Source organism: Ambystoma mexicanum, chromosome 8 (genome assembly GCF_040938575.1).
Source record: "Ambystoma mexicanum isolate Mex_15411 chromosome 8, UKY_AmexF1_1, whole genome shotgun sequence".
NCBI lineage: Eukaryota > Metazoa > Chordata > Amphibia > Caudata > Ambystomatidae > Ambystoma > Ambystoma mexicanum.
The window spans coordinates 224,577,042-224,649,130 of record NC_090929.1 but is presented as its reverse complement, the minus strand read 5'-3'; positions in this window follow the sequence as shown (position 1 = coordinate 224,649,130).

Below are 72,089 nucleotides of genomic sequence, written 5' to 3'. Positions count from 1 at the left end.
TTTTCGCGTCTCTCTTTGTTCTTCGGGAATTTGGAGGTAATATCTCTGTCTTTCTCTGGGCTTTCTTCACCACTTTGCGTAGGTGACTCATATGCCGGGTTGCTATATCCCGTGGCTGCTTTAAGTTCCCTCAACGGGTATAATCCTTCGTCTTTACTATCTTCGATTTTCATTTCAGATGGGGCGGGTGGCGCAGAAGGTGTCCAGTCGTTTTTTTGAAAAAAAAGGATCGAATGCCTTTTTTTCGAAAACAAAAAAATTTGAATGCTTTTTATTTATTTATTTATTGATTTAGTTTAGTATACATAAAAAAGTTTTTTTAAAAAATGAAAACAGGGTAAAAAAAAAGCATTCAAAACTTTTTTTCCTGCCACTTTTGGTGTTGAAAAAAAGGCATTTGATCTGTTGTATTTCGACCCTTTCACCTACAACCGGCGCAGAAGGCTCCTTACCCCCCTCTGTGCATATATTCAGTATCCAATCTAACGTGGCTCCACCTGCTTTTCTTGTTGCTACATCTTCCAAAGCTCTAAACTAGCTAGGTCTTTGTCTTTTTGCCAGTGTACGTGGCGTGCAAATATGTCGTCATGTGCTGCAGGACCGTTTTAGATAGCTGTCCGCCTTGGGGCCATGGCATAAACATTTTGTTTGCGGTTCCTTTAACCCATTCTGCACTGTACTGTTTAAACTTAAGTGCATGCTTCAGCAGCTGTTTGCACATGTGTATCAATGGGGTAATGTCTTCCATGCTAAACATGTTTATCCTCTCCTCATATAACACTTTATTATGCTTTACGTTTCACCACAATATCAACAGTATGAGCGAGCACCAATCGTCACAAGCTCCAATCCCCTTTTTTTCAACAATAATTTCACTTTACTTTTGTTAACTAGACCATCAATACATGCCATGCAACATCATATTTTTACAATCGTGCAATTTTCATGCTATTTTTTAAAAGTTTTTACCTTCTGATGTCATAGATAAAAACATAAAACAGACAAGACAGACTCCGGCCGGCTACACAAATCTCATGCCATCTGCTTCCTTAGATGCATCCTACCCCTATTTGTTATTCCGACATAGAATTTAAGCCCATTTATTTCAGATCGTCTTTAATCGATTCTGGTCTCCTACGTCATCCTATCAATTCAGGACATTAAACGAAGGCGTCTTCTAGCACTCTTTAAAACCTAGGAAAATTGGCATATACTCTTACATCGGTCTCTCCCAGTATCTCTATCTATTGCTCAGCTACCCTTGGGTCAAGTGGCACAGCGAGTAGAGCGCTCGCTTTGATATTGGTGCAGAGTCTGCTAACTCAGGTTCAAATCCTGGTGGGGCCAAACTCAGCCTTTCCTCCTTCTGAGGTCGATAAATGAGCACCACACACTGTGGGTAATAATAAGCAGCGCTCAGATACCTGAGGGTTCGTAGCGCTATATAAATGCCAAATTATTATATTATTTTCTTCCCCTTATATGCATTATACTCTTACTCTGATGCTATTTTTGTCCCACCTCCCTCCGTTACCTTCCCTTTACTTGTTTTAAGGCATGCACATTTTTTGTCAAAGCATTCAGTCTTTTTCACTCACTGTTTGCATATTTTTCCTCTGCAGATGCTGGGGTCACTGCCTTTGTTACCGCTTTTCCGTGCTGCTCGTCCGATCCGCTGCTCGTAGAAGTGGGAAGGGCTTCTTGGGGGAAAGCAAAGGTTCCTTTTGATCTAACCTGCAGGGTTTTTAATGAAACTAGCCACTATCCAATGGGAGCTTCTTGTTCATTCAGCCGGATGGCAAAGGATTCGTGATATTGGCGAGGACCCGAAGTTACTTATGTCGACGGTCAATGGGTGTCTTATCTAATCTTAACCATCTAATCTCTGCTACCAAGTGAACTGGATGGACCCCACCGGCCCATAAGACTGGGGGTCTCCAAACAGCCCTTTACGATGAGCAGGAGCACCCTCGAGATAAATGGGGATGCAGATTCATACTCTTGCACCAAATAATAATGACAACTGAATAGTTTGGCAAAGGGAGTCCATTTAATGACAAGTACAAAAAACAGGGACTTCAATGAACATCAGCAATCGCTCGCTCTTCCTTCTCGCTTAAACTGCAATTTTTTAATTTATTTTTATTTTTATTTATTTGCTTTAGTTGAAACATCAACTTTACAAATATTATTTTTTTATACAAACACAGAACATTAACATATTAGATATCAAGGAAGATCATCATTCAGTTTTTGACAATAAATAATTGGTACATCATTAGAAAAAAAAAAGGACAATAGAAACCCAGAAGTAGAAATGTCAGAAGAAATACAGAATTATAAGATGCACATGTATCATGATTGTTATTTATGTGCTTTTTATATGCATATCTAAGACAAATAGAGAAATTTAAAACACATTTTCACAGACACATTGTGCATTATTGTTGACAATGGATTGTTTTCATTAATAGATAATAAGACCTTTTTGCTCTTCTGGGAACGCTGCATCTAGAATTGCAATGGTTGTTATTCTCATAGATATCTTAGGAGAGTTAAAGATTGGCGCCCAGGTTTCGGCATCTGAGCGATTACAATAATTCAGATTCACACATTTAGCTAATTTGACACGATGGAAGTCAAAAACTTTACATTTCATGATTATGTGTTGTGATGTTTCTGTAGTGGTTATATCATTGCAAAATCGACAATACCCCGATTCTTTTTTAATCAAACCTCGTCTTAGTAGAATTTCATTAACCGGCCACAGGTTAAAGCGGAATCTTAAAATTTTTAGTCTTAGTTGTGGGGATGGACATTTCATCACATAGTCAGCCATTGTACCTAAGTGTTTATGACCGAAGAGAAGTCTATCAAAATCCTTAAGTTTAAGGCATTTCTCCTGAGTGGCCACCCAGTCCATTTGAAGAAATTTAGATTTAGCTCAATTTGGATTTGTTACCAAAAGATCAATTGAGATATCCGCTTTTGCTAAGGCATTTATAGAGTGGGTTCTCCATTGCAGTGGGAAAGTGTGGTCTGAGGATGTTAAGTAATCGGCCAGCACTGCGAGGCTATTTTTCATCGAAATTCCCATGATACATTTTCTGAACAGGCTACACATTTTCCAGGTTATTTGGGCTTGAATTGATATAAGTCCCAGTTCAAATCTAAGAAGCATATTAGGTGTACTTTTGGGTAAATTTAAAACTGTTTTCCAGAACTTTGCTTCGATTCGATCCCAGAATGTAACAGATTTGGGTAAAACAGATTCAAGCCCATATGTAATGACAGGTATGATTTTCTGCTGATAGAATGACATAAGAGGGGCACATGAAAATTTCCCTTTTGCATGAACAATTCTTGCTTGCGAGGTAAGCATCAATAATTTAGCTCCCAATGTTGTTTCAAATGGTTTATCGGATGTTATGTTGTTGAAGTTCGTCCCCAAGTACTTATACTCCGAGACCACTTCCAGTTTATGGTTAGATATTGTCCAATGAAATTTATTACAGAAGGTCGTTTTGGGTTTACCCAAAATAATAATTTGAGTTTTTTTCTGGTTCACAATAAGATTGTTTCGTAAAACATATTGGTCAAGTACGTCTAACAAAATTTGTAAGCCAGAGGGCGTCTGGGAGATTAAGACTAAGTCATCCGCATAGAGAAGCCATGCTATCACTTGTCTTCCTAGTTTAGGTGAGTCGGAATGAACTGAAGCGAAGTCATCAGCTAAGTCCAGCAAGAACATGTTAAATAGTGTGGATGCCAAAATGCACCCTTGCTTTAAGCCTTTTGCTGTCATTATCCGTTTCGATAGGGAGCCTTCCATATTCAACTTGATCTGTACAGAAGTGTTTGAATGAAGAAGACTCACGATCTTAACCAAGGATTTAGGAAAGTCATATTTTATCAGTTTTCTGATAAGTAAATTTCTGACTCCCGATCAAAAGCCATTTGAAAATCGATGAAGGCAACATACAGGGGTTGTCTTCGCAGGGCATATGACATCTTCAATGCGTTAAAAATTGTAAGATTTATTGAGGTACCTAATCCTGAGTCAAACCCGGACTGAAAAGGATCTCTGCGCTGGGTCGAAAGAGACCAGGCATTCAGATCACGTAGCACTAGTCTGCAAAAACCTTTACCAGATACGTCCAACAGGGCTATTGGACGATAACTCATCGGGTTTTGTCTATTGCCCTTTTTAAAAATCGGTACAATGATCGACTGGGACCATGATTTTGGAAGGTTTTGGTATCGGATAATTAGTCGAAATAGTGTGTAAAGTATGGAAGTCCACACGTCCACATTTTCCTTTACTACTGCGTTCGAGAGTCCATCCGGACCTGGGGCGCGAGACCTGCTGGCACTATTAATGAGGTCTCGAATATCATCTTCATCGAAATCAAGGTCAAAGTCGGAGCAGGGCATGTCTGGAGCTCCAGAACCGAAAGGAGCTGCATAGATACTTGAGAAATGAGATATCCAGTCATTCTCTGATACCCCATTTACCTGAGAGGCGAGTTGCGGTGCTGACGTGACTGAGTTGAGTAATTGCCAGATTTGTGCTGAGTTCTTTCTCATCACTTGATTTAGCATTAGTTCGCCATTCTTTTGGTAGTTGGTGATCTTATGCTCCCACATCCAATTTCTGTATGCAGTTTTAACAGTTCTCAATTCCGAGACCTTATCTGTTTCTGAAAGATGTTGAGTTTGTCTCTTTTGCTTGCGAAACAGTGCTTTCCTTAAGCAAACTGCATTGTCGCAAACCTGAATTGTTTTTCCATGAGACTTATGGTGCATGGCATATAGCTGCATTAGCTGAAAAGGTCCTAGATCATGTGTGCTATTATCTTTGAAATTATCATTCACAAACATTTTTAGATGGTCACGATAATGTATTAATGATTGTTCAGCCCATTTCAACCGGTTTAAGGAATTATTGATGTTAACTGACCCATTGCAAGTTTGTCTTGGCACACTTGGAGCAAGATTTAACACAACGTTGCAAGTAAGTGGCTGATGGTCACTATACTCTGATGTTTTAACTGCAAAGTCAGTTATGTAATCAGAGAGACACCTGGAGACAAATATATAATCAATAATAGCAGTTTGGTTTCTGCTCTGCCACGTCGCAAGAGGTGGGGAATCAGCCGCACTGGTGCCTTTAGCATAATTAGATTCCAGGCTTTCGCAAACTTGATCCATAGTTCAGCCTGTTCCACTTTTTTAACAGAGTTCCCTTGCAATAAGTGTAGATTCAAGTCTCCTGCCAAGATGATGTATGTAATGCCATTGCTCAATATAACATTTTCAAGAACAGATGTGAGGTTTTTGAAAAACAAGGCAACTGTGATACTCATAGGGTTCCAATACACATGTACACAAGCAATCTTGCAAGAGTTAGCATCAATGATAGAACATTGGATGAATGGGTTTATCGCGGGTAGTGAGGTAAGATGTAAGTTTGCTCGTGTGTTTATAGCAGTGAGTAATCCAGACATGGGTCTACCTTTGGCTGCTCTTATAGCCGGCTCCAGATGAATTTCAAAGTTATTCCAGCTTGGAGTAATAGTGAGCCAGGTTTCCTGTAAAAGGATGATGTCAAAATCACACAGTATACTCTTGGGGTTATTAATCAAGTGACTGTGACCTCGTGTGTTCCAACTGACTATGGATAAACACACATGCTCCTTAATTGGGTGTAGTTATACTCTTGTGATCTTGGTGTGATCTTGTGGGTACTCCCTTCGCTCTCCGTTATTATGGATTGAGATGTGATGTTGTGGTTTTTGCGATGTTTGGAGACAAGACTTCAGGGGGTATTTTATATCATCATCTCGTGAAAGCATAAAGCCCAGGTCAAATAAAGCTTCCCGCGTAGCCCATATCACATTATGTACAATCAGAGAGGTCGTCCACAAAAGAACCACACCAAGGTCATTCTTATTTTGAAATTCAATTTGGTCAATGTCTTGTGATTGGATGTCTCTGAGTGTTGTTATATCAGAGAACAAGTTAAGAACACTCTGACGATTCAAAATGTATTGATGGGCCTGACGACACGCTAGAAGCAAGGCATGTCTTGTCACAATTTTACCTTGTGCCTTTTTTGATGTCATATTCTTATGCTTTCCCAAAACGCCAACAGATGGACCGAGGGCTTTATCTGCATCGGCCTGTGATGACGCAGCTTTTTTATTATTATTATCATTTTTTTTTTGTGGCGAGATAATCTGCGATTTCGAGTTTACCATCCAAAGGCTTGCAATAGACTCTTTTATTTCATCAAGATCTTTTTGTCTGTCAATACTATTATTTACTGCATCTTGTGCCAAATTATGCGCACTCGGGAATTCTGAGTCAGCAAAAGACACTCGTTTAAGAGTAGTCTTTTTAGATTCTATACTCTGCGTTTCCGTTAACGGTATCATGGTGTTAGCAAAGGTGCTTTTCGCAGGTCCATTGACTATGATAGGGAACCTAGGATGTTCAAAACTTCGACTCTCTAAATAACGGTCAATCTCTCGTCTCAAGTTTTGCCTTGATAAATGCGTGTCGTCAGGCATTTCACTCTTGCTATTTGCTGCTGGGTGTGATAGAGTTTGACTGTCATTTTCACCAGTGTCTTGTGATATTGAAAGTTGAGGAGATTGATGACCTTCAGCAAGTTTTATCAACTCATCAAGAGGAGGGTGATCTATAATTGCTCGAGGTGACTGGCAGGACTCCAAATATTTATTTTTTCTCAATTTAGTTAGGGCATCATATTTTTTTGTTATGATCCCTGAGGCCACCTGAGTTCTAGTATTGGCACGTGATAGATTATTAATAAATTGTTTCGTTGACGACGATACTACCATCTTTGCCGTTTTAACATTTTTTTATTTTTTTTGAGGTGGCAATTTTTTGGGTTTAGGTTTTACTCCTGCTATGTTTTTACTGGCTCTGACATCAAAGACAGAGTATATAGCTTTCTCAGCTACAGTCAAACCGTTTGCTTTTTGTGCTGACGTTGTCTGCGGAAGAGCCTGAGCCGGATCATGAGTCCTAACCGGTATAGAGTTATCTGTGATAATACCATCTACAAACGGTAGGTGTGTATACATTTTGGCGGGTCGCATAACAGGTGGATCTTGGTATGTATTTCCAATCTCGACGTTAGTTTCTACATTCTGATTATTTAAGTCTTTCTTTGTTTATGTGTACGCCTCTATGGAGATTGAGGTTTTACTTATTTTTTCTGGTTGTTTTTTACTAAGAGAAATGGTGATTTGTTTTTTGGAACTCGAGAACCTGATTGCATTTTTCAGCGGAATCATTTCGAAAACATGACCGTTCGGAACTAAGTTTTAATATTTCAGAGTTAAGCAATTCAAACTTTTCTGTAAGACCTCTGAGTGTGCCATCAGTAGATTTGAATAACTTAGCAAGTGACATAAGTGCTATATTCATGACCTCCAGGGTTAAATTGGCGGGTTTAGAAATGTCAATCAGGTTAAGAGATGAAGCCTGTTGATCATCTTGAGCCCTGCGGGGAGTTGGAGGGATAAATGAGATGTCAACTTCGGTACTGCCATTGGATCGCTGAAACAGATCGGGAGATTTTGAGAGATTTGACCTTTCTGAGCTGGCTGAAAAGGAAGAATTAGTCGAATCCAAATCAATAACGGCCTCTTCCGCATTTTCGTCTACAGGGATACCTGTGTGCGGCACTCCAGACAGGGCATTTCTCAACAGCATACTATCAGACATGGACACAGACAGTTTTTCATTATCATTCATTAAGGAAAGATTACATGCAGCCTGGGCAATAGAGTCAACTGTTTGTGTATTACAATGAGTTTGATCCACGTCAAGGGTAGAGGTTATCACAGGTTCTATACACGCAGGGATACATGCCAGTTCAGTATTTCTTAAAGTTCCAAACCCATATTTTCGTATGTCCGTATTGTGTCCCTTCAGATCCTTTTTTTTATTCATCATTTTTAATTTATGTCGCGAGTTTCGCTGAAGTGGCGTTGAGCACATAGTGGTCGCAACATCGTCTGTGGTGAAGTCTTCGCGGACTGGATGGGACTCAGACATAATTCTTTGCCTTGTATTATCCGGCATGCCCGTTGTCAACCGGTAAGGACCGATAGGACGTGTGGACATGGTATCAAGCAGAGCCCACTAAGCTGCAGCGTGGATTAACAGTTGCTTAAAACTTGAATTTCAAAGAGGAGAAATATAGTAAAATAAGCACCCACCCCAAACAGGGAGGCTTGTATGATTGTATGGCTCGGTCCCGCGGAGCCCCGGACGCCACGGCGAAGCGGCAAAGCGGGACTCCACAGGACTCGCTTGGGTGCGCGCGCGGTGCGCACAACCTCCTCCTTTTATCTGCCCGCCTCCAAAGGGCTACCAGATGGCCTAGACAAATGTAAATAAGCACAGTGTAAGCTTAACTATTGAGAGCAAGTCCATTAGAAAGTATGCTTTCGGCGGGTTAGAAATCACCTGCTGGTAAATGTAGTAACAGCTGCAATAGTCCACAAAAGTTCGTAGCTCCAGGAGCAGAGTAACGCGGCAAAGCGGGACTCCACGGGACTCGCTTGGGTACGCGCGCGCGGTGCGCGCGACCTCCTCCTTTTATCATCCCACCTCCAAAGGGCTACCAGATGGCCTGCTGGTAAATGTAGTAACAGCTGCAATAGTCCACAAAAGTTTGTAGCTCCAGGAGCAGAGTAACGCGGCAAAGCGGGACTCCACGGGACTCGCTTGGGTGTAATTCATTTCAGAAATAACCCAATATTTATACCAAAAAACTCATCATCATTGACGCGTAATCTTAAAAACCTAACATGCAATGTGATTGGTTATAGGAAGGTACTTTAACATAGGCACGATATCTGTATATGTTAACGGGGAGAGAGGATTGGATAATCAATATCAGGTGGGGCAACTAAGCCCTTCCTTCAAAATGGCCACTGTAAACATCACTAAAAGTACAACGTCTCATTGGTTCTACTAACAATAGGACCCTAGATTACACGGTCCACTATGATTGGGTTGGCATCAACCCCACTCATACTTTTCCACTTGCGCTTAGCAGCATGCAGAATAGCCAGCCAGGTGCAGGGAGTTAGTCTGCAACCCAGCTTCCCTCCAATTATGTTACAATCATTCATCACCTCAGTGGCCATGTGTCAATTATTTCTTTGTAGTTTGGCCTCGAGTCTGTTCTTGGTCTGAGAAAATTAAGCAGTATGGGTATGGCAGGGGTCCATGCGTAGGTGTGAAAGTCTCATCCCTTCCTGCCTGCCTTGTCACGTGATTCAGGCACTGTGAAATCAGCCTCTTCTTCATGCATTTTCATGTATTTGATTTAATTCTGCCAGCCTTCTACCGTCTGTGGCTTATCATGAACGTTCTGAACAGGATACTCTGTTCTTTTTCTCTTTAATTGTATCCACTGTTGGCCTATTTCAGTCCGATACAACCTTGGTTTCTTGGCATGGTTACCTTTGGCTGTGTTTCTCTCCGTCTTAATTCTCAATTTATTTGTTGCAGCACTTTTCTCTTGAGACCTTTAGTAACCTTTGTTCAATTCTGCTCATGTGCGTAGTGGATTTACACTCATATATAAAGTGCTTGAGGTAGATAAATGTATAGTTGGCGCTTGCTGCAATCTCTTTTACTACTAAGCATAAGCAAGCTTCATGATTTCTTTGCTTCTTGCGGTTTCTTGCATCTGTACACGTTTAAACTAACTTAATATCTTCATCGTGCATATGGCATAAGTTTCTGCATCTTGACATCAATTTCTTCACGCTCAGGATGTCACTTATCCATGGTATCTTGTCTCTTGTCAGTATTCTTAGATCATTATATCTTCTATATGTGCGTCCATCTGATTTCTCATGGCGTCATCATTCATCTTCCTTTAGTATCTTCTTGGCTTCTTCGAGTATAACATTCTGACAACCATCATTATGCCTTGCCTGCAGATATGGTACTCTCAACGGGAACCTTACTGTCAAGGTTTTCTTAGGTGTCGGTACTTCAATAGGTGCTGTTATTCTGGTAGGCAGTGGGCAATGCCCAACTGCTGGTCTCTGTTGGTTTATCTGTTCTCCATATGTCACATATTTTGGCGTGAACGTACCTGGCACTTCAATGGGGGTGGCTGGAGTGAGGATGATACTTGGCACTTCCTGTTCACTGTGTTTTCCTCCAAAGAGTTCTTCGTAGTCCATTTTAAGGACCTCTTGCAATCTGAGGTGAATCAAAGCCAAATTAGGTTGGTGACCATGCTCACCTCATCTATTAGGAGCATTTTCGTTTGTTTCAAAACACTGCGTAGCTCCATAGAAGCTTCTGCTGAAAGTTTGAAGTAGTCTAATTTGTTTTGGTCTTTTACTGGAAGGAGTAGCAATTGGTGTAAAGGAACACCACTTATGTTGTAGGTAGCTAAACCTGTGAGGGCAGTTACAACAGCTGAAAGCTTGTTGTTTGTCAATTGTTGGAGGAACTTGCTTATGATTTTTATTAAGAATGTTTTGCCTGAACCAGCTTGACAACTTACACACAGGAGTACAGGTTTATAGTTTTGACAGGGGCAAGTTTTAGTTTTGTGCTGCACACCATGTTCAATTTCTTTAGTTACTTCCAGGAAAATGCTACGCTGCTCATTATTCTGTTGTGATTTCAATAGAGTAAAGTTTTCTTCAGATTGCTCATACTGACACATTGGGCCTCATTACAAGTATTGAGATAGCTATGCCACTATTAGCGCCATGGGTACCCCCATACTGGGTACTGGGTCTGGGTTCCTGGAATGGGGAAGTACCGGGCCATTCCTACCTTGGAAGACCCAGTAATTCCCCTTCCCGGGACCCCGGACCGGTACATCCCCATTCCCATTCGAGCCCCCATAGGGCTCAATGGGAATGAGGAGGATGCAAACAACGGGCCCGTTAATGATGGGCCCGTTGTTTGCATCCTGGTCTGCTCGTGGGACCCGCTAAGGATCCCCCGCCTGGTTTTACCAGGCGTCCTTAGCGGGTCCTGCGAGGAGACCTCGTAAGGGGGCGGTCGAGGGATAACGGGGCCGGCATCTCTACCGGCCCCGTTATCCCTCTATCCATACCTCGTAATAAGGCCCATGGTGTTTTTTACTTCAGTCATGGCTAATTCTGCCTCAGAGTGGCTCCCCAAGTGGTTCTTAGCTTCCTGTAAGAGAAGGTTGACTGCTCTCAGGAGTGTCTACATTTAGTTATGCTTGAAGTTCTTCTTCTTCTTGGTGTTTATTGTCCAACATGTTTTTGTACTGTTTAAAGTTAAACAGCCTGATTCATGGAATTGTTTGCATGAAAAACGCAGATTTGCACGCCTTTCTGCCAGAAAATCCCCATACTTCAAACAGGGATTTTCGAGCAGAAAGGCGCACCAATCTGCATTTTTCACACAAATAATTCCATGAATCAGGCTGTATATCTGTTATAGCACTTACACTTGCATTGAAAGCATCTTCATAGGAGGCATGGGTGTCCAATAAACCTTCTTCTTTTCTCCATGGTTTAAAAAGTTGCATTAGGGACATGTGGTAAAGTTCTCTATGTTGAGGAGTTTTAATGATAGCTTCATATGATTAATCAGGACTGCGTTCGGTAAGTTTAACCAGGCTGCCCTCACAACTTTCAATATGTATTTACCTTTTTCTCATCTGGTTTAATATTATTTTTGTATGAGAAGTTTTGGGCTATGTATTATAGGCACATGGTTTCCAAAGCAGTACTCCTGTTTGGGAAGTATGAGTCCAATACATTTTTTTTTCAAAATGTCCTGGCTGTTGGGACAATTTCTGGCTATTGTTTCTATGTCTTGGTACGATTTGAGAACTCTTTTTCTGGATGCAGCAGGACCAAGACTTAGCCAGTCTATGTTTTCAGATTTCCCATACAAGGCTGTGCCGGTTAAACGGTCTGCGGCTTCGTAGCAGCCACATTCTCTATGGGAGAGCATTTTTATGCTAAAGTTGTATAATTTTGGTGACTTTTTTTTCAGATGATATGTCATCGCAGAGGTCTTTTAGTTCTGTTTTCTCAGCTTTGGTTAAGTAGGCTGTGACATATCGTGCAACTGCAGTGGAATTGTCTGCAATGTACTGCACATCTATGTTTGCATTCCACAGGATTGCATTGTAATCATTGATGTAATTTGATGCTTCAGTTCTTTTTATGCAGTATGTGTTCTTAGGCAATTTGCCTTTTACACTGTGTCTAACAGAAGACATGAAGCTGTTTACTTGTCCTGTTGCTGAAACTGTTCTAGAGAAACCAAAGCAGCATTTGGTGTAGTATTTGCCTTTGTTTTTATATTTGCGCCAACAATACTTGCCACACTTGTGTCTTGGAAAGAGCAAAATGTGTGCATGTAGTTCACTATGTGCACTTTCTGAAGGGATTTCGCAAGTGACATATTTCTGAATGAACTGCAAAACAGTGGCATCACTGTCCTGACCTAATTTAGCAGCATCTTTAATCCACAAAAGCATGTGGATGTGTGGTGCTCCTCTGGATTGATATTCTTTTCTCCAAAAGAAGTGTTGTACTTCTCTGAGGGGAGGAATAGTTGTATTACAAATGAAGTGCAGCATGGCAATAAATCAGTGATGGAAGTACCTTGTTTTCATGTCTATCCCTGATTTGTTTTCGTTTGCTATGCGGAGGAAATCGTGCAAGTCTTCCTATGCATACTCTGCACAACTTAAAGTGACAAACCATGTGGGTGGGCCAAGGTTGGGTAGCATACACCATACATCTGCATGACGTCGGAACCAGTATTCTTTTGTACCACACGTTTGCCAAGAGATTTGTAATACTTCAATGTAAAACTTCATTTTTCTCTTGAACCTTTTGAAGTAGCTGCATAGCGGACATGTCTAAACAATTGGAACCTGTTTTCAATGTGTGTGCAACTCCGTAACATAGAGTTGATAGTTCTCTTTCAAAGAGGAGGTGGAATATGTATTCAACGTTTTGTCTGAATTCGTAAAGAGCAGTATCCTGATGCTGTTATTTGTGCGCATCTTTCATCATACCTTCCACCTTTTCCACTAGGAAAGGGTAGAGGAAAGGCTTGTGTGTCTACATTTTTTTCCATATGCATATTGGATATTGGAGATCCTTTGGCTTTCCGCATTTGATATGTTTCTAGTGCATCATCTATGGTGTCTTTGGAGTACAGTGAGTGAATTGTATACTGGTCTAAAATATTGGAGGGTGTAGTAGGATCTAGAAGTCCAAATTGGCCAGTTGATGAGGAATCCTGAATTATTTTGATGATTTCTCTCAGGTTTTCTTCAATGTTTATTTCTTTGTAGTATTCATTGTTCTCTTTAAGATATCGCAGGGCTTCTCTAACTTTGTTTAAGTCTACATGTTGCCGCCAAATTCTTTTGTAGGAACACCATTCACAAGAATAAACAAAGATTGATCTATTGGCCGTTACACTCCCAGAGTATCTACATTTTCTTTAAGGTCTAATGCCAAATAAGCTACTTTGCCACAAATTCCTTTCAACAATTCAGAAGGAGGCAACTTGGCTGTTTTCGGGTTGAAGGCATATTATTGCTTGAAATGGGTGCACAGTTTGGATTACAATGCTTTCCTACAAATTAAGCTGTCTGAGTGGTTTTAGCAGTGGCAATATTTCCAAGTTATTAGTGATAGCACATGAAGGCATTTGGTTATTGTCAAGTTTTCCAGTGCAGTTTGTGCAAGGTATTGAGGGGTTAGTAATTTCATATTTGTTTTCTGCTATAAGATAGAGAGCTAATTGGAACCATTGGGATTCCACATTGTCTTCTATTTTGTACGTTATATCTACAGTTTTGGTGGTCTTTGTATAAAAAGTTCTGTGACAACACACACATACTTGGTTTGGTACTTCGGCAAATGTGCTTTTAAACTTTGCTATTTCTTTTGTGTATGTGTGTAATAGAAGGTTGGCATCTGTAAGGTTGTCGCTACTCTCTTCTAAAGTTACTGGATTTTGTGTGTGCTCTTCACTTCCAAAGTATTTGCTTTGGATGTGGTCTATTTCTTCCAGCAGTTCTTTGGCTGTACCATGTAGGAGAATGTGATTTAAATGCTCCAGTGCTAAAGCAGGGCTTTTTGCATAGTACAGTCTCTGAACGATATTTCGTATTGTAGAATGGTGTGTTGCTAACATTTTGATGTGGTGGAAGTTGGTTTTGCAAACAGGCCTGGAAATGCAGTCTAATTAATGTCCTCATACTCCTGTGTATGTGCGCACTGGACAGGAGTCCATGGTTTGTCATATTTTAATTTTTAATTTGTCTTTGGCTTTCATATACCGATTGAGGAACAGCTGCAAAGATTTGAAGGATTATTTTTGTACGTTACACATTGAGCTGCACGCCCATTTGTATACGGGACGGATTGGTTCAGTGGAATGGAAAGTTGATTGTAAGTTTGTTGGGGTTATTCTTGCAATCAACGTTTCTTCTGCCATAATGGTACTGTGTACCTTTAGATACCCATGGACACTGCTATGTATGGCAATTGGGTTTGTTTGTTCTTGTATGCCTCTTCATTGAAATATGGATCTGTGCTGGTTGTGTGAATCCACTCACCTGAACAGACATTTGCAAAGGTATCTATGTTGATATTGTGTATGTTGCATAGCACTTTTTGTAGTTTACTAATACATTTTGTTAGTGGTTTCACTAATTTAAAATTATTATAAATCATTTCCCTTTGGGGAGCATTGCACTGTCTATGAGAGCTAACAGGATGAGTTTTTTGTTATAAGATTTAAGGGTGGAGCGTGATTTGTCCCCTGTTTGTATAAGGTTCTGAAGGATTCTATGGTGGAAACATTTTTGCAAAATATTTGTTTTGGAATGCTTTCTTGTGGATATGTTAATGTTGGTTGATGTAGTGTTAGCACTACTGTTACTTGCATTCTTCTTAATACATTTAGTTTTAGTTTTACATTTTGGAAGAGAAGCCACACTTTATTCTCCTGCTACCTGGTTCTGTTTTGGTCAATGACTGTATTAGCTGTTTTGTTTGAACGTTTTGTACAAAGTCTGCTAGAGGTGGATGGCCATTTTGCATGGATGGAATTTTATCTGTTCTATTTCTGCGCTCTTTTCTATGCAGCTGCTTTTTGGTACGCATTGCCTTGTGTTTGTTGGAGAAAAAAGGGAAAGTGTGGGTTTGGAAGTTGTGCAATGTATTTGTGTGTACTGTGCATATGAGGGTAGGTGTTCATGTTTGTGTTTTTTTAAACACGGCACACCAGGGATGGAAGGGTAGGGAGGGTAGGGAAGGGGCACCAACCACAGGGATAAGAAAGGGCAGATGGGAAGAGGTAGATGTTGGGTATGCCTCTTTGAGGTAGGGGGCACTTTCCTTCATGGTACCGGACCGCAGCCTCAAAACCACTCTGGAACTGCTCACCCCTGCACAGTACTGCATTGCAGTACACACACAATACAGTGACCTTTGAAAGGTAAGGATCTACTGCATTGAGTATGGCATGCAAGGCTGTTTGAGGAATCCTCTGCCCTACAGGTAGGTGTGTCCTTTGTGGTGACAGGAGCAGATGTCGAGGATGCTGCATTGGAACTCATCCTACTACCATGTTCGAAGGGGACGAACCTCCAAACTGCTGCTTTGTGGCCGGATCTCAGATGTCACCGCATGAAGGTTGTTCTATAACTGTACAGCCCAGGTTTGCCATGACTAAGTGGTACTTATTAAATTGAACCTTGGCCGCACTAGCCTTCGGTTTACCGCCAACACTGGTAAAAAGCCTCCACACCCAAGACTTACGTCGGCAGCTGGTAGTAGGGACTTCCACTACCTCATTCTTTTCTTCCTCTTGTTCCTTCTCTGCATCATCACGCCTGTTCCCCTCTCCAGGGTCTTGGGAAGGTGGTGGTGGTGTTGGTGAGGGTGGGTGTGATGCTGAGGCTGAGGCAGCAGATGCAACAGCAGTGGAGGCCAATTATTCAGGTAATCCAGCATCTCAGCAGCCCAGCAATGGGGCAATCCAGCAATTTGGTGTAGTTCTGCAGCAATCCAGCAATGTGCAATAGAGAGGCAGCAATCCAGCAATCTGGCAGATTGCTCTGTTCAGGAAATCCAAAAAGAGAATGAGGAGCAGCACTCGGGTGTGGCCTTTTATATGGGTGCTGGGGAGCGCTTCATGGACACTTTGAACCTCAAGCTGGGATCAAATACTTCCAATAAGTGGCCAGATTGCCTGGGGCATGGTCTGGGACCTCTGCAAGGGTGAAGTTTCACAGCAAAACACCTTGGATTGGCCCAAAAAGCACTTTTTTGCTGTTCGAGGTCCCAGACCCTGTTCGCAAATAAGGCCCAATGGTCAGCAGGGGTGTGGTCACATGGTGACATCACGAACGTTCACGAAAGGGACGTCTCTCCATGGGAAACATATTGCACAGCACCCATTGTTCACATGCTCATAGGTGTCCTACGGACAGGGTTGGGGTCCCCGAACTAATTAAAAGTACGACACACGAGCAGCGGACAGTTCTGAACAGGCACAGTGTTCGTAGGTCCCAGGGAATGAGATGCGCATGCGCCCAGGTGTCCGCCAGACTTTGGTGGGGTCCCCGAACAAATTAAATTATGTCACCGCTTTGCGGACATGCCGGATAGGCCCATTGTTGGAAGGACCCGGGGGAAGAGATGTGCATGCCGCCAAGTGTCCACCAGACAGGGCTGGAGTCCCTAAACTAATTAAAAATATGCCACAACTTAGTGGACATGCCAGACAGGTGCGTTGTCCGTAGGACACATGGAATGTAATGCGCATGCACCGAGGTGTCTGCAGGACAGAGTGGGGTCCTTGAACAAATTAAAGGTACATTACAGCTTTGCGGACATTAGAACAGACGTGGTGTCCACCAGACACCTTTATTTTGAATCCAGACTACCCGGACAAGCACAGAGTCCACAGGACACCTCCATTTTGATTAATTGCGGACATCCCAGACAGTACCCTGCTATGCGGACTCCTAACAGGGCTTTTAAAAACGAAAACACACACACAGCAACAGTATGCACTTAGAACTTTATTTACACACATAAATACACACAATTTGGAAGGGGAAGGGATAGCAGAAATGGAATCATATACAGGGGAATTGGGGTTTTCCACAGGTTGGGCATCAGGGGATGAAGGGATTGAGGTCTCATCATAACGTATTTGCTTACAGGGAATTTGCGGGGATGGTTGGCTGGGAAAGGGGGAAGGGGCACAGGTGCAGGTGGGGCCGTGGCATTTAATATTTTCCATTGTATGTCTCTGTACAAATTCTTTTAAGTCACCAAAACTGTTCATTAATTGGTCCATTTTCGCCTCCAGGCTCACTAGTTTATTTAGCACACTGTTAGTTTGATTTTCTATGTTGATTTTCTAATACAAACATATAAAATTCAGAGCAAAAACTTTGTTAAAGGAACGTAATAATTACTTTGCACTAATAACAACCTATCCATATTATGGTTACAAGTAAAACCGGAAAACCCCAGAAATTCGCCAGTTATGGAAAGCTAAGCAACCATAACTCATGCCACCACCGTGCACTGCTAAGACTAACACCAATGAAATCAAAGATGACATCACAAATGTCATTGATGACATCACTGATGACATCACATGTGCATTTACTTTTCATGAACAGCTTCTACAAGGTATTGTCATTATAATGCTGGCATAAAAATTATTAGAGGTCATTGGGAGAAATATCATGATATACATAGTTCATTAAGCAATGCATTGCTATAAACACCATTGTATTACAGAGTTATTTCCAGTATAGGAACCTACTCATGTAGAAATGTAGCCATTGTGTGCAGCATACACCACAGAGGTGCAATATTCATAATCTTGCCATGTTGGACAGTAAAATGATTAATGCTTTTGCTTCAGAGTTCTGCGTACTGTGAAACATGTAATAAGTAGCTACTAATGCCTCACTTACTACATAATTGTACTGCTACATACAAAACATAAAGAGACCACAACACATACAAATATGAGCATATACAGAGAAAGTAATGTAAGCAAAAAAGCAGCAGTATTACTAGAAAGTGTTCAAAACCTAAGTGATTATCTTCATGTACAGAAATGATTGCTGTGTTTCAGGCCTGCTTCCTCCCCTATGTATATGTATCATATGATGTGACTGAACCCTAAGGAAAGTAGTGTAAGAACATATGAGAAGGGTAAGGTCTACAAATATAGTATCTTTTGAATTTTTAGTTCCTGACTGTCAGTGAAGAAAACCACCTTGCCTAGATATGTCAGTGAACAAAAAAAAGAGGGAGCCAGACATGTGATGTCATCAGTGAGGTCATAAATGACATTTTTGATGTCATCCTGGATGTCATGGGTGTTAGTCTTATCAGTGCACGGTGGTGGCACGAGTTATGGTTGCTTAGCTTACCATAACTGGCGAATTTCTGTTATTTTTTTTGGTTTTACTTGTAACCATAATATGGATAGGTTGTAATTAGTGCAAAGTAACTATGACGTCCCTTTAACAACGTTTTTGCACTGAATTTGATAGGTTTTTATTAGGGCAACTGAACCATAATGTCCCTTTACCAAGGTTTTTTCACTGGATATATATATACATATATATATATGGCAAAAAAGGAGGAAAAGGCGAAAACGCACTCCCGCGGGCACAAAGGAACAAGTGCCAGGTTCAGTAAGGGGTCAGAAGAAACACAGCAGACACAGCGAAAAAAATTACTAATGTCTTTAATGTTAGTACAAAATATTTAGAAAAAAACAATTGCATCGTGCAAAAAACAAATACACGACACAGAGCATCACATAGAAGACAGAACAGCAGGACGCCTAGGTGGAGCAGCCTGCAAACAACGCGTTTCGCGCTATACTGAGCGCTTGATCACGTAAGGGGAGAGAGTTAGGCAATGATAAATACAATCACCAACATGGAGTCCCTTAACTATGCCAATGGCAACACTTCATACAGCACATAAGGGAACAAGAGCGGCCATGATGGAAAGGAGTGTGAATACATGTTAAAACAGGGAGATGAAAGCACAGTGCCTAAACAAAACCTCTGTTAATGATCAGTCATATAAAGTGGGACTGACCAAGGTGTAAAACCTAATGTGAAACATAATGGTTTCAATATAAGGTAAAACCCTGTACATATGTGAGTATCTATAAGTGGGCCGTACTGGACATAAATGCACAGTGCATAAAATTATAGTATAATGACCACAAAACATAGATGATGTAATTGACCACACTCAAGATAAATGAACCAACATTGGGAAACACCCCATGTAGATGTACAATCAGCCTCATGAAAAAACAAGTCATTCCCAACATTAAAGTAGAAAATACAGTACAATAACAATAAAACCTGGTCAACCACAATAAGATGAAAATTGGGTTAAAAACAGTGTAACTGGACTTAAATATTATAATAATGTCAGCATGGTAATACAGCCAGCCAGATAATTTGTGCAAGAAGCAAGAATAGCAGCTAGATCGTCAAATGTCAGTTGTACAGTGCAAATCAGCAAAAGGAGCAGCAAGGCAACAGTGTGCCTAACTAACCTCAAAATTAGAGGATGTTATAAAGTGCAAGTTCATCAACATGACTGTGCAAAGTTAGCAAAATATAGCAGCTATTTGAACAAAGTGCAAGTGCAAAAGCAGGAGTCGCAGACCATGATTTAAAGGTACATAAAGCCAAGGGCTAAAAGGCAGCATGACAAATCCAGAGCACACAGTCGGCTAGACCAGTAGAATCAAAGCATTGAGGAATAAATAAACAATTTCAAAGTATTAAGGGAACAACACAGATATATAAGAAACGAAGCTGCAAGTAAGCAACCAAAATAAACAAGGCATAGTTAAGAAATCACCCCCCGCCCCATATTGCATAATAATCAGCTAAGATGGGCATGTAAAAAAAGAAAAAAAAGGAGAACAATAATGATATGTATAAAGACAAATTTGAATCAATAAATACCTGCACTAAACCAACAAACGTGAGACAGGAATACCAAAATAAGAAAGCGCCCTACCAGGAAAACAAGAAGACCCAAATCAAAGGAAAACAGGGCCTAAATGGCAGGAAAAACAATAAGTAAATGAACTTGGGCACAGAATTAAGTACCCAAGAAAGTATTCAACTCCTCGTCTACATTGTGACCCCTGGGGAATTTAGTGTCAAGATCCAAGATAAATCTGGTTTCAAGTTGTCTCAGCCTCAGAACGCGATCACCACCCCTCGGATGAGGGGGTACATGTGCCACAGCAAAAAATGTTAACATTTTCACATGATTGTTATGTTCACATTTAAAATGTTTAGCCATAGGATATGTTGGGTCAGAATTCTTAATGGCTCTCAGATGTTGCAGAATTCTGAATTTCAGTTTACAGGTAGTACTACCAACATACTAACGCACACAGGGACACGAAAGTACATAAACAACGAAAGTAGTGTCACAGTTAATTGAATGACGTATCAGCTGCTGCGTTTGTGTGATTGGATGCAAAAAGGATTTCTTAGCAGTGGCATGGGCACGTGCTTTACATTTCATGCACTTGGTGAATCCTGTATAAGAAGCTGGAAGCCATGTGTTGGAACGCTGGATCTTGCCCACAGGGGGTAAAAAACTGGACACAAGTTTGTCCCTTAAAGAGGGAACACGTTTATATGTCAGAGTTGGATGATTGCCCAAGATGGGCTTCAAGTCATTATCAAGGGTAAGAACATGCCAATGTCTTGCCACAATTTTTCGAATGTCATTGGATGAGGTATCAAATGTAATAATAAGTCTAGGATCATCATTGGACACAGTTTTGGGACCAGTATCATAAAGTAAGGCATCCCTGCCATGCCTCGGGCTCGGAGATATGCCGTTTCAATCGTTCTTTTTTGGTAACCTTGTTTCAAGAAATCCATAGCTGCCTGTGCGCAATAGTGATAAAAACAGGCAATGTTGGAACAGTTATGGCGATACCAGATAAATTCGCCATAAGGGATAGATTTTTTGCAAGGTGTCGGATGACAACTGTTGGCATGGAGTGGTAAACCAGTATTGGTAGATTTCTTATATAATGTGGTGTTGATACCTGAGTCATCCATCATGACGGTCACATCCAGATAAACAATTTTAGAGCGACTATGGCATTCAGTAAAACTGAGATTGACCTGGTTATTGTTGATACTTTTAACAAATGATAGCTAATCCCTTTCAGTGCCCTTCCAAATGATAAAAACATCGTCTATATACCGCCACCAAGAAATAACCTGTGTCGGAAAGCAAGATAGTAGTAAGTCAGAAAGGAAAGTAGCCTCCCACCACCCCATTGTGAGATTAGCATAGGTTGGTGCAAAGGTGCTACCCATCGCAGTACCCCTTACTTGCCGATAGAAGTGTCCTTCAAAAAGAAAAACATTGTTGTGTAGGCAGAATGAGAGCATGTCCAAAATCATAAAGCTGTGTCCGAGGTAGTTTAGGGAGCGAGTGTCCAAGAAATATTTGCATGCAGATATACCCATGGTATGACTAATATATGTGTATAAAGAGACTACATCTAAAGTGGCCAAAAGTAAACCCTCCTCCCAGGGTGTATTAGAAACGTGTTGTAAAAACTCCTTACTATCCCTCAGGTAGGAAGGTAACACTGTGACAAATTTGATCAGTGTTTCATCAATGAATTGGGCTAGATGTTCCAATAATGAGCCACAAAGAGTAACAATGGGCCTGCCTGGGGGATTACTAAGGCATTTGTGCGTTTTAGGGAGGAAGTAAATGGTAGGTATAGTATAGCATGTAGGAGTAAGAAAGTTAACCAGATCATCCTCCAGTAGACCTTCACTTATCCACCAAAATGTTGAAGGATCCTTCTGAAGAAATCAGTCCTGATTTCTTTAGAAGGATCCTTCAACATTTTGGTATAACATTGGCGGTCATGTAATTGTCGATTAGCCTCAATGACATATTTAGTTCTGTCCTGGATAACAACATTGGAGCCCTTGTCAGCTGGTTTGATGACAATGTTGGATAGCAGCTGGAGTTCATTCATGGCTTGGCGTTGGGCAATGGTGAGATTCTGTTTGGTGGTACCTGCCTTTTGACAAAGTTTTCTGAGATCATCAATACATAAATCATGGAAAGCCTCAATACAGCCACCAACTGGAAATTGGGGATTAAATCTAGATTTACTTTTGAGCTTGGTCTGTATATCCCAGTTGGGATTGATGTCAAAGTCAGAAAAGTCAATGTTCAAGGGATCATATTTATCATCATCAAGGCATGCCAGATCCATGAGTGCTGGAATGTCTGAAATTATGAGATCGGTGCCACCAGTACAAGGTGTTGGACGTTTTATGGTGGCATCTGTGTTGGCAAAGAATTTCTTTAGCTTGATTTTATGCATAAACTTGTCAAAGTCTATGCGTATTTGAGCGTAATCGTAATTCACAGTGGGACAAAAATTAAGACCTAGTGATATAACGAGGTCTGGGATTTGGTGAGGACATGAGATGACAAGTTCATAATTTGGCAAATCTTCATATTGTCTATAGTTGATTTTTGGCCCCAGAGCGCGTTGATCTGCCCTGTTGTAACGCCTTTTGACCGGTTCCCACGTCGGCCTCGGCCGATGACTTTTTTGCCTGTGACTTCTGACCTCTTCCTCGTCCTTTTGGCTTACCACGTCCTCTGCCTCTTTTTTTATTTTTCCCATCCTGACATAAAAGTCTCATTTCATCCAGGAAATTCATTTTAGGAATGGGCTCGTCAGTCTCATATGCAGAGATATCTGACTCAGAGGTGGTCGCGGCTAGGTCACTAGATGGAACAGACATAGGGCCTCATCACGACTTGGGCGGTAATGCCGGTGGTAATACCACCGGCGGTATTAGCCCTACCGCCGAACTCCCCGGCGCTAATAGCGCCGGATCATGAGTTCGCCGGTAAAGTAAATCCCCATTCCCCATTGATCCCATTCAGGAATGCCCCATTCCCTATTGGGCTCAATGGGGAAAATTTGCGCTCTTACCGCCGGCGGATTTCCCGCCGGCGGTAATAGCGCGAATTCTCGGCAGATTTCACACCAGCTCAGAGCTGGGTTGAAATCCGCCGAGGCTCTGATTCGGCGGACCCTTAAATCCGGCGGTAATAGTGCTACCGCCGGATTTAAGGGTTACCGCAGAGGTCGTGATGAGGCCCATAGACTGTATGGCATTGGTTTTACGGAGAGAGTCGAAGCGTTTCGCAAATGTGAATACACGACCCATCTCATAGTCTGTTTTGTCTCGTAAAAATTTCCTGTGTTTACGCTGTATATGTATATATTATAGGGCAATGTGCGCTATAGTTAGGGTGAAAGCTAGTGCCCATAGGAAATGTGAAAATTCTATGGCTAATAACTTTTGAACAATAGGACAGATCATCACAACATTTTATATTTGTAATTTGGTGCCTCGGCACCCAGAACTGAAAGATTTAGTGGAATTCCATGTTACGGTTCAAAAGATACAAAAGGTAAAAAAAGAGTGTGTATTTCACTTTTCCATTAACTTTCCCATAGAGAGAATGGCCAGTTTTTGAGCCCAGACCGAGGCTCAAAGGAAATCCCTTGTTGGTTTGGCATAAATCTGTCCAGTATTTTTGCATTTATTTGGCATACCACAGAGTCAAGTTCTTAGATCGATTTTGGAAAGTGCCCTGAACTGATAGAAGGGGTGTACGTAGGGCAGTTTTCAGGCCAGAGAGCATGTAGGCTGGGTAGGAAAGGATGATTTGGGATGGTTTGAAGCTTGGGGATAGTGTCATTTATTTCCAAAGTTTTTCTGAGACCTAGATTAATATTCGAGTGGCAAAAAAAAAGGGTACTTCAAAAATATAATACATTGAGATGTGGCAATAACTGTGTTTGCTAGCTAGGCCAAGTGGAGCATTTTAAGTTAATTTAGGAAGCAATCCGTGGTTTTAAAATATATAAAATAAAATTACAGATATTGCTTCCTAATGTACCTTAAAATGTGTGGGAGATGATATTAGGGAGCTATTAGTATTTGCGAGTGTAAAAAGTGCTTTGAAAGCTTTGATCTCATTAATTACATTGATGAAAGTGCTCAATGAAAGACAGAGTACAGCCAATGATTGTTTACTATGCTCTTTGTTTTGACTGGGGAAGCTTTTCACGTGACTTAACTGTGAAGATCTCGATTCACTCCTGATGACAGCAGGGAAAATATGTTCATTATCGCACCTCCCTCTTCTTCATCACAGTATCTAATTAGTAATCCTACCTGAACTCCTACATCCCTCTTCCTTATCCCCAAACGGAATAGTAATCTAACCTATATACCCCACATTCCATTTCCTTGTCCCAGTACACAATGGTAATCATACCTTTACCCCCACATCCCCCTTCCTCATCACAATCCCCCACGTCACCTCATTCTTTCTTGTTACAGTTCCCCATTGCCACCAAGTCACCCTTCCTCATCACTGTACCCCACTTCCACCACATCACTCTTCCTAATGACAGTATCCCACTACAACCAACGCAATATTCCTCATCATAGTCCCCTACTACCACCAACCCACTATTCCTCATTACAGTCCCCAGCTACCACCATGACACAAATCCTCATTGTGGTTCCCCACTAACACCAACTCATTCTTCCTCGTCACAGTACCCTACTATCATCACCACACTCTTCCTCATCACAGTTCCCCATTATTACCACATCATTCTTTCTCGTCACTTTACCCTACTACCACCAACTTATTCTTCCTCTTCAGGGGCCCCTACTTCCACCACGCCACTCTTCCTCCTAAAGGTTCCCTATGACCATCACATCACTCTTCCTTGGCACAGTATCCCACTACCACCATGTCACTCTTCCCTGTCACAGTCCCCCACTACCAGCATCTCATTCTTCCTCATCACTGTCATCAATAACCACCAACTCAATCTTCCACTTCACAGCCCCCAACTACCACCATATTACTCTTCCTCGTCACAGTACCCAACTACCATCAACTCACTATTCTTTGTCACAGTCGAATACTACCGCCACCTCACTCTTCCTCATCACAGTACCCCACTCCTACCACATCACCCTTCTTTATCACAGTACCCCCACGTCACTCTTCCTCATCACAGTCCACCACTTCCGTAACACCACATTTCCTCATCACAGTACCCCACAACCACCATATCACTCTTCCTCAGCATAGTTCCCCATTACGCCACCTAATTCTTTCTCATCACAGTACCCCACTACCATCGCCACACTCTTACTCATCAAAGTCCCCCACTAATAGCACATCATTCTTCCTTGTCACATTACCCCACTACAACCCCTACAACCACTCTTCCTCTTCAGAGCTGCCTACTACCACCATGTCATTCTTCCTCGTCACAGTGCCCCATAACTATTATGTCACTCTTCCTTGGACAGTACCCCACTACCACCATGTCACTCTTGCTCATTAGTCCCCCTCTACCAGCATCTCATTCTTCTTCATTACAGGCCCCCAATTCCTCCAAATCACTCTTCTTCAACACAGTACCCCAAAACCACCAACTCAATCTTCTACTTCACATCCCCGACTACAACCACATAATTCTTCCTCGTCACAGTACCCCACTACGACTTCATCTCTCTTCCTCATCACAGACCCCCACTACGATCAACTCACTCTTTCTTGTCACAGTCCCACACTACTTCCACCTCACTCTTCCTCATCACAGTGCCCCATCCCACCACATCATCCTTCTTCATCACAGTACCCCATTACCACCACCTCACTCTTCCTCCTCACAGTCCATCACTACCACCACGCCACTTTCCTCATCACAGTGCCCCACTACCACCACATCACTCTTCCTCAGCACAGTTCCCTACTACCACCACCTCATTTTTCTTCATCACAGCACCCCATTACCACCACACCACTCTTCCTCATCACAGTCCATCACTACCACCACGCCACTTTCCTCATCACAGTGCCCCACTACCAACACATCAATCTTCCTCAGCACAGTTCTGCACTACCACCATCTCATTCTTCTTCATCACAGCACCCCACTACCATAAACTCACTAATCCCTTCTTATCTAGTGGACATTGTAAGGGTGCAGATGGAGGGGATCGATACACACATGGCATGGTTTTGGCATAAACCTTAATTATACCAGAAATAAATGAGGAAACCTACCTCTCCATAATTGTAAGAGGTGTTTCCCTATGTCAACCAATATACTAAGGGGTCGGTCAGGATGCCCTTGTAAATCAAGTGTCCATCATCCTCTGTCAAAAACCTACTTATGTCCCTTACACGTATAACTGTACTAATGAAGTAATTAATCTTCCTGGTCCAGAAGAATGTCTCGCTTCTTCTGGACAACGGCTCACAGTTCCAATTTATAGGTGGGATCTTTACCTGACGGTATCACTCCCATCCCCAGATCTCAATCCCTTTCCAAGGCACAAACAATATTTCAGATTGTACAGCAGTAAAGTTCTCAGTTCAAACCCAAAAGCTGAAGTTCCAGTTCAAACATCAACATTACTCATTGCCCATCGTTGTTTCTTCACTATTGGGCTCCTGGAGAATGCCTCCCTTCTACAGGTATATTGTTCTCAGTGTTTTCACAATGCAAGGGGAATGACTCCCTTCCCCTGACTTTCCTTGGCTTTGTTCGGACACTCTCTTGACTATTATTTTCACAGTTCACAACACCAGGGGGAATGTGTCCATTCCCCTTGCCTTTTCTCGGGCTTCTTATCACAGTTCACAATGCCAGGGAGAAGGACTCCCTTCTACTGGCCTTTCTCCGGTTTCTCGTCACAGTTCACAATGCCAGGAGGAATGACTGCCTTCCTCCAACCTTTATCAGCTGTCTTATCACAGTTCACAATGCCAGGGGGATGACTTACTTCCCCTTGCCTTTTTTGGGTTTCACAGTGGGTTCAGTCTTGTGACCAGGATAATGACTCCCTTCCCCTGGTCGCAGAACACTCCTTTCAATTTATACAAATCAAACAAAGTTCCTTAAACTGCTCTTGGGTTATATCCTATGACTTCCTCCCAATGTCTCCAAAAATGCCTTCAAACTGTGAGTGGACTGCCCTCCACCACTCTGATGAGGGGTTCTCCCCCCAACAAGTATTGAATTTTCTTCTTGGTCGCAGACCCTTGATTCTATGATATCAGCTTTCTTTTTCCCATTGTTGTGAGGACCACACCCTCCTCTGCTTCTCCAGCCCTTGTTGGGGTCGCCCACCCTTCTTATCTGTTCAGTGGATGTATCTTCATCACTGTAATGAGGGACTTTCCCTCTTAACTCCTCTTGGTATGATTAGCGTCCCCTATCCTTTCCATTCCTCCCTTTCGTGTTTGGCTCCCTTGGGAAAGACTCCAAGAAGTATGGCCACAAGGAAGATATCTTATATTCTTTTCTGCTTTTCTTTGATTCGTTTCCCTGACCCTGGTACAGTCAGTGACTTCGTCCTTGCCGGTGTGAGCAGGAGGAGGAGGAGGAGGTTACACCTCTGAGTCAACGTTGTCGCATAGGTGCATGGTAGACTATAGGGTAGCGCTTGACAGGTTTTTGCTTCCCTACTGTTCTGCTCCATGTTCTCTCTGGTTTTCCCATGCCACCCCTTACCTGCTCTGTTGCCTGGACTTAGTGAGGTTGTGAGTTGGCTTCGGTGCTCCTGTGGTGACTCACCCTCACTGAGACTGTGGGCCAATCCTGCCACTGATAACCCAGCTCGTTACCTGCAGCTTCTGCTCTGGTGCCTGAATCCACTCTAGCAGGTACTTTGGCCGACTGTGGGTGTTCTCCATGCGCCGTTTCCTCGGGTAGCTCAACCTTCCCAAAACTCCCGCACTGTGACTGCTCCCCAGCTGCAGCCTGTTCTCGACGACAACGCATACAGTATCTCATACATTTTTGTAGCAGATTGTGGTAGGCCAGAAAGAAAGTCCTTCGGCTCTGTTGATGGTGCTATTGTTGGTCCTCCGAAGGGCCAACTCATCTCAGAAGGAAGGTCAGGAAATCGTCTTGGTTTGATCTGTCTCTCCTTCGCCCCATTGTTCTTCCTAGTGGGGTCAACAGAAAGAATAGGATTACCTAATTGGTATGGCTTAGGTTTCATATCAGCATCATGGCCAACACACTAAGAAAGACTGATACATTAGCAGTATAGTTTTGCATTGCAAAGCCCATGGTCTTCATGATGGAAAAGGGGTAGGGCTTCCTCACTGGAATATTGTTCTTATCACTAAAGCAACCTGGTACTATTAGGGTTTTGTGGTAGTGATGATTAGCAGGTCTGTGCACCAGAGTTCTGTTCTTATCCCCAAGTTGAGACGGTATGCCTGTCAGCTTGAGGTTTTGGGAGTTAAAGAGGCCCTATCCCAGATTTGCGTCCTTATCACCAGGAGAGGAGTTTCTCCCCATGAGGTCCACCAGCATGTTACTTCTCCCAGGGGACTAAAGGTTAGCAGCTGCACCTTCCTGACCTCGTGGAAAGGGATTCGACTCCATGGAGAAGTGACGCAAACCAAATATTCGTCACAACACAAATAATTATAAAATACTTGAAAAACCTAATGTTACGAAGCTGGTCGAACGTGGTCAATCTGGAAACATGTACGCCAGCAGGAAGTAGGCGTACGTCCACCCGCACAGCATAAAAGTGCACGCATACAACAAACAAGCTCAGACGCCAGGATGAACATACCGTTCCTAGCAGCAGTGGCCGTGGGATACCGCAGGAGGAGGAGGAGGAGGATAGTCAGGGCCAGAATTTTTACACCCAGAACCAGCCTTTTTGGGATGCCTGATGAACATGTGTATGGGAGGTACAGGTTTCCACCTCACATAATACTCGACCTGGTCAGTGAGTGGGAGGATGACCTCACATCAACCACCCTGTGCTCCCAAGCACTCAGCCCCCTGGAGAAGGTCCTCACTGTACTGCACTTCTTTGCCACTGGATCATTTCAGCGGACAAGTGCCATAGTGGGGGGGTGTCACAGGCCACGCAGTCACGCTGCCTACACCAGGTCTTGGCCATCATCATTGCACGCCCATCAGTCCGCAGGCACATATACCTGCCCAGAACACCTGCAGAAAGGCAGGCTGTCTCCCAGGATTTCTACAGGGTGGCACAATTCCCCAAAGTGCTAGGTGCCATTGATTGCACCTATGTGGCTCTACGTCCCCCCAGGGCAACGGAGCACATCTATCGAAACCGCAAGCACTGGCATTCCATCAACGTCCAGGTAGTATGTGATGCCAAGGGAATCATCACCTCAGTATACGCCAACTATCCAGGCTCCACCCACGACAGTTTCATCTACAGAATGTCTACCCTAAACCGGGACATAGAAGCTGGGCGGCATGGCGATACATGGCTGCTCGGTGAGTATAAATGCCACTGCGCATGCATGATTGTCAGATACTGAGTAATGTCACAACCCCACTAATGATACCCATCACCACCTCCCCAGGGGACAGTGCCTACCCTCTCAGCACCCACATGATGACGCCAATTCGGAACCCCACCACGCCACCCCAGGTAAGATACAACACAGCCCACATTGCAACACGGGGCTCCCTTGACCATTCTGGCGGGCAGCTGTTATACGCTCCCCCAGTAGTGTGCAGGATCATAGTGGCAGCATGTGTCCTGCACAACGTTGCAACACGCCGGGGCCTGGCCGTGGACATGGTGGTGCCCCCACACCCCCAACCACATGCATGCCTGCTGCGCATGGGAGGGGAAAGGGCACGGGGTGAGGCAGCCCGTACGCAGCTCGTGGCTAATTACTTCACATAAAATCACACCCCTGTGGAGTGCACACTGCCCTGGCACATACCAGCTGACAATCAATGATGATTGTAACTGACAATTATGATGTGTCAATGGACAGTCAACTGTCACAACCATACCAGCTTCAGATTGTACATTTGGAAGTGTTCCATTGTGTGCTTCCCTACCTACACAAACACCACCATTGCTGTGTTCAAAAGACACACTTCCATGCTGCTAAAATCATTACCCCCTTGCAAGATACAAGATGACAACAGTGCCATGTCACCCAACCCCTCCCCAGAACCGCCACCCAACACACCATGGCATGACATGCCATGTGAGAGCAAACAAAGTCATCCCCCAAACATGACACGTGTCACAAAGTACAGTGTCCCTAATGGAAACTGGCCACACACAATATGCCCACATAAATGTAGAAATAACAACACACATGACCAAATACTTACCACAATACAATCGAGCATAAACATGACAGTACTAAGGTAAAGGATACGTAGTCTTACAACATGAGAATGCCAGCACATCAACCACCTCCAACTGTGCAGTGTTGTTGCCACGCACATCTAGAAGTCCACTGCTCACAACATGAGCACCATCTCCAAAGTGGACGGCCTTGTGAAGACATGAGGAATGAACCTGCAATTAGGAGGGAGACATGGATGCACAAGCACACATCAATACACCATGCAGTGCACAATACAACAACAATATGCACTAGGAATGTATACACAGCATTGACTACAGACTGCCCACACATGTCGTGGGAGTCCAACGTCACTGTGTAAGTCACTGTCACTTGGGCACACCCTTTGCAAGCCCATGGAAACGGGAAGCAGGAGGGGTGTGTGTCTCACGAACCCAAGCATCTAACCCAAACTCAGGACAAGCCTGCATGTGCCCAGCCAGAATACAGTGGATGCCCACGGGAGCCACACAAGGCAACACACTGCAACAAAAAATCAAAAATCAAAAATCAAAAATGGCCATGTGTGGGCCAGGGGGTTAGAGGAGGCCACCCAGGAGGTCCGAGGACAGGGTGTCCACCAACAGCCACCTGTGTGAATGTTGGGGAAAAAAAACACCTCCATGGGCTCATGGCCTACACAGCTACTAAATTGTGGGAGATTCACTGCTGGATTCGCTCTCCTCAACCTCTGCTGCTGCTGCCACAGGAGGTGGTGGTGCTATGGGAGGCAGCCCACGCAAAGCCCTAGTTTGGTCCTCCATGGCAGCAAGCATGCGGGTGTGGAAGGCCTCGTTCTGGAGGGATATGGTGCGGAGATCCCCATGCAACACCCGACGTGTTGCCCGGACCTCCGCCCGAGTTGCCTGCATCTCTGCTGAGAGCGTACGGGTGACGCGCTCCAGCAGCTGTTCCGTCCTGGTGACAGTGGAAGCCTCAAGGTCCACAAGAGTCTGCCTGAGGTGCCGGACCTCTCCCCTCCGGGCTTCCCTCTGTCCCTGGGCATCTAGAGAAATTGATTCCCTCAGATTGTCCAGGGCCGCCTGTCTGTCCCTGTTGGACGCCAACATGTCCTCCCTGACTGATAGGCAAATGGAGTCTGTTGCCTGCTGTAGTAGCTCCATCTGCCTTTCTGGGGGGACAATGGAAGTGGCCACCCTCTCCATGGCTTGGGCAATCATTTCTGATGATGCTGCCTGTTGGTTGGCCATACCGTAAGCTCCCATGCTGTATTGCCCGGTGGCGGACGGCCACCGCGTTGGCGGGCACCACACCTTTCTGGGGCAAGGCGAACTGCGCCTTGCTGTGTCGGCACTGCCTGAGGCTGCAGGACTGCATTTCCCCTCTGATCTGCTGGCCCAGGAACAGGATCAGATGTTGCAGAGTGTGGCCCTGCATCCGTAACCACCACAGGCGCACCTACCAACACTGACATCCCCACAGTGGGCTCTACCCCTGGTGCAGGTGGGTCGGACAGAACAGTATCCCTTCCATGAACACATACCTGCGAATCCACATAGGTCTCATCCGAATCAACACCTGAAAAGAGTTCTGGGGAGGTGCAGCCAGGGACACCCCTGGACAGTATGGCCTGCAGCAAGAGAGGGTTCTCCCCCACCACCAAACCATGTGCCCTACTGGTGCCTGGTCGTGCTTCAGATCCATCCTGGGCCTGCACCATCTCCTCACCCTCAACAGCATCAAGTGCGTCATCCTCTGCAAAAACATGAAAGACAAAAAATGGAAACAGGCATTAGCACCATGGCACGCAATTAGGCCAGACAAGCTACAGTACCAGTACTTGATTTACACATGTCCCACATGACTATAACCCTCCCATGCATGCACTGTCCATGAGTTGGAAGGGGAGGAAAATGTCAGACACTGATGACACCAAGATGGAAGAGCAATACATTAGCTGCATGCTGGCTAGCAGTGCCATCACACATTGGCCTGGGAGTGGCATGTCCAATACACATACATGACACATGCCATCACACAGATGGCATGTACCATAGGCATGTCATATATGTGACAATAGGGCAGAGTGATGCGCAGTAGAACCGGGTGAATTTCTACCATGAGCCTGAATGAACACAGCTAAATACGGAACAATGTTTTTGCAAGATGCCACTTCAAGGGCAACTGGCGCAATGTAGTGCAAAATGCCTACTGTGGGCAGAAGGGATACTGTAATACCCAAATCCCGGGGCGCCGAATGCATTGGATGAAGCACATGGGTGGCCCAAAACACTCAGGCACACACACCCTGACCTGGCACTCAACCAGAACCCCTCCCACAAACAACATACACATGGATCACACCCACATGCATGTGCACTCACCGGACAATGCCTCGTAATCTGGCAGTTCTCCCACACCTGGGATCTGCTCCTCTGTGACGTAGGTCCCAGCAACATGCTCATGTAGAGTGAGTTCAATGTCCTCTTGTGGAGACCCACCTCCAGTCAACAGAGTTGCGGCATGACTTGAGGCCAGCTTTTTCTTTGCCCTACGCTTAAGGTTATTCCAGCACTTGGAGCACTCAACAGCTGTGCGCCTCACAAACCCAAGGGCACTTATGCTGTCCGCGATGGACTGCCAGTGTGCCTGACGTCGAGCAGGTGTGATCCTACACCCTGAAGTGACCAACATTTCGGCGTCATGTTCGGACACATACTGCACAAGTGCATCCAGTTCGGCATCAATGAAGCTAGGCTTCCTTGGCGTGCCGGACCGTGTAGCCGTGTCGGGGTCATCAGCCTGTACTGGACAAGCACTCTTCCTCTTTCTTTTTGTGGGTGGTGGGAATCCGGAGTGCCCTACGCCGCTCTGGACACTAGAGGCAGGAGTTCCGGTGGACTGTGTAGTAGTAGTGTGCGATTGCACACTGACCACATGACTTTCTGCAGGCATTAGCTGAAGTGTGATGATGGCAGGGGGAAGCTCAGTCTGATGTACAGGGACCAACACTGTCCTGGCTGGGAGAGTCAGAGCTGGGGTGGACGGAGCTGCAGCTGCCCCTGCAGCCTCCCCACCCCGCCTACTCGGGGCAGCAGATGACATGGCTGCCCCTGTACCACATGGCCTGGTGACACTGGCTTGCGCCGCCACCCGTGGCCTAGACTTGGCGACCTGGAAGTCAGCCTGGGAGTCACCTAGGTCAGATGCCACAATGGGCTGGTCCAACAAGGGCTGAGCAGGGATGGTGTCAGCCACGTTTCCCTCAACCATGGGGGGGGGATGTGTATCCCTGACTGGTCCTCCACACGTGGGGGGCTAGGGGTAGTCTGCAAATCCTGGCCACGTCCCCTACTGCACACACCACGCCCACCTCTTGAGGCTCGGCCACCTTTGCCACCCTTACCGCTTGCTTGCCTCCCAGCCATGGCACTGATGGAGTTGTGCGTATGGGAGTTGCAGTAGACAATAGTCCTGGGCAATTGGGGGTCAAAGGGGTAGGGTACTAGATGGAATTCATACCCAAGTGCTCTAGCAAGGCTGTATGGAACCCCTGGGGAAAGATGACGGGTCACGCAATGCACAGGCACCCCTAAAACAGAAAATGACGTGCACGCGACCCCTCGTAGACCACGTGCGTGGGAAAAGGAACCTGCACTACGCTGTGGCAACCAGAAACACAAAATGAACGTATGCGTGTCACACGCAGCCTACAATGACCTCTGAAGGGGTACGCTACACACGTGGCTAGCACAGTTGGTAAATACGTGCGCGACTCACCGTCTGCCTGGGAAAAGAGCGTGAAAAATATGCACGTGTGCGCGTTGGCAACACCCCCGCCAAAAGAAGATTTGTACACTGCCTGAGGAGACAGGACAAAAGGAGAAGTCAACGCTGTTTGAGGAAACAGGTTGAAGAGGAAATCATAAAAATACTGACAGAGGTAACAGGGAGTACGAACTAGAAACGCTGTTAAGTAAATCGCGTGTGAACCGACAAGAAGTACAGATTTCACCCACTCCCTCTCCACGAGAAGCATGTACAAGGAAATGACGTACTACACGTACCTTTTAAACCGCACCACACGTCCAACGTCACTTCCGCGTATACGCACTGAGGCCCTATCCTCCAATTACGGGGGCTGACACTCGGACGTGCAGTTTTTGGTCTTGTAACATTCCCCCGGGTACAGGGAAATGCCTGCACGTGTCACGACACAGACGCGCCTGCGCTGTCAGGGCCTTTGGTCCAATGGAATCGCGTACACAGGCCAATCGCGTGTGGAACTTCTCGCGCACCTCTGAGATACACGCACCCAGGCCATTCGCGTGTGGAACTTCTCGCGCACCCCTGGAATACACGCACACGCTCCCCCAGGCCCGTTCACGTGTGAAACTTCTCGCGCACCTCTGAAATACACGCGCCCAGGCCAATCGCGTGTGGAACTTCTCGCGCACCCCTGAAATACACGCACACGCTCCCCCAGGCCCGATCGCGTGTGAAACTTCTCGCGCACCTCTGAAATACACGCGCCCACGGCAATCGCGTGTGGAACTTCTCACGCACCCCTGAAATACACGCACATGCTCCCCCAGGCCCGATCGCGTGTGGAACTTCTTGCGCACCTCTGAAATACACGCGCCCAGGCCAATTGCATGTGAAACTTCTCGCGCACCTCTGAAATACACACGCCCAGGCCAATCGCGTGTGGAACTTCTTGCGCACCTCTGAAATACACGCACACGCTCCCCCAGGCCCAAACGCGTGTGGAACTTCTCGCGCACCTCTGAAATACACACGCCCAGGCCAATCGCGCGTGGAACTTCTCGCGCACCCCTGAAATACACGCACCCAGGCCACTCGCGTGTAAAACTTTGCGCGCACCCCTGAAAGCCCGATTGCGTGTGCGACTTCTCGCGCACCTCTGAAATACATGCACACGCTCCCCCAGGCCTGATCGCGTGTGGAACTTCTCACGCATGTAGAACTTTGGCGCACATTTTTTGCCTGCGCAGGGACGCTACCGCCTGCTTTTGTGTGGCGGACATATATGGGCATGTGCGCGTCTTTGGCCGTGTGCTGTTTTTCCCTATTCGATTCCATGAATACGTGTTGTAGGCGAGCGTGTGGCCGTTCCGCGCACTTGCCTCCTGTACTTCCCCCGTGACGCCCACATTTTCATGAGTTGTTCCCCATTCTGCGTGTAACGCCCCGTGTTACGCCTACTTTTGTTATGTGCGCCGCGCTATGTGCGAATTCGCTGTGGCCTTATCGCACGGCGTTCGATGACCTGTGCGCCAGCATGTGCCAGCGTGCGCCGCACACTTTTTCAGCGCACATCCCACATTTTGCACGTGCACGGACTTCCATGAATAGATGTGCGCTGTTTTCTGTGCGATAATCGCACTTGCACTGCGATTTTCGCTATTTCACTGCGAATCGCACGTTTTCGCACGCGTGCGCCACTTTTTCAGTGCACATTCATTCCATGAATCGACCTGTAAATCGGCACCCTGAAGTCACTTCAACAAAATCTTTCTTCACTGAAATTCAAGGGTTTTGTTGCACCAAATTGCTTCATCTTAACGGTGCTTAGACTAAAGTTTTTTCAATGAGTATATTTATATATACATATTCACTAAAAATACTTTGTTAAAGGGACGTTATGGTTAAGTTGCACTAATAAAAACCTATGTAATTCAAATAAAAAACTTTGTTAAAGGGACGTTATGGTTACAAGTAAAAGCGAAAAACCTCAGAAATTTGGTAGTTATGGTAAGCTAAGGAACCATAACTCATGCCACCACCATGCACTGCAAAGACTAACACGTAGGACATCAAAGATTACATTACAATTGTCACCTACGGGTTGAGCAACTTAACCATAATTATATGGCCACTATACAAGGTATATGGCCCCATCCGATTGATTCTGTGAGGTTTGGTGAGGTTTCGTGCAGGTGGTGAAAAGTTATAGGGGGGTCTCAAAATGTGTGTTTTTTCTCTTAGACGCAATTAAAAAAATAATTTGCTCAAGCCTACAGCCCAAACCGCTGGACGGATATTCACCAAACTCGAGGCAGGGGCAGCGACTTGGTCCCGAAAGCATGCTTTTGTAAATTTGGTGTAAATCCATTCAGTAGCATTTTTTAAAATGGCCAAAATGTAGGTAAAAAGAGATTAATGATATCTGGGTTCAGTCCACAGGCTAAATTCACTGTTCAGTCCACGGACGGGCCTCGGATTGGTCCTGAGGGTGGCGTGATGTCCGCTGACATTGGACACGCCTGCTGTTTGTTTAGTGAAAAGTGTGAGGTGCATCATATTGTCCTAAATGCCCGCCATGTTGTATCTGCAGACAGCCGTGACTGATTGCGGACATTGTGGTGGAGTCAAAGTCTGAACAACACTTTGGGTTATTTGGTGGTGGATAGATGGGCTGAGAAGGATGGGCGTCTAAAAAAATGATATGGGGCTATTTTTGTAGATGGAAAAAAGGCGTGCAGGTGTCGTAGCAGTCCGCGGACGCCTTGGTAGTTTGCGGACAACGCCATGAACGGGAAGCTTAGGAAACACATTTAGAGTTATTTGGTGGGTGAAAGAGGGTTTGGAAAGGGTAGCGGAGTGTAATAAAGATGATATGGATCTGTTTCTACATGTGGAAAAAAGGGTCTGCAGATGCCGCTGAGTCCGCGGTCCATTTTTGTGTCTGCGGACATCATTTGGATGGCTGGGGGTTCTAGGTGAGTTATTTGAAGGTGTATTGTAAATACTTGTTATATTGTTAATTGTATTCTGGTGGTTGTGGCCAGTGGCCAGATTCTGGGGTTTCCAGAATACATTCTTAAAGATTGTTATTCTGATACACTAATTTGTTAGGACCTTTTATCATATCTTCCTCCTTTTCTTGTAGGAAAGAGTAGAGGAAAAGCACATACTTCTGCACTTTTTGATATGTTTGTAATGCATCGTCAATTGTGTCTTTGGAGTGAAGTGGGTGAATTGTATACTGGTCTAAAATGTTGGCTACAGTAACAGGAGCTACACGTTCAAATTGGCCAGTTGCTGGTGAGTCTTGAATTATTTTGGTGATTTCTCTTAAGTTTTCCTCTATGTTTATATCTTTGTAGTATTCATTGTTTTCATTTAGATATTGTAGAGCTTGGCTAACATTGTTTAAGCTGACTAGTTGTTGCCACATATTTTTGTCTTTTGTTGGTACACCATTAACTAGTACAATCAAAGATTGATCTATTGGTCTCTGTGCTCCTAGAGTTTCTACTTTTTTGGGATCTAAGCAAATATACTACTTTGCCACGCATGCCCTTTAGTAACTCGGATGGAGATTATTTGGCTGATTCCGGTTGAAGGCATATCCTAGCTTGAAAAGGGTGTTCTGTTTGAATTATAATGCTCTCATACAAGTTAAGTTATTGGAGAGCTTTTGGAAGTGGGAAAGTTATTAGCGATAGCACGTTTGGCATGTGGTTATTGTCAAGCTCTGTGTTGCAATACGTGCAATCTATTGAGGGGGTCAGCTATTTTGCATTTAGTTCTGCTGTTAGATACAAATCTAATTGTAACCATTGGGATTCCTCATTGTCCTCTGTCTTGTAGGCTATATCAACTATTTTTGTGCTCTTTTTTATTAAAGTTTCTGCGACAACAGACACATACTTGGTCTGGTGTTTCAGCATATGTGGTTCGAAACTTAGCTATTTCCTTTTTGTATGTCCTTCGTAAGATGTTGTGGTTAATGAGGTTTTCTGTAATGTTTTCTGAAGTTACAGAATGTTCTAAGTCTTCAGTTCCAAAGTATTTACTTTGGATGTGCTCTATTTCTTCAAGCAGTTCTCTGGATTTTCCATGTAAGAGAATGTTATTTACATTTTTCAGTTCTAGAGGAGGATTTATAGACTATGCATAAGATTCTGTATAGCAGAATGGTGTGTTGCTAACATTTTGATGTGGTGGAAGGTGCATTTGCAAGCCAGTGTGGCTGCGCACTGGACAGGAGTACATGGTTTGTAAAGTTTTCATTCTACTTTTGTCTTTTAGTTTCACATAGTGATTGAGGAATTGTCGTAAAGATTTAAAGGATTGTTAGCGTATGTCACACATTGAGCTGCATGTCCATTTGTACACTGCATGGTTTGTTTGGGTGAAAGGAGCATTTGGTTGAAAGTTTTTTTGGGGGCGTTTTTTCTATAAGGGTTTCTTTTGCCATAATGGTGTCTTCTACCACTTCATACCCTCGACCATTATTATCTATGGCTATTGTTTTTATTGTTCATGTTTATAAGCTTCTTCTTTGAAATATGGATCTGTGCTGCTTATCTGAATCCATTCACCATCACAGAAGTTTGAAAAGTTCTCTATATTGACAATATGCATGTTCAGAAGCACTTTTTGTAATGTATTGATTAATTTAGTTAGTGATTTCATTCTGTTTAAATTCCATATGAACCTTTTTCTCTTTAGTACAAAAGCGCTGTTAATTAGAGTTCTGAGGATTAGTCTGGTGCAGTCGGTTTTAAGGGTAGATCATGACTTTCTAGCTGTTTTTATAAGATTGTAAAGAACTCTACGGTGGAACATTTTTTGTAACATATTTTTTGGATTGCTTTACCGTGACTATGTTAACACTGGTAGATAAAGTGTTAGGTTTCTTAGTAGGTCTGCTTTTCTTTGTACATATTTTTTTACTTTTATTTTTTGCGAGAGGGCCTTTGCCTTTTTTAGTCATGGCTGGTTTAGTTTTGTTGGGTGAGGTTCTAGCTCTTTCTTTTTCATGTTTTCTATACATTGTTTTAGAGGTGGATGGCTATATGGTTTGTTAATATTCTTATTTGCTCTATTATTCCTTTCTTTTCTAAGTAGTTGCTTTTTAGTAGGCATTTTGTTGTGTCTGTTGGGAAAAGAGAAAGTTTGGGTTTAAAAGTTGGGCAATGTCTATCTATGTATTGTCAATGGGGGTGTGTGTGATTGGAGAGCTTCATACAGTGCTGTTTGACTGTGAGGTGGCATATGGGTTGTTGTTGCGAAGGTTTTGAGGGTAAGAGTCTGTAGAGGTGTGATGGCGCTGGGTTAGTGAGTAAGGGAGTGGTGGTGTGATTGAATCAGTAGGGATATTGTGCTGTTTCCAGGAAAACAGTGCGTGTTGCAATGATGGTGTTTAGATGGGAATAGGAAGAGTGTGAATGGTGCAGTATAATGAGTTAGAGTGAAAGAAATGTTGGTTCGAAAAGAGTAGTGTGCAGTAATATTTAGTGGAACTGTGCTGTCATAATTACATACATATACATGGTACATTAATGTACTTACTTTGTAGGATTTGAAGGGTATTCTTTTTTTGGTTCTTGTCTTCGGCAATGTTCTTCTTTCCTGTAATTGTAAAAGAAAGTTAGTGGGGATATGTGTTAATGGTGAAGTACTTTTGGTAAGCACGGTTGTTATTTATAAAGGTAAGAGGAGTTGTTAGGAAAACAGATAATGAAATTGCTGGATGTTTAAAAATGTTTGTTTTTAGGAGCATTTCCAGGAAAGTTAAGAAATACTTATGTGCATTTATAGAATCTCTGTGTGGAACATTTTGTAAAAGAGAAGAACAGTTGCTGGAAAAGATTTGTAGTACACTTTTAAATGGCAGTTGGTTTGTGGAAGTTTAATATTTTAGGAGTATATGCATACTTGCCAACATGATGCATTCTAATCTGTAGGTGTTTAAGTAGTCTTGGATTTTTTGTTTGTGTTCTGGGACATGTAGTTCCACTTTTGCCATTTAAAAGTTGGAGTACAAGTCCCAGATTGTAGAGAAATAATTAGGACTGCAAAAGCAGCTAAAGATTGGAATTATACATTTACTGTCAATATATTGAACTGGCACACACCGAGTGACAATTCAAAATGACCTACAAATCTAGTTTATCTGCTTTTACTGGCCCAGACTGAATACCAATTCAAAATGGCCTACAAATCTATTTTATCTGCTTTTATTTTCTTTTTTGAAAAAGTGACACAATGGTGCTATAAATGCAGATAAGCATTTTTTAACTTTCATCAAAATGCTTTCAAAATGAAATATTTTGAAATGCGCAGCATTTTATATGTGTATTAGATATACATGTAACTGTTTCGAATGTTGAAGTCCAGTCCTGTTTTTTTCTTTGCATTCTGCAAGTAGTTTGAGTTTTAAAATGGGAAAAGTGGAATTGGAAGTGGCAGAAAAAAATGCAGCATTGTAATTAATTGCTGCTTCATGTGAGCAGGTGCTGAATGCATGGCATTTGCTAGAGTGGTTAAAAAAGAATATGCTTATTAAGAAGCTTATTACAGGGTAGGTAGCAGGAACCCTCTCTTTATAAATATATGCTGTGAGCTGCAAGTTAAGACAGCCTCCCTGATGACGTGTATTGGCACAGAAACCGGTCGGAGGAGAACACCTGTGGCTGAGAAGGTTTACTGTGCAGGGAACTGGAGTGCGCCCCTCTCCTCTTTTTTCAACACATTTGCAAGTTTTCTGAAGGGTGGAATCTTCAGAAATCTTATAGGGTGCTGCACCGGGGTAATATATGCCCAACTTTGGAGTGCCTCACTGTAGGCTACTCCCCCCCCTTTCCCCATTTATGGGATTGGGTGTGAGTCTGTTCCTTGCAAACCTGATGACTACAGCTACCAGAAGTCCTTGCAGCAGAATTATCACTAAGTGTTAACACCTGCACTTGCTGTGAGCTGCAAGTTAAGACAGCCTCCCTGATGACGTGTATTGGCACAGAAACCGGTCGGAGGAGAACACCTGTGGCTGAGAAGGTTTACTGTGCAGGGAACTGGAGTGCGCCCCTCTCCTCTTTTTTCAACACATTTGCAAGTTTTCTGAAGGGTGGAATCTTCAGAAATCTTATAGGGTGCTGCACCGGGGTAATATATGCCCAACTTTGGAGTGCCTCACTGTAGGCTACTCCCCCCCCTTTCCCCATTTATGGGATTGGGTGTGAGTCTGTTCCTTGCAAACCTGATGACTACAGCTACCAGAAGTCCTTGCAGCAGAATTATCACTAAGTGTTAACACCTGCACTTGCTGTGAGCTGCAAGTTAAGACAGCCTCCCTGATGACGTGTATTGGCACAGAAACCGGTCGGAGGAGAACACCTGTGGCTGAGAAGGTTTACTGTGCAGGGAACTGGAGTGCGCCCCTCTCCTCTTTTTTCAACACATTTGCAAGTTTTCTGAAGGGTGGAATCTTCAGAAATCTTATAGGGTGCTGCACCGGGGTAATATATGCCCAACTTTGGAGTGCCTCACTGTAGGCTACTCCCCCCCCTTTCCCCATTTATGGGATTGGGTGTGAGTCTGTTCCTTGCAAACCTGATGACTACAGCTACCAGAAGTCCTTGCAGCAGAATTATCACTAAGTGTTAACACCTGCACTTGCTGTGAGCTGCAAGTTAAGACAGCCTCCCTGATGACGTGTATTGGCACAGAAACCGGTCGGAGGAGAACACCTGTGGCTGAGAAGGTTTACTGTGCAGGGAACTGGAGTGCGCCCCTCTCCTCTTTTTTCAACACATTTGCAAGTTTTCTGAAGGGTGGAATCTTCAGAAATCTTATAGGGTGCTGCACCGGGGTAATATATGCCCAACTTTGGAGTGCCTCACTGTAGGCTACTCCCCCCCCTTTCCCCATTTATGGGATTGGGTGTGAGTCTGTTCCTTGCAAACCTGATGACTACAGCTACCAGAAGTCCTTGCAGCAGAATTATCACTAAGTGTTAACACCTGCACTTGCTGTGAGCTGCAAGTTAAGACAGCCTCCCTGATGACGTGTATTGGCACAGAAACCGGTCGGAGGAGAACACCTGTGGCTGAGAAGGTTTACTGTGCAGGGAACTGGAGTGCGCCCCTCTCCTCTTTTTTCAACACATTTGCAAGTTTTCTGAAGGGTGGAATCTTCAGAAATCTTATAGGGTGCTGCACCGGGGTAATATATGCCCAACTTTGGAGTGCCTCACTGTAGGCTACTCCCCCCCCCTTTCCCCATTTATGGGATTGGGTGTGAGTCTGTTCCTTGCAAACCTGATGACTACAGCTACCAGAAGTCCTTGCAGCAGAATTATCACTAAGTGTTAACACCTGCACTTGCTGTGAGCTGCAAGTTAAGACAGCCTCCCTGATGACGTGTATTGGCACAGAAACCGGTCGGAGGAGAACACCTGTGGCTGAGAAGGTTTACTGTGCAGGGAACTGGAGTGCGCCCCTCTCCTCTTTTTTCAACACATTTGCAAGTTTTCTGAAGGGTGGAATCTTCAGAAATCTTATAGGGTGCTGCACCGGGGTAATATATGCCCAACTTTGGAGTGCCTCACTGTAGGCTACTCCCCCCCCTTTCCCCATTTATGGGATTGGGTGTGAGTCTGTTCCTTGCAAACCTGATGACTACAGCTACCAGAAGTCCTTGCAGCAGAATTATCACTAAGTGTTAACACCTGCACTTGCTGTGAGCTGCAAGTTAAGACAGCCTCCCTGATGACGTGTATTGGCACAGAAACCGGTCGGAGGAGAACACCTGTGGCTGAGAAGGTTTACTGTGCAGGGAACTGGAGTGCGCCCCTCTCCTCTTTTTTCAACACATTTGCAAGTTTTCTGAAGGGTGGAATCTTCAGAAATCTTATAGGGTGCTGCACCGGGGTAATATATGCCCAACTTTGGAGTGCCTCACTGTAGGCTACTCCCCCCCCTTTCCCCATTTATGGGATTGGGTGTGAGTCTGTTCCTTGCAAACCTGATGACTACAGCTACCAGAAGTCCTTGCAGCAGAATTATCACTAAGTGTTAACACCTGCACTTGCTGTGAGCTGCAAGTTAAGACAGCCTCCCTGATGACGTGTATTGGCACAGAAACCGGTCGGAGGAGAACACCTGTGGCTGAGAAGGTTTACTGTGCAGGGAACTGGAGTGCGCCCCTCTCCTCTTTTTTCAACACATTTGCAAGTTTTCTGAAGGGTGGAATCTTCAGAAATCTTATAGGGTGCTGCACCGGGGTAATATATGCCCAACTTTGGAGTGCCTCACTGTAGGCTACTTCCCCCCCCTTTCCCCATTTATGGGATTGGGTGTGAGTCTGTTCCTTGCAAACCTGATGACTACAGCTACCAGAAGTCCTTGCAGCAGAATTATCACTAAGTGTTAACACCTGCACTTGCTGTGAGCTGCAAGTTAAGACAGCCTCCCTGATGACGTGTATTGGCACAGAAACCGGTCGGAGGAGAACACCTGTGGCTGAGAAGGTTTACTGTGCAGGGAACTGGAGTGCGCCCCTCTCCTCTTTTTTCAACACATTTGCAAGTTTTCTGAAGGGTGGAATCTTCAGAAATCTTATAGGGTGCTGCACCGGGGTAATATATGCCCAACTTTGGAGTGCCTCACTGTAGGCTACTCCCCCCCCTTTCCCCATTTATGGGATTGGGTGTGAGTCTGTTCCTTGCAAACCTGATGACTACAGCTACCAGAAGTCCTTGCAGCAGAATTATCACTAAGTGTTAACACCTGCACTTGCTGTGAGCTGCAAGTTAAGACAGCCTCCCTGATGACGTGTATTGGCACAGAAACCGGTCGGAGGAGAACACCTGTGGCTGAGAAGGTTTACTGTGCAGGGAACTGGAGTGCGCCCCTCTCCTCTTTTTTCAACACATTTGCAAGTTTTCTGAAGGGTGGAATCTTCAGAAATCTTATAGGGTGCTGCACCGGGGTAATATATGCCCAACTTTGGAGTGCCTCACTGTAGGCTACTCCCCCCCCTTTCCCCATTTATGGGATTGGGTGTGAGTCTGTTCCTTGCAAACCTGATGACTACAGCTACCAGAAGTCCTTGCAGCAGAATTATCACTAAGTGTTAACACCTGCACTTGCTGTGAGCTGCAAGTTAAGACAGCCTCCCTGATGACGTGTATTGGCACAGAAACCGGTCGGAGGAGAACACCTGTGGCTGAGAAGGTTTACTGTGCAGGGAACTGGAGTGCGCCCCTCTCCTCTTTTTTCAACACATTTGCAAGTTTTCTGAAGGGTGGAATCTTCAGAAATCTTATAGGGTGCTGCACCGGGGTAATATATGCCCAACTTTGGAGTGCCTCACTGTAGGCTACTCCCCCCCCTTTCCCCATTTATGGGATTGGGTGTGAGTCTGTTCCTTGCAAACCTGATGACTACAGCTACCAGAAGTCCTTGCAGCAGAATTATCACTAAGTGTTAACACCTGCACTTGCTGTGAGCTGCAAGTTAAGACAGCCTCCCTGATGACGTGTATTGGCACAGAAACCGGTCGGAGGAGAACACCTGTGGCTGAGAAGGTTTACTGTGCAGGGAACTGGAGTGCGCCCCTCTCCTCTTTTTTCAACACATTTGCAAGTTTTCTGAAGGGTGGAATCTTCAGAAATCTTATAGGGTGCTGCACCGGGGTAATATATGCCCAACTTTGGAGTGCCTCACTGTAGGCTACTCCCCCCCCTTTCCCCATTTATGGGATTGGGTGTGAGTCTGTTCCTTGCAAACCTGATGACTACAGCTACCAGAAGTCCTTGCAGCAGAATTATCACTAAGTGTTAACACCTGCACTTGCTGTGAGCTGCAAGTTAAGACAGCCTCCCTGATGACGTGTATTGGCACAGAAACCGGTCGGAGGAGAACACCTGTGGCTGAGAAGGTTTACTGTGCAGGGAACTGGAGTGCGCCCCTCTCCTCTTTTTTCAACACATTTGCAAGTTTTCTGAAGGGTGGAATCTTCAGAAATCTTATAGGGTGCTGCACCGGGGTAATATATGCCCAACTTTGGAGTGCCTCACTGTAGGCTACTCCCCCCCCTTTCCCCATTTATGGGATTGGGTGTGAGTCTGTTCCTTGCAAACCTGATGACTACAGCTACCAGAAGTCCTTGCAGCAGAATTATCACTAAGTGTTAACACCTGCACTTGCTGTGAGCTGCAAGTTAAGACAGCCTCCCTGATGACGTGTATTGGCACAGAAACCGGTCGGAGGAGAACACCTGTGGCTGAGAAGGTTTACTGTGCAGGGAACTGGAGTGCGCCCCTCTCCTCTTTTTTCAACACATTTGCAAGTTTTCTGAAGGGTGGAATCTTCAGAAATCTTATAGGGTGCTGCACCGGGGTAATATATGCCCAACTTTGGAGTGCCTCACTGTAGGCTACTCCCCCCCCTTTCCCCATTTATGGGATTGGGTGTGAGTCTGTTCCTTGCAAACCTGATGACTACAGCTACCAGAAGTCCTTGCAGCAGAATTATCACTAAGTGTTAACACCTGCACTTGCTGTGAGCTGCAAGTTAAGACAGCCTCCCTGATGACGTGTATGGCACAGAAACCGGTCGGAGGAGAACACCTGTGGCTGAGAAGGTTTACTGTGCAGGGAACTGGAGTGCGCCCCTCTCCTCTTTTTTCAACATATATATATATATATATATATATTTTGAAAGAAAGGGAGCAAAAAGTAGAGACCGCACTCTCCGCGGACCCAATAAAGCCATCAATCCATCAATCCAGAAGTAAAAAAAAGCGCAACTCACAGGAGGTTATTGGAACACCCATTTTAATGAAAAACAGCACAGAATGTGCAATACAAACGGCTGGGGAGACAGCAAACAAACAGAGGCAGGACGCCTATAGGCACGACCTGCTTACAAGGCGTTTCACGCTCAACTGAGCGCTTGGTCACGTATATATATATTTGTGAAAGAGTTGAAGAAATATTTTTTTACATATACACATAACTGTACTATGTCTTGTTAGATGCAGTTCTTGTAAATGTGGAAATAGACACCTTAAACAGTTCTACAGTTTTGTGGTTTACTCAGAGTTCAAGTGTACACCTGAAGTGTTGAACTGAGATGACAGGGTTAGGTTTAGAGTTTTGGGTTGTAATTGATGGATGGATGTGTGACTCTTTGAAAGCAGCCAATGAGGGAGTGTTGGGAACATGAAAGTGGAAAGGGTAGAAGGGCTGCCCCTGTGTTACAGGGTCTATAGACACCACAGAAGTCTTAGGACGGCATGTGCCACATCCAAGTCTTTTGAGGATGCCTAGCATGGAAAAGGGACTGTGGGGATCATCCAATTAGGTTTGCTGGGTTTGGTGGACAGGAAGAGAGGGTAGGAGTTGTGCTTGCAGGAGTTGTGAGAGCACTGAAAATGGCTATGGCTATGTGTATGAGAAGGCAGAGTGTGTGGAATTTGGGGGACTCTTCAATTCGGCCATTGAAGGTGTATGCAGAAAATCATGGCATCTTTAGAAGTATTGGATAGGCAGAAGTGGAGTTTTTGTGGCTTGTAGTTTTGGCTTAAACTTGGCAATCTTTCTTTCATTGTGTGAGAGTAGGGCTCACTTTAAATGTCCAGACATTGTAATTGTGTTTTGTGGAGGGGAGAGTTTGGGGTATGTGACTCCACTGTATTTGCAGGTTTCCTTGAAGGAATTCTTTAAAAGCCTAATGGAACTATTTCCCGCTGCCAAGATTATGGTTTCTGAAATAAATCAGAGACAAACATAGAGATGCCCGACAAACGTTTTCAGTCCACAAATGGAAGAATTAAGGCAGCTTGTCCATAAAGTTGTATCTGCTTTTTAATATGCTGCAGGAATGTCATCTTTCGAGGCTGACAATATAAGGTCTGATGGTGCGATTTGTTTTTGTGAAGATGGAGTTCATTTCATAGATGTCAGAAATGCAATTTTGCTTTACAATGTTAGGAATGCATTGAAAAAGCTCCTGTAAGAAAATTGTAAGGGAAGATGTTGAGTGTACAGTACTACTTTAAATGAATGCAAACAAGGAGAAAAAAGGTGTTTGTTAACAACCCCCTCAAAAACAGGTTCCTCTCAGAGCCTCCACTAAAGAATAAATAACCAAAATTGAGTGGACACTCCCACCCACCCCTTTGATTAGCCACAATGTCCGTGGACCCTGTGGTAGTCCGCGGACAGCACATGCCACATCTAGGTCTTTTGAGGAGGCCTGGCATTGAAAGGGGACTGTGGGGATCAGACAATCAGGTTTCCTGGTGTGGTGTACAGGAAGAGAGGGTAGCAGGAGTTTTGTTAGCAGGAGTTGTAAGAACACTGACAATCGCTATGTCTATGTGTTTGAAAAGGCAGAGTGTGTGGATTTTGGGGGACTCTTGGGTCCATTGGTTGAAGATGTATGCAGAGCAGTGTGGATTGGTGAATAATCGTGGTTTCCATGAATGTGAAGTTCCGTGGTATGGAGTGTGAGAGATTAAGTGGATGAACTTTCTCCCATTTTGTACAAATATGGTTCAATTAAAACATCTGGACATTAGTATTCTTCAATGTGGAGGGAACAGTTTGGGTAATGTGACTGTAATTTCATTGTAGTTTGCAATGAAGGAAACATTGGAAAAGTTGAAGGAAATGTTCCCAAATTCGAAAATTATTTTTCCTCGCATTGCTCAGAGACAGATGTGGATGTGTTCAAGTTTATTTGGCCTGCAAATGGAAAAAGCGAGGCACAATGTCAATAAAGCTTTATGTGCTTTTCTGCAAGATATTGACATGACATCTTTTCATAATGAGAACATTAAATTTGATGTTTTCAATATTTTTCAGAGAGATGGAGTCCATCTAACTGATGTGGGTAATCACATTTGTATGGAAAACATTCAAAATGCTTTGAAGCAGTTTTTGTGAAAGTGAGAAGAAATAATTAAATTCAATAACATGTTTCTTAGTTGAGTTTATAAAACAAAAAATATATATATAAATGCCAAAAACATGAAATATGCATCTTTTAAGAGGCACAATTTTTTTAACGCAAAACAATGAGAATGATTTCAATTCGCCCACCTCACGCCTGGAATTTTTTAGATGTCCGTGGATTACCGAGCTGTCCAAAGACTGCAGGCTGCACAGGGGCCTGTGACTTTTTTCTCACTTCTATTTTTTAACTGTGAAAAGTGGCTCCTAAAGGAACTTTTTTTGTGTTGATTGGTTTTATTTTTATTGTGTGTTTTGTGTTTCTTTCCAGGAAAGACAAGGGAAGTTGCATCAACCACAGAGACCAAGGAGCAGGTGAAGTGAGGAAGATGTTGGGTGGGCCTTAAATTTAAAGGGGGGCAGTGCTTCTCCTGTTTCGTGACTTGAACTCGAAAGTACTCCAAAACTGCGTCCCCTAAAGATCAGTGCTTCACAGTACAAACTGAGAACTGTGACCCTCGAAAGGTAAGAGTCAACAGCATTCTGTATGGCCTGTGAAGCTGCTGCTGGGATCCTCATCCCCAAAGGAGTATCCTGTGTGGTAACAGGAGCAGTTGAAGATGATGGGGTGGAGGATGTCAACCTACTCTTAGCTGAGAAAGGTATCGCCTTCCTCAGAACAGTCAGTTGGTTAGATTTGGTGTGGCACATCGTGGAAGTTGTCCCGTAGGAATAAAAGCCAGGTTTCCTGCAAATGAGTACAACACTCAGTGCATTGAACCTTGCTTGCACGAGCCTTCGGGACATTTACAATAATTGTAAGAAATGGCCACAGTCAGGACTCACTCTGAGTACTGGAGATAGGGACTCCCTTCACCTCATCCTTTTCTTCCTCTTGATCCTCATCTGTATCACTGTGCCTGTTCCCCTGTTCATGCCCTCCAGGTTGTTGAGGTGGTGGTGCTGGGGGCGGCTGGGAAGTAATGATGGCCATAACCGATACTATGATGGTCTCCAACATCTTTTGAAAAACAGATCTGCAAAGCAGCGAAGCAGGTTCTCTCTCCTGGATAGCCAGATTGAGAATGAGGAAACGTAATGGGCGGCTCCCTATGGAGGAACGGTCCACAGACAGTCGTGCTGTCCACAGATAACCAAGTTGCAAATAGGCCTTGAAAAGTTGTAAAAAGTTGCCAGATCTACTAAGAATGGGTCTGGGAGCTATGGATTGGTAAAGGTTCCACTTGAAACAGCCTAGATTGGTGGAAAATACACCACTAAATTGTCTTCAGCCATGGGCAGCATTCACAGACACCCCTGTCACGCCGCATCGGGCCAGAGATGCAGTGTACATGCACTAGGTGTCCTTAGAACAGGCACGTTGTCCGGGGACTAATCAAAAGTGTGCCTTGCAAAACCGGACATGGCCGGACATTGCGCCTGTCCAGTGGCCCTCCATTTTGAGTGCGGACACCCCCAGACAGTTATACTGTCCACTGACTCATAAAGAAATCTCACACAACAATATACAACACATTTATATTATAAAAAATACATTTATTCATGAAAGGGATGGGTTATCGGCATGGGAAACATAAATGAGAAAATTAGGCATTTCTGTACAATAATGATGAAGGAAGTTAGGTTTCATCAAAGCGTCTTTGATTACAATTTTCAGAATCTGATGGGAATGATTGCTGGGGACAAGGGTGACAGGTGCAAGAAGGCCAGTGATAAGGAACGTTTTTAATGACATGATTTTTCACATATTGTAGAAGTTCTTTAAACTCATTACTTAGTTCATCTAATTTTGTAGTCAAGTTCATGATTTGATTATTTACAGTTGGGGATGGGGCTTCTCTTTTTAATTCTTAGGATTGTGTATAATTAAACTGGGGTGTGGTTTCTTCATGAAAACTATGTACTGTAAGAAAAACAGAAATTATTATTTTAGTAAGGTGTGTACAAATTACATTATTTGTTTACATTAAAATATGCATATTGTACCATTAGAGATGTTACCATCACTCATTTCTTCTTTTGGAAAGTTCTCCTCTAACCACTCAAGTCTGTTTGCCATTTCTGTGGAATAAAAAAGATGCTTCTGTCTTATAACACATAATGAATGCTAACAATAGAGAAATGAATACTATGCACTTACTATTCGGTGAGAATGTGTTCTCCAATAAGCACCTGGTGTCTGTCAATCTGTATACAGATTTCTACTGAGGAGATTATATGAAGTGTACAGTTATGATTTCTGATTAGTGCATTGCAAAAAACACATGATATTCACTGAAAAAAACTTTGTAAAAGCGGCTTATGGTTAAGTTGCACAAACAAAAACCTACGACAGTCAATGAAAAAAGATAGTTAAAGATACGTTATGGGAACAAGTAAAATCAAAAAACCCTTGCGATTTGATAGTTATGGTAAGCTAGGCAACCATAACTCGTGCCACCTCTGTGCACTACTAAGACTAACACCCAGGACATCAAAGATGACATCCCAAATGTCATTGATGACATCACCAATGACATCACATATGAAATGAATTTTGTTGAAAAGTCTATAATAAGGATTGTGTTCATAATGTCAGTAAGATGACGTCGGGGTGATTGGGAGAACTATCATGAACTACTTTATGTATTTTATTTATTTATATTAATTTTTGAGTAGGGCGCTACATGCCCGAAAGGCCTCAGAGCGCAGCAAGAGAGAGAAGAAACAGAGCAAAAAGACTGCAGGGAGGTCAATCAGTAAGAAGCCATTAATCAGCCGAATTAAAGAGAAAGGTTTTTATACGTCTCTTAAAAGTTGCTAAAGACTGAGATGCTTTGATGGCAGGTGGGAGGGCATGCCATTCCCATGGAGCATGGAAGTCAAAGGTAGCTTCTCCCAATCTTTTCAGATGAAAGTGAGGTTGAGCCAACTGAGGAGTATCAGAGGAACGCACCTCCTGACGGGGGAGTTTCGATGACAATCTCCTACATAGATAAAGGGAAGCGCACTTATTCTGACATTTAAAGGCGATAGACAATGGGCCTCATTACGAGTCTGGTGGTAACCGAGGCGGTAAAACCACCTGGTTACCGCCGGACTCGTATTACCATTCCGCCTCCGTGACTCCCGGAAATACCAGGGCATTATGACCCTGGTGTCCCGGGAATTCCTGAGGCGGAATTCGGTAAATCCCCATTCCCATTGAGTCCCGTAGGACATCACCTCCCGCCTGCAGGAGTCGGGAACGGGCGGTCCCGAATTAACAGTGGCGGGGAGTTTAACGACACTGTTATTTCCGGACCGCCCGACCTGTAATGAGGCCCAATATATTGTGCTTTATTCTCTGCCTGACTGGAAGCCAATGCAGTCCCCTCCTAAAAGCTGTTAAATTATCATGCCTGGATAGTCTGAAAACTGCTCTCACAGCCCCATTTTGAGTAGTCTGGAGACGATGGAGATTGCTTTGTGAGGTGCATAATAGTAGACTATTACAATAGTCTAACCATGAGTTCACAAGTGAGGATGCCAGGAGCGCTCTAGTTACAGTAGAGAGATATGGGCCCTCATTACGACCCTGGCGGAAAGTGACTGACCGGAGCGCCACAGCGTAAATAGCGTTTCCGCCATTGCACGAAGGAGCAAAGTGCGGCCCATTCCGACCCATCGGGCACGAGCACCACGCCACGGCGGAAGTGCAAAGTCCGCGATGGCGGAAATGACCCCAAAACGGCCCACACCGCCGCCGTACGGCGCCCTAGGTGCAATACCGCCACCCCTCTTAGCGGTCACCGCAGTGTGCGCCTACCGGAAAGTACGGTGACCGGAAATATACGGAAACGGAAGTAAAAACATGGGCCCGGAACGGGAAACATCCCGGCGTACACCTATAAAACCACTAAAACCACACAACCACTAAAATCACTACCCTGAAACACACCCCAACCCGTCACCCACCCTAGCGAAACCAAGACAAATGGGAAAAGTAGCGAAGAAAGCGTGCGACCGCAAGCGGCAGGTCCACTTCTCCCGTGAGGAACTCACCGTGCTAACAGAGACCCTCCAGGAGAATGCTGCCGTCGTCTTCTCCACGCAAATGACCAGAACGGCACTTGCAAACAAGAAGACCATATGGGCTCTGGTGGCACAGCGGGTAAGTGCGGTGGGGACCGCACCCCGCACCCCACAGCAATGCCGCAAGCGATGGGACGACCTGCGGATACGCGTCCGCAGCATACTCTCTGCCAACCGCAACATTGCCACAGCCACCGGGGGAGGTCCTGAATCACCCATCAAGTTGACCCCCTGGGAAGAAATCTGTGCCTCCACCATCGGAATGGAGAGCATAGAGGGAGTCGGAGGGATGGAGAAAGGAGTGCAGACATCCGAAGATTCAGGTAGGTGTGCCAGATAAAACAATGCCAAATCCACACAGTCCATCCATGTGAAGTACCATGCGTCCACATAGTGCAACAGAAACACATGTCCAGGAGAACGTCCACACACATCGGCCTGATAGCGCACGTTAAAACCCACAATAAATACATAAATAATTAAAAACCCCTAATACACGCACTACACGTGCAGCAGGCACACCCTAACTGCAGGCTGCCAAACAACTGCACCCTCACTCCACACACAAATCAAAGCACCTCCAAGGACCCGACCCAAATCACCCTCAGGTACCACCCCAAAGCATGTGATACAATGCCATTCCAATTCCCACAGACCCATCATTAACCCTCGCCCTCCTTTACTCCACCACAGGGTCCGATCCAAACGACGAGCTATAGGACACCCCTACCAGCACACCTGCAAAGAGGGCCAAGACCAACGGCCAGAGACCCTCCACCTCAGCTGCACGCATCAAGACACGGCAGCAGCACAAATCAGGTGGCAGCACAGAGGAGCACAGGCACCCCAGCAGCCAGCATGCCCACAACACCACCACCACAGGTCCCCCCAATGGATGCCACAGAAGGCACTGCCTCTGGTGGCAGCAGCACCATAGGTGACACCCCATTGATGGCAGCATGCTCTGACACAGAAAACGGGGATGTCGAAGTCAGATCCATCCATGACCTGTCCCAATCCCCCTGTCTGTCCCATCCCGTACAACATGAGGATACCACGCAGGGGCACCCACAAGACGACGACTGGCCATCCCCCACAAGCCCTGTGGCAAGGCAACATGAGGACAACAGCCCCTCTGTGACACCCCCGCAAATGGCCATGGCCCAGCAGAGGCAACAGTCCCTCGACCAGTTAATCGTACAACAGCAGCAACTGGCCACACTCCTCAAGGACCATGCCGATGAATGTGGGGGCACTAAGGCAGACATAGAAACATCAACTGAGACACTTAGGGCAGAAATGGAGAGAGGTACAGAGACGCTAAGGGCACAAATGGAGAGTAGCACCGAGAGCCTGAGAGTCCAAATGGAGAGAAGCACCGAGAGCCTGAGGGGGGAACTGCATGCGACGTCCAAAGACGTATGTGCCGAACTTGCCGCAGTGCGCCGTGTGCTCACTGAGCTCTCGCAAACCCTTAGGGACATGCATGGACGTGAGCAGGCAGACACATCATCCGTTGCAAGTTCCGTCCAGGGCAGCCCCCAACGTAGATCTGGAAGGAACCTGCGCTCCACAGGCAGGGGTGCCCCTGATACCCGCAGAGGGGGCTTGCAATAGCGACAGCCCACTGACAATGAGCATCTTTGGACACTGGTGTTCGGGGGGGAGGTAGGAGGGTGGAGGGGGTGTGTTGGGCTCACTTGGGTGGCGGGTCGATAGGGTGTTCAACATGACATCACATATGCCATAAAAAGTGCACGATCAACCAATGAGATGTGTGGACATTGATCTTTGTGTACTAGGCCATCATAGGCGTACAGTCCATATTGTGCATGTCCCAGACACACGCAGTGCCACGAGTCCCGTGTCCATGTATCAGCCACCAGGCGTGAGTGCTAGAAGCATACATCAATGAGATGCTGACGAATGTCACGGGCCTCCGGTGCCTCGCAGACTCCATGAGGTGCTGCCACATCCCCACCCTCATCATGACCATCATCAGGTGCTTGCAGTTCTGCGTCAGGGGGCATGGGCACATTTCTACGTACGCACATGTTGTGGAGCATGACACATGCCATGACCATCTTTGCAACCTTCTCATGGCGGTACAGGAGTGCCCCGCCAGACCTGCTGAGGCAGCGGAAACGAGTCTTCAGTAGGCCGAATGCCTGTTCAATGACTACACGGGTACGTGAGTGGGCATGGTTGTAGTCCTCCTCATGCTGGTCCCGTGGGTTCCGGACTGGTGTGAGGAGCCATCTCTTCAGTGGATATCCAGCATCACCTGTATGTGGACGAGAAAGGTATGATGTGGAATGCCATTGCTACGTACGCACACCCCCCCCCCTTCCTGCCAGGTCATTGCCAAATCACATACCCCACATAATCATGCATGTAATGAGAATCACCGAGTAGCCAGGATCTGTTCCCTGCGTGTCGCTCCATGTAGCGTGGTATTGTAGAGTTCCTCAAGACCATAGAATCATGGGTTGATCCGGGGAATCGGGCACAACAATGTGTAATGATCCTGTTGGAGTCACACACCATTTGTACATTCAGGGAATGAAATTGTTTTCGGTTGCGGTACTGGGCCTCCATGGCATGTGGGACGACCAATTCCACATGGGTGCAGTCGATGGCACCAATGCAACCCGGTATGCCGGCAAGTGCATGGAATCCCACTTTTGTGTTGGTAATTTCCTGCTCCGAGCGTGGTAGAGAGATGTAGTCGTCTGCGTGCTGCAGGAGGGCATCGAGCACTTGAAATAGTGTCCGTGAGAACAGTGGCTGAGAAATGCCATGCAACTGTCCGACTGTGTGCTGGTAGGTGCCTGTGGCCAGGAAGTGGAGTACAGACACCACCTTCAGTAGGGGTGGGATGGCGGTTGGGCTATCTATCATGCTGACAAGGTCAGCCTGTGTCATGTCCACAATGGCGGCTATGGTGTCCCGGTCCAGACGGTAGAGGGTGTGGATCTGCTCATCAGTGAGGTTGAACGGATGTGCTCGGAGGCGTGGGATTGCGGGCTGCCTGCGTGGTGGTAGTGGCTGTGCTGGCGGCCCTTGCTGGCCCTGCCTTGGCCTCCTCCTCCTCCTGCGTCTCCTTCGTGCGGCCGGTTGCAGTTGGTGTTCGTCTTCTTCTTGGAGTTGGAGTAGTTGCAGTGCTATCAGGTCCCCCAGGGCCAACATCGCGAGTCCTGCCGGTAGCATTTCGGTGTGGTTGTGGGAGGAGACTGGCTGTGCAATTTATGTGTTTTCAGGCTGTATGGCCTCCACCTGTGGTGATTAATTCCACCTGTGCAAACTGCTCTCCCCTTTGGCCGAGCACGTCCCGCGCACAACGCTGCAAATCGGGGAATGGCATCTTGCTATTGCAATCATGTATTTGTACCCGATGGCCGTGTAACATTGGTTGACATGTTCATTCTGCTGTGGTCCCATTGTTGCACATACTATCTGTGCAGTCGCGAACAGACTTGTGAAGGGTCAGTGGAACGTAGTACTCGAGTAACGGTGGGCCCTCATGCATCACTGTACCGAGTTGCAACGACGGGCGGGGCGTCCCATTTGTGGGTGAAGGCAGTTGCCATTTTCACACACAGCCGCACTTGATGGAATAATTAGTGATTTCAAACGGCCACAGATGCCTTTTCGGCGTGATGTTGCAAATGTGGAATTCGAAGGGCGGCGCTTTCGGTTTCCAGCTAGCGGCGAGGAGATGCCCACAGGTCTGACTGCAAATATAACGTTCTATTGTTCAATGTCCTTGAGACAGGGCCCATGGCGAGGAAGCAATGATTGATATGAATAGTTTGGGATGCGCAATTGCTACGTGGGCGATGTGGCCGGCCGTTCCCAAATACATGTTACTTCACAACACTGGAATTACGGGCTGGGGCACTGTGGATTTTGCAGGCTGCATAACGCACAGACTCAATGGATGTTTCTAATGTTATGTGAGTAATTATTCAGGCGTTTTGATTCCGGGATGAGGGAATGATGAATGGATGCATGGGCAGGTGTTTTGATACAGAGTTTGCCATGTACAGGGCTTCTTGGGATCTATCCGCCTCCCCTACGCTATGTGATGCAGGGCTGCCATGGTGGGACCATCATCTATCTGGCCTTGTTGAGCCCTCCCTGTCTCGACGCGCCCTCAGACACTTGTGTCCATGCACGTTAACATTCCCATCTGATGGATTCTGTTTTGACAGACGCATGCACAGGTACACTCGTTTGTGATGGTGTTTGCACCTCGATATAGATGGTTAGGAGTCGCAAGTGGTTTTGGGGTGGTGATGATCCTTTGGAGTGGGCTAGCATGCATATGGCTGTGGATTTCGTGTGATCATTGAAGTGAGTTGTTGGAATGTAGTTCTGATGGCCATTCTGTTCTTTTTCTTTTCTTTTGGTTGACAGGTATCTCCTCCCCTTTTGCCACTGCCATCTGTATGCCACTCCTGCAGATGGGTTTTACTCCCGACACCTGCTGCTTCGTGTTAATCAGTGGAGCAGCATTACGATCTTATGGGACGATCGCCAATGGCCCACATGCCCTTACGCAGTACTGGTGGCTCGGAGCAACATTTCGGCCTTTCAGCTGGACTAGTGCCTCCCCATTGGGACGGCCCTGCGGTTCTGTGCGCTTCCATGTTGCCTTTTCGTACGTGAATGTGGCTCTGTGTACCATGAGGGAACAGGGCGACACACAAGTAGTGGCTGGTCATTTCTTGCGGATGCAGCCCACAATGGTGATTAGTGTTTAGGAGTTCATGGCCTGATGGCTGTATGGGCTTGGTGACTTTGATGTGCATTAAATTTCTATTCTGATTTGGCCCGTGTAGCGTTTTTCTTTGCAAGTGATGTGGCATATGCCTATTTGGGGGGCGATGTATTGTGAGGAGATCTGCATTGGGTTCCAGCTTCGGAGTTTAGTTGCGTGGTACTGTACTGGGCGCGTTTGCCTACTAAGCCCGTGAGGTCAGGGATGGGGGCTGCCAATATGACAGTTTGAATGTTGTCATGCTCAGGGGCGGGGACTTGGGTTTTGTGTAACAGATGCCGGTCAGCCAGGTGGAATGGTGGAATGATGTGATTCTCGGAATATTGCTGGTCACAGGTGCCTGTGTTTGCGTGCGTTTCTTGGTGGGGGACTGTGGTCATGTCCATTGGGATGGCTTCTGTATTCGTGCCATCTGTGCCCTGCAGCTCCCATTGGCCCCTCTTGTGTTTCTTTTGTTCGTTGCCATGCATGGGTGACTTGTACATTTCAATGGTTGCATTGTGACTTCATTGCACCTACGGGGAGTTGTACTTTGTGGGCAGGGAGCGGTGTACAGGCACTCAGTGGGGCCGTTTACGGTTGATTCGCGATGCCGTACTTCTCACCATGGCGGAATGGTACATTACGCCATGCCTGATGGCGTTAGGTACATGTCCGCTAGGGTCGGAATTGGCGTACCGTTGCGCCATGGTGGTGTTTGCGGTTTCGCATGGCGCGCGCGCGCGTGCTTGGTGCAGTTAGCGTTGGCGTTCACTACGGTGTCGCTAATGGCTTCGTACTTTGCGGTGACGGGTCATAGTCACACCGAGCGCTATTCGATGGCGGTATTGCATTTCCGCCATCGTTTTCCGATTTCCGCAAGGGTCGTAATGAGGGCCATGGTCTGATCTGATGGAGCAACTTGATTATGTGACCACAAGATGAACGTAACTCTGATACTTGTATCTTCATTGATAACTCCACATCTAGACACACCCCAAGAGTTTTTACTGAATTACAGACAGCAATGGTAGTGCAATTTCAAAGTGTGAATATTGGGTATGGGGCTTCATCAGGCGAGGACCAGAAGCCATGATGAGAAGCTTAGTTTTGGAGTCGTTAAGGGTGAAAGAGTTTTTCGCCATCCAATTCTGTATTTTACTGTATAAGTATCTTTGGAATGCTCACCAGATAGTTAAAAAAGGATCTTGGTGTCATCTGTGTAATTCGCAAATTGGACACCCAGATCGTCCAGAAGATCAATAATGGGCCTTATGTAAATATTGAACAGCAGGGGTGAGAGACATGACCCCTGTGGTACACCACAGGTCAGGACTATGGGATTAGCCTGGGTTCCAGTCACAGCCACTCTAGATGGCCAGAGACCAAGTAAGGAAGCCAATCAGTTAGCAGCAGTTTCATAGCAATGTGCAACAGTTAGCAATTAGATATTAAAGAGTTTGCGATCAATGATATCAAATACTGCCGATAGATCTAATAGTAACAGAAGAGTTGGATGACTTATTTTGATGATTTCCATGATATTAGATTTAAGATCAAAGTGAGCGGGTTCCATTCCATGCTGTGATCAGAAACCGGACTTAGGAATATATAATAGATTTATAGATGAGCAGCTGAATGCCTCTACAGAAAGTCCCGTCCCTATTTTGCCTACATGTTGGAAACAGGAAATTGCGACATTTGCAACCCCAGTAAAGATACCTATACCACGAGGAGTCCTTGAGACAAGGTATCCGTTGAGAAGACCCTACATGAAGTATCCCCGAAAGACTGGTGGTCTTCTGACAGAAGCACCTGAAGAAGTGTGAAGACGTGAAAAGAAAAAGCTGGCGGCGTCACAAGGAACATGTGATGCACTGAAAAGGATGACCAGAGAAGAGAATGCACAGACGATATAGAATATGATGGGGAAGTAAATAATCGAGAAGCCTCTTACGTCCAGAATGAAGATTGCTCGTGTCAAGATTACTGCATAAAACACAAGCCGTTTTATAACTTTACAGATGCTGCAACGCAAGTAGACTAAGTATTCATAAGGCTGGCTATACGTAGTATATATACTGCAGGCGGTGCCGCCAAACATGTATGTATATAGAATTCTGGGCATTCGATGATACAATTTTAGTAATCGAGTCTCCATGAAGGAAGATGGATTGAGAACTATGCATGTGTCGCAGCAACGAATAGGCTCAATTTCGAGGCAAGGCTAAATAGGTTGTCTGGCTTGATGTCAACGACTGGAAGCTCTGGTTATCAGCCTGCAAAGAACAGTAAATGTGAGAAGCTGAGGCATCCCTTGTTAACTTGCAAAGAAAGAACGCCATGAGTTCCAAGTTTCTTTATTAAAAACAATTAATGCTATACCACAAGCCGATTCACAGTCTCTGATCACGTGAGCTGAGGGTGAAAATAGATGAAGAGCATGGTGCACCAGATTGAAGATAGCGAGTGCTCACACTCCCTTATATTCCCAGAGATGAGAAGTTACTACAAGGCCGGTTTCAAAGACAATCTGAATGGTAGACGGCATGAGTGATGAGAGATGATGGGCTAATTGGGTGGAAAGACATGGTCAAGTTCACTGACCGGCACCTGGGGTACCAGCTTACGTGCTGCTAGAGAATTGAATGTTCCAGAAGGGTACAAGCATGCCAACCAATTGTAGAATGCTGTATAACAAATTGCCTTGTAGTTTAAGAACCAGTAGTATTCTGTGTACTTAATAAGTGTTGAGGATGACTTGCACTAGAGACACGCTTAAGTTGTCCACCTGACGGTAGAGACCCAATCATGATCCTATCCCATATAGAAGGTATGCTTTGATGTTCCCCTTGAGCCAACCACAATCCCACATAGGTTTTCTTAGTTTGCCATGTAGTATGACATCACGTATGATGAGTTTTTGCTGTATAAGAATGTTTTTTTTCTGGAATGCATTGAGATTGTGCTGTGCAACGTCCATTGATCTCCGCGGTACTCCCGGTTTTAGAAAATTCAAAATAAAACAGAGCTATTTGCCAACTTCCTGAGTCGGTCTTATTGCTTAGTTTGAGAAGTTATTCTCCGTCCCATCCATAGTATGATGTGTTACCTAGGGATCAGATCATTTTCCTCAATAAAGTTCTGGAGCTGTAAATATGCAACTCTGTCCAAGATCTTTAACAGAAAATGAAAAGAAGAAGCCCTGCGCTTACTGGGAAATGTAGTTTTCTTAAAACTACAGGTTGATCATAGCGTTCACAGCGATCTGTACTAATTCACCCTTTCAAAAAAAGTTGCATCTAGGTGGAATTTATGTCTGACACAGTTACATCAGATGTCCAAGTATTTTGTTTTGGGTATAGGAGCCCGAAACACCCCTGAGCAAGAACTCTGCTAACGTTAGCACGTTAGCACGCTTGTAGATCTTAAACAGAGTCTGCTTGCCTAGAGGTTAGTAGAGTAGAATTAGGCTTTAATTTATATTCTTTCAGCAATCAGGACATGCGTAGTATTAAAGGATTCTAAATAATGCACCTATGCCCATTAGGCAAAGTCCTCTGATCTAGAGGCACAGAGTCTAATTGCCCAGATGTCAAAGCAAAAGCACAATTGGAACTAGTAGGTACTCTTACAGCAGTGAAACATGCACAATTTATCCTAAGGTTCAGTAACGTACAATCATGCAATTAGTTCAAATGGATTTTAAAATGGATTTCAACAAAGTGCACAGTTTAAAAAGTATTTGAATATACATACACTCATTCCAAGCACACTTGTACAGTCGTGTTCCTGTTGGTTTGTAGATGGTGTTTTTCTCCTGTATGTATTCTGCTCATTGGCTATGGATCGCTCTGTTTGTTATGCAAAGCATTTTGAAGATTTGCTTTTGACTGGCAGCCAATGCAACATTGTAAGTGCTGGTGTAATGTTCTCCCTTCTTGTGAGTTTAATGAGTAGTCATGCAGCTGTGTTCTGTATTTGTTGAAGCGTCCTCAACAGGAATTCAGGAATTCCAATGTAGATACATTTAGCAATGTCTATTCTTGACATGACGAGAGAGATGATGGCAAGCGTTCTGTGTGTGCAGGAGAAAAAGGGAAGTATTTTCTTTATTGTGTGTATGTGGAATAAGCATTTCTTAATTGCTGCATTTATTTGTGGTTCTAGTGCTAGCTTGTTGTCCATTAGGATTGTAAGATTTTTGACCACCTAGATAGATAGATAGATAGTGGTGCATTTTCTGTTACTCTCATGGGTCCGAAGTCTACTTGTGCCTGATCCAGCAGCTAGTTGTTTTCCACGTATTCTGAGATTTGCTCATAGACGTAGCTTTCTAGTAGCTATGCTGGGTATGGTATATTTGAAATTAGTTGGTAGTTGGTAAGGTGTTCCATGTTTCTGAGGTATCTTTAAGGAGCGGTTTGATGCAAGCCGATTTAAAGGCTTGCTGCACTGATCCTGTTGCTAGTGAGAGGTTGCAGAGGTTGACGTAGTACTGTTCCATTATTTGCTGGGCGAGGATGGCTTTGTAGACATCTGGTGGGCAGGGATCTGCTGGGGAAACCGTCCTGTTCCTTTTGCTCACCAGGTTGATGAATTTATCTGTTGAGATAGGAGGGAAGAGGTTTATTCTGGACGTTGGCTCCGGTGTTGGCTGGTTGAGGTGGTCTGTGGGACATTTTGGATTGCTTTGTATGATTAGCTGAATTTTAGTGATTTTATCCTTAAAGTGGTTGGCGAGGTTGTCGCATAGTTTTTGTGTTGGGATAGGTGTGTTGTTGCATACAAATGGGTTTCTCATCTCATTTATGATCTTGAACATTTCTTTCTGGGTGTTGCTTGCTTTTGTGGTCCGTTTATTGTAGTATGTCTTTTTTGCTTTTAGCATTTCGGCTTTGAATAGTCTAATCTGTCTTGAGTATACAGTTTTTTATGTTGATCATAGTTTTTTCTCCATTCTTTTACTAGTTTCCTGATTGTTGTTTTCGGGCTTTGAGGAGAGGCTTGAACCATCTTGCCATTGCTTTCTTTCATGATGGGTAGAAAGGTTTTTCCCATGCAATGTCATCTAGTTGCTTTGATTCCATAAGAGAATGAATCAGATTTTTCTACTGCCATGTTTGATTGTGGATGACAACGCTTATGACTGGACTGGCAATGAGATGATAGTGGTTTCACACAGCTTTCTGGGATCAACAATCATAATTTTACACTGCTCTGGTGACACTAGCACCTTATTCCCCTCTCCCAAAAGTGTCCATGTCGCTGCACTTTTTGACTTAAAGTACAGCTGCCACTGCTCCATTTTGTATGTGCTTACCTGATTCTAAGCCTTCTTTATCCAACCTAGAGACACTGCAGGTGTCCTCTGAAAAAGGGTAACATGTACCTGGCCCGCCTCACTAATTTCTTCCCCACTCCACTAACTTTTGACTCCCATAGACTACACAATATCCTCACCCCATTACCTCCTGCCCCTACACTTCTGCATGTCTCTTCCACAGATTGACACCTGCACTCTTCTCGGCATGTTGTCGGTTCCCCCTTGCACAAATCATTAGCTAGCTTACTCCATTGGCTCCTGCCACTCTGTTGACTCCTCACCCCTGGCCCTCCACTAATTCCTGTCTCCTATTGTTTCCTACCCCCCTACTTACTAATGCTCTCTGCTGTCGCCTGTCCCTTACAGGCTCCTGCATGCCAAACAATCCTACCTGTTAAGGTCCAATGACTCATGTCCCTAATGAACACAATTCCTCTTTGTTGCCCTTCATTGTCTCCAGCCCCCAAAGATGTGTGCACCCACAATGAGCCCTATTTCATCTGCCTCCTCAATATGCCCTGTTCCTTCATCAACAAAATCAAGCAATACCTGGCCAGCAACCAGATGTCACTGGCCAGCATATTTGACATATTCTATGATAGCGACTGGGCAGCCAAGGATAGCAAATAGAGGGAATGTGTGCCATGTCGCCTGATAACTCCAGTGCTCACTGAGCATGACAAAAAAAGGACAAACCTTTCTTGAGGATTTCTTTCTGGGTAAATATAATGACATGAATTAAAAGATTAGGTAAAGTAAAAGAGAGGAGAAAAAAAGTATTGGGGGAAGAATAATACATCCGAAACCAGAAAAAGGGAAATGAAGGAGTGGGTTTTGATCAGGAGTTTGAGCCTGCACCTATTTGTATTAAAAAAAAAAGGTTGGGATTATGTTATCTAGCCACCTTCCCCCTAGCAATGACCTTTGCTGCTCCCACCAATGTGTGCCCCTTATTGGCTTATACTCACTTTGCCACTGACTCTTGTCCCTTTCAAAGGATGCTTGCCCATTATCAAATTATACCACATACCCACTTACGACTGCCTCCACAGCCCGGTAGCCCTGACTGACTCCTACCCTTTCTTGCCTCCAATTGACGCTTCTGAAAAGCTTTTCAGTGCACAAAGCCTAAGACTACAGGCTTTGGCAACCCTTGTTTAGGGTAGGATTGGATTTTTGGGGAAATACTGTAGGTCGACTCCCCATTAATTAACACAAAAATGACAAACTTGTCTAATAGTGCTAATGTATATACAAATATAAACATAAGCACTTGAATCTGCTTAATAGTCACATGCAGATAATGTACCCCCTACAGTATTTTATAGGAATACTAGCAAAAAGTATCTATTCTCCAAACGGGTTCTGTGGACAGACAAGACAACACTCTCATCAATTGTTGATCGCTGTTCCGATTCACTAATCACTTGATGTGCTTTGCACTCTGAAGTAAACTGCACTGAGAATGGGCGTGTGTGGCTGGCTGACATTCCCCGGAGAAGCCGTGGAGATGAACAGAGAGTTGGTGTGCTGTTGCATACTGAGATCTACTGTGCTCTCTCCCCACCTGTCACCTCATCCTGCCGTGGTGCAGTTTGTTGCAGTGCAAATGCCCCAGGAACCATGCATTCTAGGGTTGATGACCGGTCCTTCTACGATGGCGGGTATTTCATTATTTATACTACATGGGCACACATGGGCAGAGCATCGTCTCCTTTGGATGCACGAGTCCAGATTCACAAAGCCTTTTTCAATGGCAAAATCCCATTGAAAATCGAGTGCTCTGATGCAAGAGATATTCTCGTTGTTGAAATGTGGAATAAACGTAGATTCTATTTAGTTGAAAGCACACAACAATATACTGTTTGTGATGTGTTATGAAGAAACATTTTAAGCAGTTGAGTGACAACTCATTTAAAAAAACATCTCTGCGGTTTACAAATAGTGGTAAAATGTAGAGAGATTTATGCTTTTGTTCGCAAAAGTTAAACACAGCAAAAAGAAACACACTAGCATAAATATCTCCTTTTCTCTTCTTCTTCTTCTTCATCTTCTTCTTCTTCTTCTTCTTCTTCTTCTTCTTCTTCTTCTTCTTCTTCTTCTTCTTCTTCTTCTTCTTCTTGTTAGGGTGACTCCAGAAACCCAGAGCCAGCAATTTCAACCTAATTAGATAATGTTCGCCAAAATAAGAACAAATCAGCCAACCATCCTCACTAGATCTCGTTCCACTTCCCTGTCTCCCGCAAAAACTGAAGCAGGAACCTACATTGATCATCCACCACCCCTCTTTCCTAACTGAACAGATCAGATAACCCCCGTACAACCACCCCAGTGCCACTCATCCTGACTCTGAGCGATTCCTGCTGCACATGAAACCTCACGCAGTCCAACAATCAACACAGGCAATAAGGTTGAAAACTTTTTGTGGCAAATTAAATTCTTCAGAGAACCCACAGAATCAGTTAATAGACCTGAGTGCAGTAAGGGCTTTCAAGGAGGCTTCAAGGGCCATTACCACCAAGCACGGCCCTTACAGCAGTGTACTATGGCTTTTATTACCCAGAGCAGGGCCAGCCTTAGGGCAGGGCCCTGTGTGCACCTGTCTGGTGCGCCATTAGCCCCCCGCCACGCCAGCTCGGGGTAGACTTTCAAGGACTCCTGACCTCACGTGGTGGGAGGAGCTGCGGCAGGCGCCCTATTGAAATTAAATGTTCCCCGCTCTTGTGCTGGCACTGGCCTTTCCAGCGTGGGAGCGGGGCACATTTAATTACAACTGTTTCATTAATTAACTCCGTGCTCCGGTGCGGGGAGTTAAACAAAAATGTTTCTTTCTCTGCCGGAGGTGCTGCCACCGCTAAGGCCGGCACTGACCAGGAGCCTGCAAACTGTGTAGCTAAATGCTTTTTTTAAGGGAAAATGGGTAATGCAGGCCATGTACTAAAACTTCCCTTAACAAATCTTCAAAGATGGCTACCAGAACACAGTAAAGGGAGCGCTCATGAGTCCATTTATTACATCCATGGGGCTGGGTGGGGAGCAGGGAGCAGATGGCGGTGTATTCAGGTAAGTGATGGGCAGCAGGAGAGAGGTGCTGGTAATGGGTGTCAAGTTCGGTTGGGTGACAAGATGGGGGATTTGGAGCTATTTGGGGCAAGCAGAGATAAGCACCAGTGAGGGGAAATCCTATCAGATAGGGGAATGCCAGCTTTTACTGCACAATAAAGGCGGTGTTCCTGGCCACTTTATTGGCTCTTGCCTTCTTGAGGATGCTAATGAGAAAATTGTGTACAAGCTGCAAGACAAGCAGGGGTTCGGGTGCGGGGCTAGGGGCGTGGAGTACCAGTGATTTCATACAATGTAGCAAGGTATGTAGTCAATAAAGAAGACCCTGACCTCCAGTGCTCAGCATTTCTTGCTGTGTGACCTCACCTCTATTCTTTCAACAATGGGAGTCAGGTCAAGTATGGGTCTCTAGGTGCAAGGATGCCACTCAGAGAGGAGTGGGCTACACAGTGGTCGAAGTGTAAAAAGAAAAGGAAATAGTGGACCTTTATTCGCTTGACCCACCCCCTTTTCTGCCCACTCCCCCCATACTCATCGTCACCCCCTTCCCCCAGCCCCCCTTTCATACCGCATTCCTGGGTCCTTCCTTGCCGCCATTCCACCCTGCAACATCGCATTTTGCAACAATTCCATTAAAACTGAAGAAAACACAGGAAAGAAAATGGATTTAAATGACCACCATTGTTACGAGGGGGAGGTGGGAGTCAGCGTCGGACTGGGACACATAGCTGGTCAGATAGCACAGCGAGTAGAGTGCTTGCTTTGACATCTGTGCAGAGCCTTCCGACGCTGGTTTGAATCCCGGCAAGGCCAAACCCAGCCTTTCAGCCTTTCAGCCTTTCAGCCTTTCAGCCTTTCAGCCTTTCAGCCTTTCAGCCTTTCAGCCTTTCAGCCTTTCAGCCTTTCAGCCTTTCAGCCTTTCAGCCTTTCAGCCTTTCAGCCTTTCAGCCATGAGCACAACACACCATAAGCAGCGCTCAGATACCTGAGGGTTCATAGCGCTATATGAAATGCATATTATTATTGTTCCACTTAGCATGCACCTTCATGCACTCCCACCGTTCACTCCTCTTAAAGAACTTGGCCAGCGACAGACACACCCCTCCCATTGCCAACACACAAGTCTGAGCCTACAGCCATTCATACGCAGATCCAGATCGCCGTCAAGCTGGGCTTTTGGCTGTTTGGGAACGTGCTGTACATCACAAAAAGTCTATACAAATAATTAGTACCCGGCACGCGCGGCTGAACAGGAATACTGTGTGGTGATTGGCTCATTTGCGAGCCATACCACATGGTATTCCCGTCCACGCTGTGCGTGCCGGCTACTCTGTTCCCGGGGAGGGGCGTGGCAGCCCCTCAGCCAATGAGGAGGCTCGAAACGGGGCAATCCCCGCTCTGAGCCTTCCCATGGCTGGAGGCTTGATTCGTCCCCTTCCGGGTACTCAGGTAAAAAAATGTTTTTCCTAAACCTTTCCTCTCTCCTCCCTCCTCCCTCCCCACCCCACTTACCTTCTATCCCGCGGTCTCCGGCGGGGGACGATGGAAACCTCCAGCCGTGTGGAGACTCGGAGCGGGGAGACCGCGGTACTTTTTTTTCTTCCTCCTCGTCCCCTCCCTTCCACCTTCCCGACCTTCTTTTTTCTTCTGGTCTTGGAAGCGAATGCGCTGGGAACACTTCTGTTACCAGCGCGTCCACTCTCGATGGCCGCCATGGAAAGGGAAAACGGACTACGTTTTCCCTTTCCATGGCGGCGGACATTCTTTTAGCTTTTTTTTGTTTTCTGTTCCGAAACGTGTTTCGGAACAGAAAAAAATTCCATTAGCACCCCGATCCAACGGGCCGGGGTACTAATGGCAATAAGACCCTCGGCGGTGGGCCAATACCGCTGCAGGTAATGCCCGGGGCTTCGTTAACTACGGCCCCGGGCATTACCTGGGGCAGTATTGGCCCGCCGTCTCGAGTCTTATTGCCACAATAATCCTATTCCAGCACTTGAGAGATAGCGCAGTGCAATGTTCTACTGGCTTTACATCAGAAGGGCTCAAGTTCAGTGGCGTCGCTATGTCTGCAGTGCTAGGTCCGCCCACGGCAAACACACAGGGCCACAATTAATACTCAACCACGAAGAGCAGTTAATTCCCCCTGCAGCCCCTTCAATCAGAATGTAACGCACAAAACCGCCAATGACGGGTCATTAGTAACTTAATGGTTTCGTGCCTACATTCTCATTGGAGGGGAGGTGCAGTGGGGTGTGGTAGTGTGCACTGTAGGCAGGTAAGCTTCTCTGCAGGAGTGCTTGTGACGTCTTAGCCATAAGAAGTAGGAGCTTCAGACCAATAGGAGGCACTTGGAAGTACACACAGGGGGTCAAGGGCACAGAGGATGAGTAGCATAATGGTACAAAGGCGACAGGAGAAATGGCGAGCACACCTACACACACACACAAGGCTTCAGAAAACATATGGAGGCGTTGGTCTGTCCTCGCACAAATCTTTAGAGCGTTAACTCTTTGTTGCTGCAATGCTCTGTGCGGAGCAGAGATTGAAGCAGGGCATGGTGATGCAGACTTGCCCTTACCTAAACACCATTCAATAGCCCTCACTTCACAAAGCGTACAAAAGATACACAGTTGGAAAGTATACAACACAGCTTGCCGTGAATCAGGGCTATCCCCAATGCCACACACAGGTTTTATTGGTATTAGATCAAAAGAACTTTTACCTCTCCTGGGCCACTTTGGACTACTTTGCCCATGTCATTTGGGCCAAAGCACATACATTGGCCTTTTATAGGCCCCCCGACCAACTTTTGTCTGCGGCCCCCTCTGTGCCCCCCCTAAATTTGATTCCTGGAGATGCCACTGCTCAGGTTTGAATCCCCAGTAGGGATGAAGTTTAAAACAAGAAGGATTTATCAAATAGTTGCCGGCCTTGAAAGGTATTCTGGGTGGCAGAAAGTAAGGGAACGTTGTATTCTTTAGTTCCCACCCACTTTGACCTCTGGGTTACATTTGGGTATTTGGGTCTGGTGTGGGGGTAGGCCTAAGAGGAATGCAAAACGTTAATGTTGGCCATATACAGCAGTGTCTTTCATATGCCATTTCGACACCATGAAACCCTTCACAGCTCTGATGCCCAATTCTGCCACAAGACCCATGCCTGAGCCTCACGTAGGGTGGCCAACTGTCCTGTATTTTGCAATATTGTGCTGTAATTGGGGACTCTGTCCCGCAGTTTGCAGAGTGGCTGTGCGGGACGCAGGTTGTCCCGACATGCTTTGTTCAATGGAGTGTGACTCTCGGGAGACAGCAAGTCAGGACAAGCTGCATCCAGCAAAACCACTCTGTAAACTGAATGCTGCTTTCTTTCTCTGGGCGGCTCCGCGGCCCCGGCTCCTTTTGAGCCTGCAGGTGGAGCTGCTAAAGGTCTGACACCTGTCTTCATTCCAATGCTAATGCTTTGCTCCTGGGGTCGTGATAGCGATGCTTGCAGTTAAAAAACCTGACCATCACCTCCCAAGAACAATTTTAAGCCAGGTATTAAGAGCCATTAACACATTTAAATTACAAATGGGACGGGCCAAACGTGAATGACGCTGTGACGTCATCACTGACTTGTGGGCAAGTGTCCTGCAAAAGGATATCAGAGCTCAAACATGTCCCAGGAGGATAGCTCAGCGAAAATGTGTTGGCCTTGGACGCAAGACACACAGGTTCGATCCCCGGGTCCTTTAGAAAACTCTGGGTATTTAAGCACGTTATAAATATGCAACTAAAACAAAAAAAAAGAATAATTACGCAACTAAACAACAAAAACAATTCCTGTAACAGTGCCTCGATGTCTGCAGACTGTGTGAGCGCTTTAAAAATGTAAATAAAGAAACTTTGCAAAATGCTGGTTAATTTAACACCCCCTCTTTCCCCCGTTGCAATTCATCCCCAACATTGCTGTTTTAGATAATCACAACAGAACTAATTTACATGTTTGGCAAAGAATAGCATACCTCCAAAATGACATTATAAGGATATTGAAAGTCAACTCCGAATGTTCTGCCTGTATATAGCACTTGACCTGCAGCCTCGTGCTTTTTTTTATGGCAGAGAATTCCCTCGTGACCTTTCATATACCTATAATGTACTTTTGAAAATCGATGATTCTTTGTGCAATGGATGCAAACGTGCACGTCCATGCGATGACTGTAGAATGTAGTACCAGCTTTAGAGTAATTACTAGATGACTACATGATTATTCTGGGTATGCTTGTTATGTCACACTTGCTACGTTTGATTGTAATTGGGTGATTAACTCCAGGAAGAAGTTTCCATACCAATAGAAGGCTATTTTGTTAATGAAAAATGTGCGCCAGTTCTAAAATGTCGCACCCCTCCCTTCCGAATAACGATTACGTTCCACTTTTTTCCGTGTGTAGAACTTTTGTGGAAACCAATCTTCGTCACAGAGACCAATGTTTATGTGGGCTCGAGCCGGCCTGCGAATACGACACAATTAGCCGTAAAGGGCTGAAAACGTAACGTATACAATTACACGTTGGCCTATAAATAAAAGAGCACCGCTTGAAAAGCTTCATGAAACTAAGAGGCAGCTTGGCAGCCACCTTCCCTTTCCTTTGCCAAAACACTCCGTGCTCCGCCCTGATTAAAGGCCGCCCTGCGATAACTGACGGCTGCCATTGTTTCGAAACAGCCGGTGCCATCAACAATGGCGCGGGGCGGGAGGGTGGCGCGCCCAGCTCCGCCACGCCACCTCCTCCGATGTGCGCTGAAGAAGAGGGCTAAAAATAGATCCCATTTAAAGTGAAGTGAAATGACGCTCTAAATATTTAATGAATTCGAAGGAAACACATGCACCTGCCTATTTAACATGCCCGCTCGCTGCCAGCGTCAGGGAGCCGCTTGCCCACTCCAGGGAACAGCTCAATTACCCCCATTCCAGTGGGTGAGCAGCACCACGCAAGGATGCGCGCTCTGTGCAGCAGAGGGTGGCACAGGAAGGAGGGGCCGGCCGCCGACGGGGGTTAGGGGAGGGCGGGAGGGAGGTTACAAAAGAATGACTTCGGAATTGGAAGAGCATGGCGGAAAGTCAAAACGCTACTTGCTAGATTGAAGTACTTTCTCTAAGTGAATGCACGTCTGCGTAACATTTATGTCTGAAATTGGGCATATGCTGCTCATAAAAATGTGTAAAAATAAATGTCAGATACTGTAACAACAGTGCTTTTTGATTGTAAAGAATTTGGCATAAATGCACACACAGGGCACCTTCATTATGAGTTTGCACTGTATTAAAATGACGGTAATTTCTTTACCACTACTTTAATGCACCACCAAATCACGAGTTTGTAAATAAAGTGGTGGGGGGAGGGGAGTACTCCAGCAAAGTTGTCGGGCAGTAACTCTGTCATGTTGTTCCTATGGGCATACTGCCCGTCCACCCAGTGTTGCCAACTCCTCAGTGAAGAAAGTAGCTATTGGCTCCCCTAGAAGTCGCCAGAAGTAGCTAGATGACGTCACTGCCCAATTTGCATAATTAACTCCTCTTTCCCCCTGCGATTTATGGCTTTTACTGTGGCCCCCTCCCCTTTTAACACCTCCCTTTTAAGTTATAAGTGTGTTTTACTGTGGCCCCCTCCCCTTTTAACACCTCCCTTTTAAGTTATTTGTGTGTTTTTACATTACTCCCGTTAGAAAACGGGCGAATTACAGCACTTTTTTCAATTGGTTTGGAAACTTGCATAAATGAGCAAGTCTCCAAACCAATTGAAAAAAGTAGCTAGATTTCTCGCTAGCCGCTTTTTTATAAAAAAGTCGCTAGGGGGGGCGTACTTTCTCGCTAAATATAGCGAGAAAGTCGCTAGGTTGGCAACACTGCGTCCACCTCGTTAGGTGTGCGGACCGTCGTTGCGGTCCTTCTTCCCGCCACACGGGAAGTGACGTTGGGGTGTGGGAGGGGGTTGAGGGGTTTCGGCAGTTCATGCCTGGCGTTTAATAAAGCAGGTTATCTTCACAACGGCTCCCGCGTGATATGTGCCTCTGTCGGTTTGAGGACCGAGCAAAACCTCCCAACTGGCGACGAAGGTGTGTGTTACACCCACCCTTGCCAGGGAGGCCCGCAGTCAAGCGGTGTACAGCATGTCGGGGCACAACCAACCCTGAGACCCGAATGCCCAGGAAAGCACGCAGAGGACCGCAGTCGGGCGGCGTGGTGCGTCGGTGCTCCTCGCGGGATAGAGGCCCCGGCGCAGGGACTCAAGTCAAAGCCGCAGTCAAAGCGAGCGCTGGCCCCAGCAGATACGGAGCACAGGAGTGCCCGATTAGCCACGGGGAGGTCCCCAGCACGTGCGCAGCACGCCGAGCCTGCCCTGCCTCCCCTCCATCACACGCTGCCTGCGACAGCGAGGGAACCGGGAAACGGCGGTAAACCCTATAAAGGAGGAAAGTCCGTCACAACTGAAGCGTATCAGCACCTCAAGATATCACTGGGCATAGACAAGCCCCGGACAGTACGCAAACACCGGCCTGAGTCAAGCAAGCCATCCACACCATGTCGTCTCCTACAAGTCCCGCAGCATCTTCATCAGGAGGTGCAGGAGCCATCGCGGACGATCCTCAACAGGTGCAAGGATCAGGTAACAACTCACAAAATCTGCCTATACCCGGCCCGTTTGATGCCAGGGACACCTCCAATCTGGGACCCAGATGGATCATATGGCTGAGAGACTTTAAGTTCTATGCGGGGGCAATTGGTCTAATTGATGACGCAAGGCTGAAAAACACCTTATTC